The sequence below is a fragment of the Carcharhinus amblyrhynchos genome, chromosome 13, assembly GCF_965287045.1.
Source record: "Carcharhinus amblyrhynchos chromosome 13, sCarAmb.v2.hapA, whole genome shotgun sequence".
Classification (NCBI taxonomy): Eukaryota; Metazoa; Chordata; class Chondrichthyes; order Carcharhiniformes; family Carcharhinidae; genus Carcharhinus; species Carcharhinus amblyrhynchos.
In genome coordinates this window covers 7,635,923-7,696,507 of record NC_137336.1, presented here as the reverse complement: position 1 = coordinate 7,696,507, position 60,585 = coordinate 7,635,923, and the positions used below count along the sequence as shown (strand labels likewise).

The following is a 60,585-nucleotide window of genomic DNA, read 5'->3' as shown; positions in this document are numbered from 1 at the left end:
TAACTTTTTGCCAAGCTAGACTGATGCTTGAAAAGTATAAATACTGCCTGCTCTGGTGAACTGGATTCAATTCACTGAGTTTGCATCGACGGATAAACTCAGGCTTGGTGCGAATGTGGATCTCACACAATGCGATGCTCCCTCAGCCCTGACCCTCCCACAGTGCGGCACTCTCTCTTCCGTTGTCTCGGGTCACAGCCGGCCAGTCAATCTTCGCTGGGGGGTGGGGGGGGGGTCGTCTCCAGATGTTTGTTTTTATTCCCCACTTCTGGAATTTTCTCTGCCTTTCAGCCACAGGGAGGGGGGTCGCAGCAGCCAATGAGGTTAGGCCAAGTCATCTTAGGTGTCCTGAATGCACAAATCCCCTTTCACGAAATGGTTAATATCAGGGAGTCTGTCTGAAACTGGGAAATACACAACCATAATGTCTTCCTAGATAGTTCTGGCTGAGTACGTCTTGATGGGTCATAACAACTCCCCCATTGTTAAGGTCGAGTGCCTCCATCCAATATGCAAGGCAGGTCTGGCCTAGCCCCTTCTGACCTGTGGTAACCTTGTCTGCATTCCATCAGGCCTTGTTTGTAGAAGTTGATTAGCTGTGGATTAATTGAAAGTGTCTGATTTTATTTTGGGCCTGGTAGCTTAGGCCATTGGCCATTTAGCCACAAGATTTGATTTGATTTGATTTATTATTGTCACATGTATTAGTATATAGTGAAAAGTATTGTTTCTTGCGCTATACAAAGCATACCATTCATAAAGAAGGAAATGAGAAAGTGCAGAATGTGGTGTTACAGTCATAGCTAGAGTGTAGAGAAAGATCGACTTAATGTAAGGTAGGTCCACTCAAAGTCTGATGGCAGCAGGGAAGAAGTTGTTCTTGAGTTGATGGGTATGTGATCTCAGACTTCTGCATCTTTTTTCCAACGGAAGATGGTGGAAGAGGGATGGGTTAGGGAGGGGAGTGATGAGAGAGGGAAAGAAAAGGAAGAGAACTTGGGAATTCCTGCAGGTTTAGCTGAGTGGGATAGTGTTGGGTGAGGTGGAGGGGGAACCAGCTTTAGGATACCCTCTGGGCTGATCAGAGGCACCAGGAAGCTCACTCCATCCCCTCAGCCCTTTCCCTTGCCGAGAATGCCAGTCCCTGACTTCCCCAAGTTCCTTGGCCTGGTGGGATTGTCTGTCATCTCGTTAGTGGCCACTGTGTGTAGCCTGACTGACCAGCAGCTCTGACGGGTCAATTCTCCCACTGGAAAAGGGTTAAATTGGTGTGGGGCAGCCACTAGGATTGTGGGCAGGATCCCCTGCCTGGGGCTGGGGAATGAGATACTCCGTAAAATCCAGCCCCATGTTCCGAGAGGGAAGGATTGGACAGGAGGGCGGGGCTTTTTCTCTAGAAAGGCCAAGATTAAGAGATTGATGCGGAATGTTAATATCACCAATCCATCAGGGCAAATGTGGAGAAACATGTGGGAGTCTAAAATCTGGGCATAAATACAAGATTGTAACTCACAGATCAAATAAAGATCTTAGCAGGAATTTCTGAATGCAGAACGAGGAAACATTTGGAACTCACTGCCAGTGAGTCATTGACTCATTCAGGGAGAGGCTTGCTGCATGAGGGAGAGGGGGCATGGGGGTAGGATAGGAAGAGTGTGAAGGAGACTCATGTGGAGTGTCAATACTGTGATAGATAAGTTGGGCTGAATGGCTTGTTTCTGAGCACCAGATTCTATGCCCATGTGATATCAAGAAACAGCTGAAGTCACTACATACTGCAAAGACAATGGGCTCTGACAATATTCTGGCAATAGTACTGGAAGCTTGTGTTCCAGCACGAACCACACCCATAGCCAAGCTGTTCCACTACAGTTACAACACAGGCATCTACCCAACAATGTGGAAAATTGCCCAGAGATATCCTCTCCGGAAAAAGAACAAAGAACAGCACAGGGAACAGGCCCTTCGGCCCCACAAGCCTGTGCCACCCACTTTAACACACTCAGTAAGTGCCTTATTCAAGTCTTTTGTCGCTCGTCGACGTTTTTGTCTACCTCTAGTGGAACTCAACAGTAAAGGGGGTGGAAATTTAGGGAATTATTACGGAAAACGTAGGACAAATCTAACCCAGTCAATTATTGCCCCATACATGTGTGGTATGGTGGCACAGTGGTTAGAACATAGAACATAGAACATAGAACATTACAGAGCAGAACAGGCCCTTCGGCCCACGATGTTGCGCCGACCAATTAAAAAAGCAATGACCCTCTAACCTAAACCAATCCCTTTCCATCCATAAACCTATCCACTGATCTCTTAAACGCCCCCAAACCAGGCGCATCTACAACTGCAGTAGACAGGGCATTCCAATCCCTCACCACCCTCTGGGTAAAGAACCTACCCCTGACATCCGTCCTATAACTACCCCCCCTTAATTTAAAGCTATGCCCCCTCGTGCTAGCTTTCTCCATCCGAGGAAAAAGGCTATCACTGTCCACCCTATCTAAACCTCTAATCATCTTATATGTTTCAATAAGGTCCCCTCTTAGCCGCCTTCTTTCTAACGAAAACAACCCCAAATCCCTCAGTCTCTCCTCATAGGACCTTCCCTCCATACCAGGAAACATCCTGGTAAACCTCCTCTGCACCCTCTCCAATGCCTCCACATCCTTCCTATAATGTGGGGACCAGAACTGCACACAGTACTCCAAGTGCGGACGCACCAGAGTTGTGTACAGTTGCAACATGACGTTGCGGCTCCTAAATTCAATCCCCCTACCAATAAACACCGTATGCCTTCCTAACTACCTTATCTACTTGATTCCCAACTTTCAGGGATCTATGCACATATACACCTAGATCCCTCTGTTCATCAACACTATTCAGAGTTAGCACTGCTGCCTCACAATGCCAGGGTTACAGGTTCAATTCCTGGCTCTTTTGCTGTCTATGAGGAGTCTGTACATTCTCCCTATGTCTGAGAGGGTTTCCTCTGGGTTGCTCCGGTTTCCTCCCACAGTCTGAAAGATGTGCCAGTTGAGGTGCGTTGGCCGTGTTAAATTCTCCCTCAGTGTACCTGAACAGGCACCAGAGTGTGGCGACTAGGCGATTTTCACAGTAACTTCATTACAGGGTTAATGTAAGCCTACTTGCGACACTAAAAAAAGTCTACTCTCCATCATGAGCAAAGTGACGGAAGGGGTCACAAACAGTGCTATCAACTGACACTTAAGGGTGTAACCTACTCACTGACACTCAGTTTGGGTCTGGCAAATTTTCTAAAGTCAGCTGTGAATTTTAAAACTAACAGAACAGTCCTGGAGATTAAGGTTAGGGTTAGGTAAAATTATTATCTCTTCCATAACTCTAGTTCCAGTCTTACTCCACTTCCAATACCTCCGATTTTACCTCCAGCAGCAACTATATAAAGGTTGGATGGTAAACTCTCTTTTACTAATTGACCATCCGTTATGCACCCCACTGATCTCTGTAGAATCTATTCCATGAAGTGTAGTTTGCAGATGATACAAAAATTGGGGGAGTAGCGGATAGTGAGGAGGATTGTCAGAGGATACAGTGGGATATAAATTGGCAGGAGATCTGGGCCAAAAGATGGCAGATAGAGTTTAACCCAGACACACGTGAGGTGATGCGATTTGGAAGATCTACTGCAGAAGAAAAATATACAGTAAATGGTAGCACTCTTAGAAATATTAGCATACTGAGAGATCTAAGCATGCAGATTCACAGTTCCCTCAAGGTGGCAACTCAGGTGGACAAGAAGGCATATGGCATGCAGACCTTTATCGGCTGGGGCATTGAGTATAGGAATTGGAAAATCTTGCTGCAGTTGTATAAGACTTTGGTTATGCTGTTTTTGGAGTATTGTGTACAATTCTCGTCACTATTGGAAAGGGTGCAGTGGATGTTTACCAGAATGTTACCTGGTTTGGAGGATATGGACTATGAAGAAAGGTTGAACAAACTTGGATTGTTTTCATTGGTGTGTTGGAGGATGAGGGGGGACTTGACAGAGGTTTACATTATGACAGGCTTGGGTAGTGTGGATAGTCAGAGAATCTTCCCCAGGGTTGAAAGTGAGAGAGGGAAAGTTTAAAAGAGATGCAAGAGGTAGGTTTTTCACAGAAAGGGTGATGAATGCTTGAAATGCGCTGCCGGAGGAGGTGGTGGAAGCAGATTCCACACCAACCTTCAAAAGGCATCTGAATAGATACATGAATAGGTAGGAAATAGAGGGATGTGAACCATGTAGAGGCAAGAAAATATTAGATTAAAGAAGCACCTGTGTTGGTACAGAGTTGGTGGGCTGAAGGATCTGTTTCTGTGCTTTACTGTGCGTTGTTATTGTCTGACTCGATCGTCAATATGTAAGATCGGTGTTGATTTTAATCCTCACTGCCTCCAATATTGCAGCTACTTTTGACCGGGAGTAACAATGCAAGGTCATTCGGCTCACTGATGGCAACAATCAGCACTGGAAGGAAATCCTTTTGCTCAATGGAAGCTGCGTGATCTGTGATTCAGGGACAGCCAGTGTGGGGACCATGTCAGGTGATTTCTACCTGCACACTTCTGACCAAAATGTACCACTTCACACTTCTCTATGTTAAATTTCATGTGCCACGTTCCATCCCATTCCACCAGCCACCGTTCACCTTCTCTGTGAAAAACCTGCCTCTTGCATCTCTTTTAAATTTTCTCTCTCTCACTTTCAACCCTGGGAAAGATTCTCTGACTATCCACACTATATCCTCCTGAAATCTATCACTGCACTCCTCACAATAATTCCAAGTCTTGCATCATATTCAAGCAAAAGTCATTGATATAAATCAAGAAAAGCAGTGGGCCCTCCACATGACAGTGGTAAGTAAAGTTTTCTATAATTCAGACTTTAAATATTTAAACTGTTCCATAATGAAATTCCAATTATGTCAAAGATCAATGCTTCAAAATACCACATAGTTCAAAATAAGATGCTGATTGGCATGGATACTTTTCTTAGAATTGTGCCTGTTTACTGAAATAGAAACAGAAAATGCTTGATTTAATTTGATTTGATTTGATTTATTATTGGCACATGTACCAGCATACAGTGAAAGGTGTTATTTCTTGCATGCTACACAGACAAAGCATACCATTCACAGAGAAGGAAAGGAGAGAGTGCAGAATATACTGTTGCAGTCATAACTAGGGTGTAGAGAAAGATCAACTTAATGCAAGGTAGGTCCATTCAAAAGTCAGATGGCAGCAGGGAAGAAGCTGTTCTTGAGTTGGTTGGTATGTGACCTGAGACTTTTGTAACTTTTTCCCCAACAGAAGAAGGTAGAAGAGAGAATGTCCGGGTTGCGTGGGGTCTTTAATTATGCTGGCTGCTTTTCCGAGGCAGCAGGAAGTGTAGACAGAGTCAGTGTCGGGGAGGCTGGTTTGCGTGACAGATAGGGCTTCATTCACCACTCTGTGTCATGAAAAACCGGAAATAAATTGCTGGAAGAAGTCAGCAGGTTTGGCAGTATCTGTGGAGAGAGAAACAGTTAAACCTGGAGTCAGTATGGATTCTTCAGAGCATAGCTTTACTGCCACTGGGGGACTCAAATGATCAATAACTGAGAAAACAATGCAGTAGAAAACATTAAACAATGGTGGCACAGTGGTTAGCACTGCTGCCTCATAGCTCCAGGCTCTTGGGTTTGATTCCCGGCTTGGATCACTGTGTGAATTTTGCACTTTCTCCCTGTATCTGCATGGGTTTCCTCCGGATGCTCTGGTTTCCTCCCACAGTCTGAAGATGTGCAGGTTAGGTGGATTGACCATATTAGATTACCCTTTAGTATCCCAAAATGTGTAGGTTAGGGGGATTACGGGGAATGGCCGGAGGTCTGCTAAGATGCTCTTTCAGCGAGTTGGTGCAAACTCTATGGGCTGAATGACCTCCTTCTGCATCGTAGGGATTCTATGTTGGGATCTATGCTGCTTTGTATGTGGCACAATGGTTAGCACTGCTTCTTCACAGCGCCAGGGACCAGGGTTCAATTTCTGGCTTGGGTCACTGTGCGGAGTCTGCACATTCTCCCCGTGTCTGCATGGGTTTCCTCCTACAATCCGAAAGACGTGCTGGTTGGGTGCATTGGCCATGCAAAATTCTCCCCCAGTGTACCTAAACAGGTGCCGGAGTGTGGTGAGTAGGGGATTTTCCACAGTAACTTCACTGCAGTGTTAATGTAAGCCTCCTTGTGACACTAACAAAACATAATAAAAAATAATGGTAGATTTAGAATTGACGCGGCGAACACGTTTTTAGAAGTTTGGCATTATAGCCCTGAGTGGGACTGATGAGATAGCAGACACACACACACATGATGGGCTGAATGACCTCCTTGTGCGCTGTCGGATTCTCTCTCGGGCAAGAAGCCTTTAACTGGTGACTGGCAGAGCAGGCGGAGTCAATGCTGGCTCCAATTTCACTCTCCTCCTCTTCCCAGCCTCCACCACATCAGCAGCCATTGAGCTGGGGCTTTGCGTGGCTGTTTGCGGGGAGTCGGTAGCGAGTCTGTTCCAGCCTCTGGGAATTTGGAAATTAAGAAGTAATTGAGCCAGCGGGACTTCCTGTCGCTCTCCCGACTGCCAATCCGACCAGTCGTTTCCCTTCTTAGGTGATTTTTTTCATTTAATGTCGTTACTTTTCTGCTGCGATTACTGGGTTCGGGTTTTCTTTCTGTGCGGGTGAGGATTCAGGATTTTTTTTCACCTTTCTAGGTTTAATCTGTTTCTGATGTTGAAGAAATAGCGGTGGGGTTTAAGGATTGCAGGATCGGTGAGATGTCTTGGCCCCGGGTTGTCTCTCTGCCTGACTTCACTGCAGTTAGCGGAGCTTCCTCCATTGCTGCCTGCTTCTCTTGGTGGGCAGACTGCTTCTAGTTTAACCCCCTCTGCTCCAGCAGATATCTCTCCCCCAGAGCAGCATTGCCTTAATCTGCCACCACCCCCTCCCCGCCCTGCCCTACCCTACCATCAGCCTGAAGCTATCTGCTGTGAATTGGATAAGGAATGGAATTGGAGCCCAAGTTAGAACTGAACTCTTTCAACTATATCTGCCTTTGGCTAAAACCGAGTGTAAATATGGTTTGCATCTGGTCTTGGTCACACTGTGAGATAAACGCAAGGTACTGCGGACGCTGGGATCTGGCACAGTGGTTAGCACTGCTGTCTCACAGCTCCAGAGACCAGGGTTCAATTCCAGGCTTGGGTCACTGTCTGTGTGGAGTTTGCAAGTTCCACACCCCCCCCCGCCGTGTCTGCGTGGGTTTCATCCGGGTGCTCCGGTTTCCTCCCACAGTCCAAAGATGTGCCGGTTAGGTGGGTTGGCTGTGCTAAATTGCCCCTTAGCGTCATGGGATGCGTAGGTTGGAGGGATTAGTGGGGCTACGGGAATAAAGCCTGGGTGGGTTTATTGTCAGTGTGGGCTGGATGGGCTGAATGGCCTCCTCCTTTATCTACTGATTTCTACGGAAAACTGGAAAGTGCTGGAAAATCTCAGCAGGGGAGAGAATAGAGCCAACATTTTGAGTCTGGATGACCCTTTGTCAGAGCTCCAGGTTAGGTTACACTGAGGCTTCTTCACCTGAAGCAATATTTTAAAAACTATCTGGGCCTTTTGGCTAAGATGAAATTCAGATCAAGCCTGGGAGGGGGTGTAATGCCTCATCCTGTCAGCTTGGATCTTGTTTGATCCAGCCCAAGATGGGAGGAATGGCCTGACTTGTCAGCTTGGATCTGTTTCGAATTGGGTTTTGGTGGGAATAAAGTACCGAAACATACAAAAAAATTTCTGCTGTGAGAAGAACTATCTGGGTATTTTAAGCCACATTTAAACATGAATCATTCTATCACTTTGTCTCTTATTTCAGCTCCACATTTTTGTCTGGGGTTTGAGAGGAGGGAATCAGCACAGACTGAAACACCCTTTTTAAAAAATACATTCCAGAAGTTGGATTCCTTCACCCTCAGGGGCTGAAAGATCCACTAAAAGGACATATTCATTAACCACTTTCGCAACCTGAGCAATGCCACGAAGCCCCTTTAATTCATTAAAGGGAAAGTCACCACAGTCCCAGCTGATCAGAGGCTGCTCTCCCCTTGTGAGGGGGAGAAGTGACTGGTGGTGACTTAACCCGAGGGTCACCACACCTCAGGCGAGGGGCAAGATTGAGAAGGCAGGCCCTTTAATTAAACACTGCCGTGCCCACAGAAACTGGGGCAGCCAATTTCGGTAAAGCAAGATTCCGCAAACAGTTTTGCGATAATACGATGTGGAGATGGACTGGGTTGGGCACAGTACCAAGTGTCACAGCAGCAGGTTAAAGTGTAACAGGTTTATTTGGAATTATGAGCTTTCAGAGTCACCTGAGGAAGGAGCAGCGCTCCAAAAGCTTGTGATTCTAAATAAACCTCTTGGACTTTAACCTGGTGTTGTGAGTTTTCTTACTGTAGTAACATAAGAGCTTGGTTTAGCTGCGTTGGCTGATTGGCTGGGTATTGATGCTGAGCGATGCCAGTGGTGTGGGTTCAATTCCTATACCAGCTGAGATTATACATGAAGGCGTTGCCTTCTCAGTCTTACCCTCCGGTTAAATCACCACTAGTCACAGTCAATGGTCATCTGGGACTATGGCGACTTTGCCTTAATGAGATACTGATCAGTTAATCTAAGTGTTTTAGTGATATTTGGTGAAGGGTAAGTATTTTAACAGGATGTTTTGTGGAGAACCCAGTGCTCTGCTTTGGGTTTTGTGTGATGCCTCTGTTTAATGCCTCATCCATAAGAAGGCACTTTACTTCACGTCTTCCGATCTGTATAACTTTCTATTCCCTTCTTCCTTCCATTTATCCAGATTCTCTTTTATTATATCTATACCATTTTCCTGAGCTACTGTGTCAGCAAATTCCATATTTTTCACACAGTAACTCAGGCAAAGAAGCTTCTGCTGAATTCCCTACTGGATTTTTACTGCCTGTCCTATTTATGGGATCCAGTTTTGATGACCCCCCCCAATTAGAGATAACATTGCTTTGTCCACCTGATAAAAAGCCTTTGTAATTTTAAAGACCTTTACTATCTGTATCATCCCCCTGCCTCTTCTTTCAAAGGTGAAATACCCAACCCGTTAAAATGTTTCCCAGTAGTTAGAACCTTTTTATTTTGGGGGATGTGGGTGCCTCTGGCCAGCATTTATTGATGTGGAGATGCTGGTGTTGGATTGGGGTAAGCACAGTAAGAAGTCTCACAACACCAGGTTAAAGTCCAACAGGTTTATTTGGTAGCACAAGCCACAAGCTTTTGGAGCGCCGCTCCTTCATCGGGTAAGTGGGAATTCTGTTCACGAACATGGCATATAAAAACACAAACTCAATTTACAAAATAATGATTGGAGTCTTTACAAGTAATCAAGTCTTAAAGGTACATACAGTTGTCTAGTGTTGTGAGACTTCTTACTACAGCATTTATTGTCCATTCCTTGAGAAGGTGGAGGTAAGCTGCCTTCTTGACCCACTGCAGCCCCTGTGGTGTAAGGAGGCACATCCATAGTACTATTAGGGAATTCCAGGGTTTTCATCCAGCGATATTGAAAGAACTGTTGTAAAATGAAAAGGTGAATAACCCTCAGGATGTTGCTAGTGGGGGATTCAGAGATGGTAATGCTATTGAATGTCATGGCGAGATGGTTGGATTCCTTCTTGTTACAGATGGCCATTGCCTGGTCCTTGTGTGGCATGAATATTATTGCCTCTTGTCATCCCAAACCTGAATGTTGTCCAACTCAAGAACAGCTTCTTCCCTGCTGCCGTTAGACTTTTAAATAGACTTACCTCACATTAAGTTGATCGTTTTCTACACCCTAGCTACCACTGTAACGTTGCATTCTGCCTTCTCTCCTTTCCTTCTCTACGTACTTTGTCTGTATAGTGCGCAGGAAACAATATTTTTCTCTGTACAGAATCATAGAATATCTACAGTGCAGAAGGAGGCCATTCAGCCCATCGAGTCTGCGCTGACAACAAGCCCACCCAGGCCCTGAAGCCATGACCTCACATATTTACCTTACTAATCCCCCTGATATCCCCCTAACACTAAAGAGCAATTTAGCATGGCCAATCATTTTAACCCACACATTTTTGGACTGTGGGAGGAAACCGGAGCACCCGGAGGAAATCCACGCGGAGAACTTGCGGATTCCACGCAGACAGTCACCCAAACTGGGAATCGAAACTGCGTCCCTGATTCTGCTAACCACTTTGCTGCCCCAATACTGATACATGTGACAATAATAAACCAAATCAATTCAAAGTCTTGTTGCAATTCTGACGTCATCCTTGTGAACCTTATTTGGCATTTTCTCCAGTGCATCTTTATCCTTTTTTTTAAACAGGGTGACCAGAGCTCTTCATGGCACTCTATATATTGCTTGAGATAAATCCTGTGAAATAAAGTGAGGGTGGCGATGGGGAAAGCGGGTTTGCGGGTAGGCCAGTAAAGTCTGAGAATGTGCAGTCATGACGAACGGTTTATACCTACTTTCTGATATTCAGCGCTAATTTCATTTCCTAACGCTTTAAAACCAGGTTGAGATGATGGTCCAAGTCAAGAAGATTTGCTGTATCGGAGCAGGTTATGTGGGAGGTCCGACATGCAGCGTCATTGCTCAGATGTGTAAGGAAATCACTGTGACTGTGGTGGATGTAAATACTGAGCGGATTAAGGCCTGGAATTCCAACCACCTTCCTATCTTTGAGGTGAATCTATTGAGTGTATTTTGTGCAAGGGATTCTTCTGAAGCGGGAGGATAATGCCTTGTCTGATTAGCGGGGGTTGTAGATTGGTTTAGTGAATTGAATCTGTGCCAACAACAAGCCCACCCAGGCCCTATCCCTATTCCCTATGCATTTACCCCAGTTAGTCCCCCTGACACTAAGGGGCAATTTAGCACGGCCAGTCAACCTAACCAGCACGGTTAGGACTGTGGAAGGAAGCCAGGAGGAAACCCACAGGGAGAATGTGCAAACTCCATACAGACGGTGACCCAAGCCAGGAATTGCATCCGGATTCCTGGAGCTGTGAGGCAGCAGTGCTAACCACTGTGCCAGCATGCCACCCACATAGCGTCATATGATCACCCAGTTTTCTGCCTTGTTCTCCTGAACCGTACCTGGCAGCGGTGAAACCGTGACCAAGCAGGAGCAGAGGCTAGCCCATCGCACTGGGGGTGTGCTGATGCCCGTGATGGTGGTTTGCCCAGGCTAGGGTTGAGTAAAGCACCGTGGTAGCCAGTGAGGTTAAACGGAGGCTTTTCCTGATGCAATTTTTCAAAACCATCTCAGCCTTTTGGCTCAGATGAAGCATTAGATCAAGCCCAGGAGCGGGTATGATGCCTCATCCTGTCAGCTTCGATCTTGTTTGTCCCTCATGTGGGGACTATGAATTGGATCGAATAATTTTTTTTTGGCTTAGTCTCAGGTATCATTTCCTGTGTGTGGAATGTCTTTGGGTAACTTGGCTGATCAAAAATTAGATGGTGTGTGTTTTCAGAGAAACCTACAGTTCAGAAGGAGGCCATTTAGCCCATCAAGTCTGCACCAACAACAATCCCACCCAGGCCCTATCCCTAATTACCCATACCTTAGTTAGAATCCCTTGAACCTATCACATCCCAGACACGAAGGGTTAGTTTACCATGTCCAATCTTTGGATGGAAACCGAAGCATCCGGAGGAAACCCACGCAGACACGGGGAGAATGTGCACACTACACACAGACAGTGACCCAAGGCCAGTATCAAACTCAGGTCCCTAGCAGCAATGCTAACCACTCTTCAGGGAGCATGTAATGCACCACTGTGTGGATGGCATGTGTATATTGAGTTTCAAGTTAAGAATCTAATGTTTCTCCTAAACCTGCCCTTTCTGACCCCAGGATAACTGATTCTGTTCAGCAACTTTAAAAATCAGCTGACTGAATGTAGTTTGAGATTGTGCCTCCTGCGCCAAGTGGCTCACTTATAGAGAGGAATTGTGAGATAAGGAGCGACCAAGGTTCATCCAGTTGCCATCCTGGTAATTGAAGAATACGGCGATAGTGGACTTGTTGTAAACTTGGCAGTCAATCTGTTAATGTGTTTCGAAATGACCCAGATACGAGGTGAGAAAACCTCCAGTGATGCTGAACTTTAGAAGGCCAAGGTCCAAAGCTCCAGGTTCGCCCCAGCACGATACACTGGCTGCATGTCTTACCAATGGAGTCATGGATGTACAAATTGAGTTACGGGGAAGGGGGGTTGGGGGGGCAGGGGTGGGGATGGGGACGGGATGGGGGAGTGCTTTGGTTAATAGTGTTGAAAAAAAACCTGATTCTTTTGTTTGCAAATTGTTATGTTAATGTGAGACACAGAACAGGAAAGAGATAGGGAATCTTGTGAACTGGTGTGATGACAATAATCTCTCCCTCAATGTCAACAAAATGAAGGAGATAGTCATCGATTTCAGGAAGTATGTTGTAGGGCATATCCCCAGGGACAAAGTAGAAAGGGTCGAGAGCTTCAAGTTTTTAGGTATCCAGATCACCAACAACCTGTCCTGGTGTCCCCCCATGCCGACACTATAGTTAAGAAAGCCCACCACCGCCTCTACTTTCTCAGAAGACTAAGGAAATTTGGCATGTTAGCTACAACTCTCACCAACTAGAAAGCATTCTTTTCCATTGTATCACAGCTTGGTATGGCTCGTGCCGTACCCAAGACTGCAGGAAAGTACAAAGAAAGAACTAAGCCCAGTCCATCACTCAAATCAACCTCCCATCCATTGACTCTGTCTACACTTCCTACTGCCTTGGCAAAGCAGCCAGCATAACCAAGGACCTCACACACTCAGGGCATATTCCCTTCACTTTCTTCCATCGGGAAAAAGATACAAAAGTCTGAAGTCATATACCAACCAATTCAAAAACAGCTTTGTCCCTGTTACCATCAGACTTTTGAATGGACCGACCTTACATTAAATTGATCTCTTGCTACACCCGAGGCATGACTAACACTACATTCTGCACTCTCGTTTCCTTCTCTATGAATGGTATGCTTTATCTGTTTAGCACGCAAGAAACAATACATTTCACTGTATGTTAATACGTGTGACAATAATAAATCAAATGTTTTCCAATTTTACGCACAGCCAGGTCTTCAGGAAGTGGTGGAATCCTGCCGTGGGCAGAATCTCTTCTTCTCCACTGATATCGATAGTGCGATTAAAGAAGCTGACCTGATCTTTATATCGGTGAGCAGGTTTGATAATTTACTATTTCTGCTTGGGTGTGTTTCCATCTCTTGGCTTCGAGTTTGTGAACTTTCTCCTGCTTCACGCCTTCCTCTCACTTTGCCCTGAGTGAATGGGGAACTGGAGACTCTCACCGATGTACTTGTTCTGGAATCCTGTCCAGGGAAGATTCTGTTACGTCTTCTGGTCTCCATCATTTAGAAATATCACAGGCTTTACACTCGAAAGTTGGAGCTTCACCCAGTGTATTCCGTGTTGCATCTCACGTGTCTGATAGACTGATATTTAGTGTCTGCACAGGACTGCAATGCAGCAGTGAGTGTGCTTTTGCTAAGGCAACAAAATCAACAAATTAAACAAAAATCAATAAATGTGGGGGAGGGGAAGTAGGGGTGGAGGGGTGACAGCTCTTAATATAGAATATAGAAAACTACAACACAAACAGGCCCTTCAGCCCACAAGTTGTGCTGATCATATCCCTCCCTACTAGGCCTATCTATAACCCTCAATCCCATTAAATCCAGAAGTCTCTTAAAAGACTCCAACAAGTTCGCCTCCACCACCACCGACGGCAGCCGATTCCACTCACTCACCACCCTCTGAGTGAAAAACTTACCCCTGACATCCCCTCTGTATCTGCTCTCCCTTAACCCTGTGTCCTCTTGTAGCGACCATTTCAGCCCTGGGGAAATAACCTCTGAGAATCCACCCGATCAATACCTCTCAACATCTTATAAACCTCTATCAGGTCACCTCTCATCCTTCGTCTCTCCAGGGAGAAGAGTCCCAGCTCCCTCAACCTATCCTCATAAGGCATGCCACCCAATCCAGGCAACATCCTTGTAAATCTCCTCTGCACCCTTTCAATAGCTTCTACATTTTTCTTGTAATGAGGGACACTGTAACTGTCTTAAGGGACATTGTAACTAAAACGTCAAAGGACACTTAATTAACCCAAAATATTGTTCCCTCGGGTAATGATGCACTCCATTCCATGTGGCACCCCAGGTCATGAAAGGCTTGGAACATGCCAGTGGACATAGTGCGCTCCCTCTCCAGGACCACCTGGCCAGCAATGTAGCTCCAGTAAAGGGGAAGACAGTCCTGTTGGCATTTGTTATGTATTCATGTAACAAATTCCGAGCTCTTTCCAGATAATTTAACAAAATAACAGTCTACCTTGTTTGCTTCATCTCATCCTGTCAGCATATCCTTCTCTTTCTTTCTTCCTCATGCACTCAACTAGCTTTCCATTCAATGCTTATATGCTAATTTTGGGGCAGCAAGATGGCACAGTGGTTGCCTCATGGCGCCAGGGACCTGGGTTCAGTTCTGGCCTTGGGTCCCTGTCTGTGTGGAGTTTGCACGTTCTCCCCGAGTCTGCATGGGTTTCCTCTGGGTGCTCCAGTTTCCTCCTACAGCCCAAAGATATGCAGGTTAAGTGGATTGACCATGCTAAATTGCCTCTTAGTGTCCCAAGATGTGTAAGTTAGAGGGTTTAACAGGGTAAATATGTCGGGTTATGGGGATAGGGCGTGGATGGGGTTATCATTGGTGCAGACCCGAATGGCCTCCTTCTGCACTGTGGGGCGGCACAGTGGTTAGCACTGCTGCTTCCCTGCGCCATGGAGACGGGTTTGATTTCCGGCTTGGGTCACTGTTTGTGCAGAGTTTGCACATTCTCCCTGTATCTGCGTGGGTTTCCTTCAGTTTCCTCCCACAGTCTGAAAAACACGCTGGTTATGTGCATTTGTCATGCTAAGTTCTCCCTCAATGTTTCCAAACAGGCGCTGGAGTGTGGTGACTAGGGGATTTTCACAGTAACTTCATTGCAGCCTATTTGTGACTAATAAATAAACTTTAACTTCTGTAGGGATTCTATGATGAATCATACCTTGTGATAGTGACTCCACATTCTCACCAATCTGAGTAAAGTAATTCTTTCTGAATTTTGTATGGATTTATTAGCCACTATTTTCTAGTTTTGCTCTTCCCCATGGCAGGAAGGACCCTCTTCCATCTACTCTATTAAACTCCCTCATGATCTTGAAAACCTCTATCAGATCTCCTGTTGGTTCAAATCCAGCTGAGAGATCTCCCCCCAGGAAGAGACAATGACTGCACCAGGTCTCGGTGAGAGGCTGGATGGAGCAGGAAAGCTTTAAGTATTGGAAGGAACATTTCAGATTTTGGGTCAATACCTAAAAGCTTCGCAAAACCATGTATCCTAAACATAGGCTACCGGAGAGGTTTGGACATGAGAAAGGACCAAATCAAATTGCATTGACAAAGTGTCATCTGGACTTGAAACATCAGCTGTTTTCTCTCCTTACAGATGCTGCCAGACCTGCTGAGATTTTCCAGCATTTTCTCTTTTGAAATCAAACTCTAAACTGGGCATGTTGGAAAAATTTATTCTTGCATTTACAAACTGCTTCAGGATTGGACAGCAATTCTGAGGGTGAATAGGTCACTACTTTACTCCATAGGAACAGTAGCAGATATTATTGCAAGATGGGGCATTGAGTTTAAAAATTGGCAAGTCATGTTGCAGCTTTATAGAACCTTAGTTCGGCCACACTTGGAATATAGTGTTCAATCCTGGTCGCCACACTACCAGAAGGACGTGGAGGCTTTGGAGAGGGTACAGAAAAGATTTACCAGGATGTTGTCTGGTATGGAGGGTATTAGCTAAGAGGAAAGGTTGGAGAAACTTGGTTTGTTCTCGCTGGAATGATTGAGGTTGAGGGGTGACCTGATGGAAGTCGACAAGATTATGAGGGGCATGGACAGAGTGGATAGTCAGAAGCTTTTTCCCAGGGTGGAAGAGTCAATTACTAGGGGGGGTAGGTTTAAGGTGTGAGGGGCAAGGTTTAAAGGAGATGTACGAGGCAAGTGTTTTACACAGAGGATGGGGGGGGGTGCCTGGAACTCGTTGCCGGGGAAGGTAGTGGAAGCAGATACGATAGTGACTTTTAAGGGGTGTCTGGACAAATACCTGAATAGGATGGGAATAGTGGGATATGGACCTCGGAAGGGTAGGAAGTTTTAGTTCAGTCGGGCAGCATGGTCGATGCAGGCTTGGAGGGCCGAAGGGCCTGTTCCTGTGCTGTAATTTTCTTTGTTCTTAGTGAAACCTCAGGTAAAGTTGAATAAGTCTTAAAAGTCTTTGATAACTGTTTCGGCCTGAGGAGTATTAAGATTCTGGAAAGGGTCAAGTTCAGCAAAATGGCCCAGAAACCAGGGCTATCAGTAGATGCTTTCATCAATGACCTTTACAGGCTGGTTGAATGATGTGGGCGTGCAGACATAAAACCAGAACTCATACAAGGCGCTAAGTAAGTGCACGTATTACAGGGAGTGTTAGAGACAATAACCATCTGATCATCTTCCTTCCCTGGCAATTCTAAACAGGTAAACACTCCCACAAAGACCTTTGGTATCGGAAAGGGCCGTGCTGCAGACTTGAAGTACATCGAGGCGTGTGCCCGCCGGATAGCAGAGGTGGGCAATGGGGGCAAGATAGTGGTGGAGAAAAGCACAGTGCCGGTGAGGGCAGCAGAGAGCATTCGGAGGATATTCAATGCCAACACCAAACCCAACCTGAACCTCCAGGTAGGTGAATTTGGGTCAGGGCTTGACTCACATCTGACTGCTCCTGAACAGTACTGATCGTAGTTGAGTTTTGACACTTGATTCATGTTTTGATTCACGTTTTCCGGATGCGGGTAATGTGCCGCTAACAACCTCGTGTTCGCCCAAAGCACTTCACAGTTTGTGAGGGAGTGTTGCCTTTTCTAAAAGACAGCACCTCCAGCAATGCAGCATCCCCTCAATCCTGCACTGGAGTGTTAGTCTGGGTTATGTTCTCACAGTCAGGGGTGAGTGTTGTCCTCATGAGACACAGCTGACGCTGTGAGCATGGTCATTTTAGACCGAGATGGTCCAGGATACTAAAATGGGTTTGAAAATCTGGCTCTGCTGAAAAGCCACAGGCCTGAAACATTTCTCTCCACATGTGCTGCCAGACCTGTTAAGGATTTCCAACATTTTCTGTCTCTCTTTCTACCTTGTACAAATCCATGCTTACCCAGCACTGGTGTTAAATTGACCGCTTACGGGGAACATCCTCACACTTTTTCTTCAGTAAGGTAACATTTGTCTCTTTCCAATCTGTGGCAGCAATCTCCCACCCATTCTCACTGTATCGAAGAATGATTAGCATATTTTGGCAATCTCTCTTCTGCTAACTCTGTCCCCAGTGATAGTGAAAAATATGTTATTTACATCTACCTGATGGGATAGAGAGGATCTTGGCTTAATGTCTCATCCTGAAGGCAGCATTGTTGACTCCCTCTGTATGGCACTGGAAGGTCAGCCTGGATTGTGTGGTCAAGTCTCTGGAGTGGGATTTGAACCCACTGACTCAGGTGAGAGTGCTACCCACTTAGCCACAACTTGGACCAGCAGATCATAGCTGATTTGCAACCTAACACCATGTACCTGTCTTTGCCGCATCTCCATTTGATTGGCAAAAATGCACTAATGTCATTATTTAAATTTAACAATTGCTGTAGTATTAATTGCTGTTTGAGGAAGAGAGTTTCAATTTTCTTTGCTATCCTACTATTAGCTGTACTGTGGCACAGTGGTTAGCACTGCGCCCTCACAACTCCAGGGACCCAGTGGAGTTTGTATGTTCTCTCCATATCTGCGTGGGTTTCCTCTGGGTGCTCCGGTTTCCTCCCATAGTCCAAAGATATGCAGGTTAGATTGACCATATTAGATTGCCCTTTTTTGTCCCAAGATGTGTAGGTTGGGGGGATTACGGGGAATGGCCGGAGGAAAGAGGGTCTGTTAAGATGTTCTTTCAGCGAGTTGGTGCAGCCTTGATGGGCTGAATGACCTCCTCCTGCATTGTAGGGATACTATGTTAGGGATCTGTGCTGCTTTGTATGTGGCGCAGTGGTTAACACTGCTCCTTCACAGTGCAGGGACCAGGATTCAATTCCCGGCTTGGGTCACTGTCTGTGCGGAGTCTGTACATTCTCCCCATGTCTGTCTGGGTGTCCCGAGATGGCGAGGTTAGATGGATTAGCCATGGTAAATGTGTGGGGGTACAGGGATAGGGCAAAAGGAGAGGGCTTGGATAAGGTACTGTTTCAGTCGATACAGACTTAATGGGCTGAATGTTCGCTTCTGCACTGTAAGGATTCTATGATTCTTTTGTGTGTAGTGTGTTTTCTAATTTCATTCCCAAAAGATCTAACTCCAACTTTTGGTCTCTGCCCCTGATCCCCGGCCAATGAAAATGCTTTCTCTTTATCTTTTCTCTTTATTCTTTCTTCTTAATTTCTTAAACTTTGAGCAACTCGCCCGTAACCTCCTATATTCCCGGAAACTCTGCTTGTACACTTTCTCCTTGAAAAACAGGTTTACAACTGGGATTGAAGTGTGTTTCTGGAGGTTTCATCACACAACTTGCCTCCACACTCCAGCCACTAGTCAGCACAGACACACTGGGCTGAATGGCCTCTTTCTGTGCTGCAACTTTCCTGTGGTTCTATAGTCAGCCAACACATTCATCCGATGCACGGCCTTGCTACACCAACCAATTGGAAAGCAAAAAGGCTCATCACCCATTACACCCCTCTCCCCTCCCTATTTGACTCATTGAGTTTGCACCAACAACAATCCTACCCAGGCTGTATCTCTGTAACCCCACATATTTACCCCGATAATCCTCCTGACTCTGAGGGACAATTTAGCACAGTGTGGGAGAAAACTGAAGCACCCAGAAGAAACCCACACAGACATGAAGAGAATGTGCAAATTCCAGAAGACATCTAAAGCCGGATTTAAATCTCAGTCCCTGGCTCTGTGCTAACCATTGTGTCACCATGTTGACCCCTCATCATCCAGCTGGGGATTTTTAGTACGACTGAAGCACAACTTCTAACCCCTTGTATTCTAGTAGATGACAAACCAACGCTGGGTTTTCGAGAGAGAAGTTATCTGGTACAGTTGATCTTTGGTAGATGAGCTCGCTTGTAGAATCTTCTCATGGAAGTAACTTGTATTTTCTCAGTATGTTCTCTGTGCCTCCAGGTGCTGTCTAACCCAGAGTTCCTGGCTGAAGGAACAGCGATTGCGGACCTCAAAAATCCAGACAGGGTGTTGATTGGTGGAGATGAGACACCCGAAGGTCAAAAGGCCATCCTCGCCCTCAAAAGCATCTATGAACATTGGGTCCCGGAGAACAAGATCATTACAACCAACACCTGGTCGTCGGAGCTGTCCAAACTGGTACACCGTCTCTTTGGAGGGTTTTAAAGCGGGGGTTCCCACAGGACTAGACTTCTGACAGTCTTTGGTGCAGAGTCTGAAACCCAATCATAGGAAAATACAGATGCTGCGCTACTCTTTAGCATAGCTATCCAGTTCATTCCATAGCCTTGTAAATCTTAACATTTGAAAGAGAATTGGATAAATGATTGAAAGTTAACTATTGACACTGCTTTCAGTATCTTTACAAGAATCCTGGTTACCACAAGCTGTTTGTTGATTGTGTTGGTTTTTTCTGTGTGGTTGGGTGGACACACGCAAGCTTTTTTGCTTCTGATGGGGAATAAAGAACAGCACAGGAAACAGGCCCTTTGGCCCTACAAGCCCGCTCCGCCCATTTTAACACTCAGTGAGCGCCTTATTCAAGTCTTTCGTCAATCGTTGACGTTTTTGTCTACCTCTAGTGGACTCCACAATAAAGGGGTTGCAAACTTAGGGGATTATATATGCGCCAGATTAAGGGAGATCCAATTCGGGGGCAATTTATTGACACCAATCAGCCTAAAAAGTGACCTGTTAAAAGATGCACAGTCTTAGAATTCGAGCCAACCATTCAGGAATGAAATTGGTGAGCTCTTTTTCACACAATATAGTGTAACTCTCACCCCCAAAGGTTGTGTAAGTTGGAGAGATAACTGAAATCTACAAAGACTCGGCTGGACAGGTTTTTGTCAGGAAGGGATTCGCGGTAAAGATGGGTTTGATCCTGTGCAGCAGCTTCTCTCCTATTAAGCCTGATGTGCTGTGTGAAAGATAGTGTTTAATGAAAGATCTGTGTGCTTCCTTCCTCCCCCTCTGCCCCCTGTAGGCTGCCAATGCCTTTCTTGCCCAGCGAATCAGCAGTATTAACTCTATCAGTGCCTTATGCGAGGCAACAGGGGCCGACGTGGAGGAAGTAGCCCATGCCATCGGCACCGACCAGAGAATCGGAAGCAAGTTCCTGAAAGCCAGTGTAGGTAAGAATCGCCTTACGTAGAATGTACAGCACAAACAGACCATTCAGCCGAAGCAGAGTACACTATAGTTTAAGCCTCACATTCCACATCATCAAACCAGCAGATTATTCCTTTCACCCTTATGTCTAACTTCTCCTTAAACACAGCTTTGCTAATTGTCTCAATTAGTTCCTATGGTAGCAAGCTCCATATTCTAACTACTGTTTGGGTAAAGAGGTTTCTCCTGAGTTCTTTTTTGGACTTAGAGTCAAAGAGTCATCGAGGTTTACAGCATGGAAACAGGCCCTTCAGCCCAACTTGTCCGTGCCATCTTTCTTTTCAAACTCCTAAGCTAGTCCCAATTGCCCGCATTTGGCCCATAACCCTCTAAACCCACCTTACCCATGTAACTGTCTAAACGATTTTTAAAAGACAAAATTGCATTCGCCTCTACTATTACCACTGGCAGCTTGTTCCAGACACTCACCATCCTCTGTGTGCAAAAATTGCCCCTCTGGATCCTTTTGTATCTCCTCTCTCTCACCTTAAACCTATGCCCTCTGGTTTTAGATTCCCCTATCTTTGGGAAAAGATATTGACTATGTAGCTGATCTATGCCCCTCCATTATTTTATAGATCTCTATAAGATCACCCCTCAGCCTCCTATGCTCCAGAGAAAAAAAGTCCCAGTCTATCCAGCCTTTCCTTATAACTCAAAGGAATAGGCCTATCTGCATACTGGCACAGTGTGTAGATAGGCCAACAAGAGGCGAGGATTGGTACTGGGATTGAATATTGGCTTTGGTACTGGGTAGTGAACCAGGCCAGGTGTTAGATTTGGAGGTAGATGAACACTTTGGTGATAGTGACCACAGTTTGGTTACGTTTACATTAGCGATGGAAAGGGATAGGTATATACCGCAGGGCAAGAGTTATAGCTGGGGGAAAGGAAATTATGATGCGATCAGGAGAAATTTAGGATGCATAGAATGTGGAAGGAAACTGCAGGGGATGGGCACAATTGAAATGTGGAGCTTGTTCAAGGAACAGCTACTGCATGTCCTTGATAAGTACGTAACTGTCAGGCAGGGAGGAAGTGGTCAAGTAGCTTACTAAAAAAGTTGAGGAGGAGGAAGGAGACTTATGTCAAGATGAGACATGAAGGCTCAGTTAGGGTGCGTGAGAGTTACAAGTTAGCCAGAAAGGACCTAAAGAGAGAGCTAACAAGAGCTAGGAGGGGACATGAGAAGTCTTTGGCAGGTAGGATCAAGGAAAACCCTCAAGCTTTCTATGGATATGTCAGGAATAAAAGAATGACTAGGATAAAAATTAAGGCCAGTCAAGGACAGTAGTGGGAAGTTGTGCGTGGAGTCCAAAGAGATAGAAAAGGCGCTAAATGAATATTTTTCATCAATATTCTCACAGGAAAAAGACAGTGTTGTCGAGGAGAATACTGAGATACGGGCTATTAGACTAGCCGGGATTGAGGTTCATAAGAAGGATGTGTTAGCAATTCTGGAAAGTGTGAAAGTAGATAAGACCCCTGGGCCAGATGGGATTTATCCTAGGATTCTCTGGGAAGCTGGGGAGGAGATTGCAGAGCCTTTGGCTTCGATCTTTAGGTCATCATTGTCTATAGGAATAGTGTCAGAAGGCTGGAGGATAGGAAATGTTATCCCCTTGTTCAAGAAGGGGAGTAGAGACAACCCTGGTAATTATAGACCAATGAGCCTTACTTCTGTTGTGGGCAATGTTTTGGAAAGGATTATAAGAGAGAGGATTTATAATAATTTAGAAAGGAATAATTTGATTAGGGATAGTCAACATGCTTTTGTGAAGGGTAGGTCGTGCCTCACAAATCTTACTGAGTTCTTTGAGAAGGTGACCAAAGAGGTGGATGAGGGTAAAGCAGTTGATGTGGTGTATATGGATTTCAGTAAAGCTATTGCAGAAGATACAGAGACATGGGATTGAGGGTGACTTAGCAGTTTGGATCAGAAATTGGCAAGCTGTATGAAGGCAGAGGGTGGTGATTGATGGAAAATGTTCATCCTGGAGTTCAGTTACTAGTGGTGTACTGCAAGGATCTGTTTTGGGGCCACTGCTGTTTGTCATTTTTATAAATGATCTGGATGAGGGCATAGAAGGATGGGTTGGTAAATTTGCGGATGACACTAATGTCAGTGGAATTGTGGACAGTGCGGAAGGACGTTTCAGGTTACAGAGGGACATAGATAAGCTGCAGAGCTGGGCTGAGAGGTGGCAAATGGAGTTTAATGCAGAAAAGTGTGAAATGATTCACTTTGGAAGGAGTAACAGGAATACAAGGTACTAGGCTAATGGTAAGTTGGTAGTGTGGATGGGCAGAAAGATCTCAGTGTCCATGTGCATAGATCCCTGAAAGTTAGCACCCAGGTTGATAGGGGTGTTAAGAAGGTGTACAGTGTGTTAGCTTTTATTGGTAGAGGGATTGAGTTTTGGAGCCATGAGGTCATGTTGCAGCTGTACAAAACTCTGGTGCGGCTGCACTTGGAGTATTGCGTACAGTTCTGGTTGCTGCATTACAGGAAGGATGTGGAAGCAGTGGAAAGGATGCAGAGGAGATTTACCAGGATGTTGCCTGGTATGGTGGGAAGGTCTTATGTAGAAAGGCTGAGGTACTTGAGGCTGTTTTCGTTAGAGAGAAGAAGGTTAAGAGGTGACTTAATACAGGCATATAAGATGATCAGAGGATTAGATAGGGTGAACAGTGTGAGCCTTTTTGCTTGGATGGTGATGACTGGTAAGAGGGGACAGAGCTTTAAATTGAGAGGTGATAGATATAGGACAGATGTCAGAAGTAGGTTCTTTACTCAGAGAGTAGTAAGAGAGTGGGATGCCCTTCCTGCAACAGTAGTGGACTCGCCAACATTAAGGTCATTTAAATGGTCATTGGATAAACATATGGATGATATTGGAATAGTGTAGGTTAGATGGGCTTTAGATTGGTTTCACAGGTCGGCACAACATTGAGGGCCAAAGGGCCTGTACTGCGCTGTAATGTTCTATGTTCTAAGTTCAAACCATCAAGTCCCGGTAGCATCCTAGTAATTCTCTTCTGCATTCTTTCTAGTTTAATAATATCCTTTCTAGAATAGGGGGAGCAGAACAAGTAGGCTTACATTAACACTGCAGTGAAGTTATTGTGAAAATCCCCTAGTCGCTACACTCCAGTGCCTGTTCGGGTACACTGAGGAGAATTTAGCATGGCCCAGTTATTAGTGACTACCTTTTATATTTGTTGCCTAGTTTTGGACTCCGTACAAGTGGAAATATCTTCCATTATCCCTTTGTTACTATCAAGCCTCAGAACACCAGGTTAAAGTCCAAAAGGTTTATTTGAAGTCACGAGCTTTCAGAGTGCTGCTCCTTCATCAGGCGATGGATTTTAATCTAACGTTGTGAGACTTCTTTCTGCGTCCACCCCAGGCAAATATCAGCATCTCCACATCATGACCCTTCATTACTAGTATTGAACCCCGCAAGTTCCACCTCATTAAATCATTTGTTGTTTTCTTTCCAATAGTGGGATTTAATTCTTTAACTCTTCCTTCAGACTGGTTTATCTCTATTGCAGGCTTTGGAGGCAGCTGCTTTCAGAAGGATGTTCTAAATCTGGTTTATCTTTGTGAGGCCCTCAACCTTCCAGAAGTGGCCAGGTACTGGCAACAGGTAAGAATTTTCTGAAGAATGAATAAAGCCATTGCTCCTACATTTGGAAACTTTCCAAAGAGGACAACATACAAGTGTCCAGCATGGTGGCACAGTAGTTAACACTGCTGCCTCACAGCACCAGGGACCCAGGTTCAATTCTGGCCTCGGCTCACTGACTGTGTGGAGTCTGCATGCTCTCCCCGTGACTGCATGGGTTTCCTCCCACAGACTGAAAGACGTGCATTGGCCGTGCTAAGTTCTCCCTCAGTGTACCTGAACATGCCCCAGAGTGTGGCGAGTAGGCGATTTTCATAGTAACTTCATTGCAGTGTTAATGCAAGCCTACTTGTGACACTAATAAATAAACTTAAAATTTAAATGTGTTCTTGAAGCAGTTGTATCCTAACTTTAGCATTCTGTCACCACCACGAAGAACTTCTCGCCATAATTCAATATATTCCATTGAGAGACAATCACCTCCCAGTTACAGCCATCCTGATTTGGATGTGTAGCCTTCATTGTCACATGATCAATATCCAGGAACTCCTAGGCTAACTTCATTGTAGGAGCATCTCTCTTGCACCGCCATGTTCCCAGGGTGACAGAGTGGGCAGTAAATACCCGCTTTGCCAGTGGTGCCTATTGCCTAATAACAAACCTTAAAAACAGAAACTCTGCTCAGAATTAATTTGGAGTTCAATGGTTGCTGCAGTAAAATACCAGAAAAATCCTAGAAGTTAATGAACACTTAATTGCTTTTTTATTGTGCGTTTGTGATTTTTAGATAAGTGGTGGGGAGCGGGGGAAATGGAATTACAGCTCAAGATTTAAAAATAGTGCCATGGTGAATCCACCCAGTTCACTAATGTCCTTTAGGGAAGGAAATCTGCCGTCCTTACCTGGTCTGGCCTACATGTGACTCCAGAGCCACAGCAATGTGGTTGACTCACAACTGCCCTCTGAAATGGCCAAGCGAGACACTTAGTTCAAGGGCAGCTAGGGATGGGCAATAAATGCTGACCCACCATGTCCCATGAATGAAAAAAGATCTACTGGACTACACTAACAGTCTCAGTTCAACAGATGTATATTTTTGTATGACCTTGTATAAACTGTGATCGACCTGGTTGTGCTCATTTCAAACAAGGTATCTGGAAAAATGTCATTTTATAATAACCATTTTCCCAAGTTTCTATCTGTTAAATATTAAAGCTATGTAATCTCAAGGGCAATTAGGAATGGGCAATAAATGCTGGCCAAGCCAGTAATGCCCACATCCCATGAAAGAATTTGTAAAAGTCAGAACATTTACCTATGTCATTCAATGGCATTTACTATCACTGAATCCCCCACTATTTACTATCACCGAATTCTCCACTATTTACTATTTACTATTACTGAATCCCCCACTATTTACTATCACTGAATCCCCCACTATTTACTATCACTGAATCCCCCACTATTTACTAACACTGAATCCCCCACTATTTACTATTTACTATTACTGAATCCCCCACTATTTACTATCACTGAATCCCCCACTATTTACTATCACCGAATTCTCCACTATTTACTATCACTGAATCCCCCACTATTTACTATCACTGAATCCTCCACTATTTACTATCACTGAATCCCCCACTATTTACTACCACTGAATCCTCCACTATTTACTGTCATTGAATCCCCCACTATTTACTACCACTGAATCCTCCACTATTTACTGTCATTGAATCCCCCACTATTTACTATCACTGAATTCTCCACTATTTACTATCACTGAATTCTCCACTATTTACTATCACTGAATTCTCCACTATTTACTATCACTGAATTCTCCACTATTTACTATCACTGAATCCTCCACTATTTACTATCACTGAATCCTCCACTATTTACTATCACTGAATCCTCCACTATTTACTATCACTGAGTCCTCCACTATTTACTATCACTGAATCCTCCAACATTATTGGGGCTACCATTGACCAGAAACTGAACTGGACTAGCCACATAAATACCATGGCTACCAGAGCAGGTCAAAGACTAGGAACCCTGCAGCGAGTAACTCACCTTCTGACCACCGTCTCTGATGAAAGCAGTTCCAACACTCAACACCATCCGGGACAAAGTAACCCCCTTGACCGGCACTCCATTTTTAAAACGTATTCTTTCCTGGTACGTGGATGTTGCTGGTATTTATTTCCCATCCCTAATTGCCCTGAAAGGGTGTAGCAGGCAGAGGCCCTCATAGCGTTTGAGTAATCATTTAGATGTACATTTGCAATGCCAAGGCCTACACGGCTATGGGCCAAGTGCTGGAAAATAAGATTAGAATAGATTGGTGCGTCTTTGACCAGCACAGACTCAATGGGCCGAAGGGCCTTTTTCTGTGCTGTAGACTCTGTGATTCTATGAGCAACCTCCTTGTGGATGTAGAACATGGATCTCATTACCACAGAGAGTGAAATGAAATGAATGACATGGATGTATTTCAGGTGAAGCTAAGATAGTACAGGAGGGAGGATATTTTGATGGGGTGAGGTCTCATGGCGTGATGGCGTGACGAGTCTCATCTACAGAATAATAAACTCTGTTTTCTGTAAATTCAATGTAATGTTTTCTGATTTTGCTGCCAGGTGATTGAGATTAACGATTACCAGCGGAGAAGGTTTGCGGCGCGAGTAATCGGCTGCCTTTTCAACACCGTCACCGATAAAAAGATCGGATTGTTGGGATTTGCCTTCAAGAAGGACACTGGGGACACGAGGTAGGGTTTGGTGAATCACTGTCCCATTTTCACTGCTCAGATATTGAATGAAAGGCTTCAGCCTGGCATGGATGAAACCTATATTAATATTTTATTTTAATTCTGCAGCAAGGTTCCTGGAAACTTGGGCAGTTCCCAGCAAATGTAACTCACTGGTAACTGAGGCATTCTGTGCCAGTGAAATCTGTTTATTTATTTCAGCGCTGCCTGGTATCCCAGAGAGAGTTTTTGCAAATGTCTGCGGCTGCTGTGAAGTGCTGCCTTTTTTGACTTTGACATATTTACACTGTTCCAAAGGTAATCAATATGTTAGCACAGAGGAAGAAGCAGGAGGAGGCCACTCAGCCCCTTCTGGCCTGCTATCCCTTCAATGCAGATCATGGTTGATTCATACCACTTCATTTTTTACCTACAATAAACCAACAGCCCCAATAAAAGCCTCATCAATCTCAGCCTAGTGAAACCTTTGACTGATTCCCCGCACCAACAGCCTTTCGGAGAAGAGTTCCAGATTTCCACTACATTGCGGGAAAGAAAGTGTTTCTTTACGAAATGATATTGGTCCAATGTTAAGATTGTGCCCCTTATTCTGGATTTTCCCACCAGTGACGATACAGTGATACGGGACAAACTTATCCTTTTGAGTATCTCGATCTGGTTCATCTACTACACTCAAGGGAATGGAAGATCTGCAACCTGTCCTTGTAATGTAACCATTTTAGTCCCAACGTCATTGCGGTGTATCTGTGCCACACATAAGGGCAATGAATCCTTTGGCTAGCCAGCAAAGCCCACGTCCCTTGAATTAATGAATAAAATTGCAGTGTCCAGAACTGAATGCAGAGGAAGACTGACCCAGTGCAAGCATACAACTGAAGGGTCACTTCCTTCTTTTTCCAGCCTTTTAAGATTGAGGCCATCGTTCCATTAGCCATTTTGTACCCGAGTCCTAACTTCTTGTGGCTTGTGCCACAAGGGGACCTGGCAAAGTGGTTCTGGAGAGTCAGGGATTTGATGGAAATTGAGGGGGTATGTGTTGTAATGAGGTTTGGCACGGAGTGACCGTAGCAGAACCCAAACTCAATGTCTGAACAGGTTATTGCTGAGCAAGTGCTGCTTGATAGCACTGTTGATGACCCCTTCCATCACTTTGCTAATGATCGAGAGTAAACTGATGGAACAATAATTGATCAGGGTGGATTTGTCCTGCTTTTTGTGTACAGGCTGCACCTTGGCAATTTTCCACATTATTGTGTAGATGTCAGTGTTGTGACTGTATTGGAAGAGCTAGAGGCACAGCAAGTTCTGATGCACTAATCTTCAGTACTATTACTGGAATAATATCAGGGCTCATAGTCCTTGCAAAATCCAGTGACTTTGACTGTTTATCGATATCACGTGAACTGAATCTAATTGTCTAGTGATTGACATCTGTGATGCTGGAGACCTCCAGGGGAGGCCGAGATGGATCATCCACCCGGCACTCCTGGCTGAAGATTGCTGCGAATGTTTCAGCCTTATCTTTTACACTGATGTGCTGGGCTCTTCCATCATTGAGGATTGGGGGCATTTGCGGAGCCTCCTCCTCCAGTGAGTTTAATTGTCCACCACCATTCACGACTGGATATGGCAGGACTGCAGAGCTTAGATTGGATGCATTGGTTGTAGTTCTGCCTATCACATGCTGCTGACACAGGTTGACACATCATTTTTAGGCGTGCCCTCCCGCACTCTTCATCAAAGCAGTGTTGATCCCCTGTCTTGGTGGTAATGATAGACTGGGGGATACGCTGGGCCATGGGGTTATGATTGTGGTTGAGTACAATTCCGCTGCTGATGGCCCACAGCGCCTCATAGATGCTCACTGTTGAGTTGCGAGATTTATTCAAAATCTATCCCGTTTAGCGCGGTGATAGTGCCACGCAACATGGCGGAGGGTATCCCCAATGTGAAGATGGGAGTTTGATGGGGTGGTTACTCCTACTGATATTGTGACAGACAACAGGAACTTGGATAAATACTTAGAAGGAAAAATGTTGCAAGACACTGGAGGAAAAGCAGGTGAGTGGGACCAGTGGGATTGATCTGTCATAGAGCTAGCACGGACGTGATGGTCAAGTGGCCTCCTTTTGTGTGTGTGTGTGTCAATGAAGTGCAGTAGCCCACACTGCTGATGGGTTTCTTGAACCATCTGGCTTCCTGTTTCAGTTTGCTTTCTGTTACAGGGAGTCATCCAGTATTTACATTTCCAAATATCTTCTGGATGAGGGAGCCAGGCTGCACATATTTGATCCAAAAGTGAAGAAGGAGCAAATTATTCAGGACCTGTCTCACACCAGTGTTTGCGACGATGATCCCGACAGGGGTATGTATACAAAGCAACAGGGAACTGGAGAATGTTTTGAATAGATCACCTTCGAATGAGGAAGATTCCTCTTGGCGAATCCACACAGTAGTCCCCATATTGGACTTTTCATGAAATTATTCTCAAGTTTTTGTCTGTCTACCAAGTTCATACCAAATGTTTCTCACTGGAGATAATTAGATAGATTTTTGAAAAGAGAAAGCTACTGAGGCCTATAAGGTAGGAGCCCTGTTCTGAATATAGCAATGCATCATAGAATCCCTACAGTGAGAAGGAGATCATTCGGCCCATCGAGTCTGCACTGACCACAATTCCACCCAGGCCCTACCCCCATAACCCCTCATAATTACCTTGCTAGGTTTAGCATGGACAATCAACCTCACCTGCACATCTTTGGAGCGTGGGAGGAAACTGAAGCACTCGGAGGAAACCCACACAGACACAGGGAGAATGTGCAGGCTCCACACAGACAGTCAACCGAGGCCAGAATTGAACCTGCCATTGTGAGGCAGCAGTGCGAACCACTGTGACACCGTGTCGCCCCAACATCACTGAAACAAGCTAACCGGTCATTATCGCATTCCTGTTTGCAGGTACTTACTGGTTACAAATTCACCAATGTTACCCTAGTAACTACACCTCAGAAATAAAATTGTTTGGGATGTTCTGAGGTTATGAATGATTCTGTGAGACTTGATTTGCGCTTCCATCTTGTGAATGGTGACTAAGTTTGGGATGGAACGCCTATTAAACAAGTTTGGAAATGTTATTCCTGTGTACCTAGACCATCTTTGCAAGGATGGCCCTTGTTCATTTACTGAGCCAAAAAACGACAGTTGCTTATTTGATTAAGCTAACTAGTTGTACTTCATTGGTTGCATGACATTGGTGATGTTCCGAGTTTGTAAAAAGCAATATATAAATGGTTTAGTGGGGAGTGTTTTCGCTTCTGGCATGTGACTTGAACCCACAATCTTCTGACTCAAGACTTGAGCAAGTATCTAGCTGAACTCCAGCGCAGTACATAGGAACTTAAGAAATAGGAGCAGGAGTAGGCCATCTAGCCCTTCGAGCCTGCCCCGCCATTCAATAAGATCATGGCTGATCTGAAGTGGATCAGTTCCACTTTCCTGCCTGCTCCCCATATGGAAGTGCTCCACTGCAGGAGAAGTGCTGAAGAACCCCATTGGCTGCTAGTGGTGTCTTCTTGTCCCATCGTTGTCAACAGAGTTTCCCATTGAATGAAACCCCCCCCCTTGTGGCTGGACTGTGCCATTGCTGGAACCAGAAGATCCCTCCGGCGTGGATAGCTGGAAAATTCCAGCTGTGGTGTTACCCAAGGATGTAAAACTGTCTATGACCTGTATTTTAAATGGGGTGGTACAGTGGCACAGCAGTTAGCACTGCTGCCTTACAACGCCAGGGACCTGGGTTCGATTCCTGGCTTGGGTCACTGTCTGTGTGGAGTTTGCACATTCTCCCCATGTCTGCATGAGTTTCCCCCAGGTGCTCCAGTTTCCCCCCCAGACTCCAAAGATGTGTTGGTTAGGTGCATTGGCCATGCTAAATTCTCCCCCAGTGTACCTGAACAGGCGCAGGAGTGTGGCCACTAGGGGATTTTCGTAGTAACTTCATTGCAGTGTGAATGTAAGCCTACTTGTGTCTAATAAATAACTATATATAAATGAGTTTATGCAAATGTCCTGGCCAATATTTATCCCTCAACTAACATCACTGAAATAAGCTAACTGGTCATTGTCACTCTCCCTTTTGTTGATGAGGCACAAATTGACCACTGTTTGACCCAGTATTACTACAGTAACTACACCTCAAAAATGAATTCATTGGCTATAAAATGGTTTGGGACGTTCTGAGGTTATGAAGATGCTATAAAATACATGAATCAGCAAGAGTAGGCCATTCAGCCCCTCGAGCCTGCACCACCATTCAGTAAAATCATGGCTGATCTGTTTGTGGCCTCAACTCCACATTGCACCTTTCCCCGATAATATTTGACTCCCTTATTGGTCAAGAATCTATCTGCTGCTTTTAAAAATATTGATTGACCCGGACTCCACCTGTCTCTGGTTCTTCATATCTTAACGCAAGATCTTTTCTTTTCTATAGTGTCGCGTTTGGTCACCGTATCCTTGGATCCTTACGAGGCTTGTAAGAATGCCCATGCTATAGTAATCTGCACAGAGTGGGATATGTTCAAGGTATTGAAAATAACTGCTATTGTGGCTAGTTTTCCTCTTATTTCACCTCCTTTTCGATGAGCTTAGTTTCTTGTGATCCAAATGGTGTCTATTGCCACGCAAATCGATTTAATTGACTGTAAAGCTGTTGCAATCAAGTCCGTCCTGCCCTGATGAAGATACTAACTAATAAGAGATGCTGCACAAGGTTTTTCTGAAGTCCAGAAAAGGCAGCACGGTAGCACAGTGGTTAGCACTGCTGCTTCACAGCTCCAGGGTCCTGGGTTCAATTCCTGGCTCGGGTCACTGTCTATGTGGAGTTTGCACGTTCTCCTCGTATCTGCGTGGGTTTCCTCTGGATACTCTGGTTTCCTCCCACAGTCCAAAGATGTGCGGGTTAGGTTGATTGGCCAGGCTAAGAAATTGCCCCTTAGTGTCCAGGGATGCCTAGGTTAGAGGGATTAGTGGGTATAATATGTAGGGATATCAGGGTAGGGCCTGGGTGGGATTGTGTTTGGTGCAGACTCGATGGGCTGAAGGGCCTCTTTCTGCACTGTAGGATTCCATGATTCAGAGTTCATTTTGATATACTGTCAAACATTTAAAGTGCTCAAAGATTTGTTGGGGTAAGCCAAGGTAACAGCCACAGTCCACAAAGGGTCTTAAACATTTCTCTCTCTCTCTCTGTCTCCATTAGGGAGAGACAATTGGTTTATGTATAGCTTGGGGGACACTGTTTCACAAGCGAGGGGCAAGATGGAGAGACTGCCTCCACCTGCTCCCACAGCGGGCATGGAGATTGAACCTATTTGTTGGTGTCATTGTGAACCGAACTCTAACCATTCAGTCCAAGATGTGTGGGTTAGGTTGATTGGCAATGCTAAATTGACCGTAATGTCGGGGGAATTAGTAAGGTAAATATGTGGAGTTATGGGAGTAGGGATTGGGTGGGATTGTTGTTGGTGCAGATGTGATAGGCTGAATGGCCCCCTTCTGCACTGTAGGGATTCTATGATTCTAGTCAACTGAACTAACCAATTCTGAGAAAACATGTAGATATAATTACATAGAATTCACATCAGAGGTGGATATTGGTGTTTACATCCACCACGAATGTCCTCATTGTCTCGCCCTAACAGTATATCTCTTATTCCTTTCTCTCTTGTTTGGCTTTCCCTGATATGGGAAGTCTTTTGAAATTTGAGCGTAGATCAACTTTAATGAATTAATGAGTGAGTTCAGGAATAAACTTTTCAGCCAAATAAACCTTTCCACTTTATTTTAGATCAGTCACAGAATGATATTGTCCTTGTAGCCATTCTGAAGGTAGATAAAGCCTTGACCCTAGGCCAAGATTTTTTCAAATATATTTTCATGGGATGTGGATGTCACTGGCTAAGCCAGCATTTATTACCCATCCCTAATTGCCCTTGAGGAGGTGGTGGTGAGCCCGCTTTTTGAACTGCTGCAGTTCATGAGGTGTAGGTACACTTCAGTGCTATTAGGGAGGGAGTTCCAGGATTTTGACCCAGCGACAGTGATACAGTTCCCAGTTGGACTATTGTATGGCTTGGAGGGGAACTTGTACATGGTGGTGATCCCATATATCTGTTGCCCTTATCCTTTTTGGTGGCAGGGGTTTTGTGTTGAGAAGGTGCCGTCTAAGGAGCCTTGGTGAGTTGCTACAGTGCATCTTGTAGATGGTACGTACGGCTGCTACGGTATGTCAATGTTGGAGGGAATGAATACTTGTGGGTGGGGTGTTAATTAGGCAGGCTGCTTTGTCCTGGATGGTGTCGAGTTTCTCGAGTGTTGTTGGAGCTGCATCCATCCAGGCAAGTGGTGAATATCCCATCACACTCCTGATCTGCGCCTTGTAGATGGCGGACAGGCTTTGGGGAGTCAGAAGGTGAGTTACTGGGAATCTCCAGCCTCTGACCTGGGATTTCTGCTCCGTGACTTGGTGTGATTAATTTGGAGCAGGGACGAGCTTCGGTGAACAGGAACAGTGCCCCATGTTATGTGATTAAGGTGGAAATTGTTAATGTTGAAAAGTCTCAGGTCAGACCAACACCTTTCTAAACGTGGAAATATTGTTTGAGTGATTGTACAAGGAATGAAAGGGAATTACCTTGGCATTACTCAGGGTTACTTGCGATTTACTCCTGTTTTTTTTATTCAATTTGTGGGACATGGGTGTTGCTGACTGGCTGGCATTTATTGCCCATCCCAATTGCCCTTGAGAAGGTGGTGATGAGCTGCCTTCTTGAATCGCTGCAGTCCACGTGCTGTGGGTTGATCCACAATGCCGTTCAGGAGGGAATTCCAGGATTTTGACCCAGCGACTGTGAAAGAATGTCGATATATTTCCAAGTCAGGACGGTGAGTGGTTCAGAGGGAGACTTGCAGGCAGTGGTGTTCCCATGTATCTGCTGCCCTTGTCCTTCCAGGTGGAAGTGATTGTGGATTTTGAAGTTTGGTTGCTTGTCTAGAACAGAATTCACACAAATATCTGACCTGAAGTTCAATACAAAGCAGTTCTATTTCAAGTGCTGCCGCTTTTGATAAAATCCTCATTATCAAACTAATTACAGCTTCAATCCGGGGACCGTGTCGCGTTGTGAGAATGGCATTGCCTGACCTACTTTGTATATTCACGTTTCAGTGAATCACAGAATACTGCGGCATCAAAGGAGACCATTCAGCCCATCAAGTCTGCACTGCACTGGCTCCTCATAAGAACAATGAATTAGTCCCTCTCCCCAATACTGTGCTTTTTTCCTCCTTATTTATTCACTTTCTTTTGAAGGTTCCTGTTGAATCTGAATCTTACAGACAGTGCATTCCAGATCCTAACCATGTTGACAAAACAAAACAGTCTTCCTCACATTACTCCTGCTTTTTTGACCAATCACCTTGAATTTGTGCCCTTTGGTTGCTGACCCTCAGTGATCGGAAACTTTCTTTTTTATTTTTTGATATAAACCCTCATTGGTTTTAAACATCTTTTATCAATTCATCATTTTAAACCTTCTCTGCTCTAAATAGGGCAACTTCCGTTCGTCTGGTCTATTCGCTTAACTGTAATCCCTCATTCCTTCGAGCCATTCTAATAAATCTTCCCTGTACTCTCTCCAATGTCTTAGCTGAAGGTGTTTTGCCCGGAATTGGACACACAGTACTGCATCAATATTTAATGCTTTATAAAGATTTTATATAAGCTCCCGGCTTTTGTACACTCTGCCTCGATAAAGCCTCGGATCTGATGTGTGTGTCAGCCGCGTGTCAGTTGGTAATGAATTTACCTCTGAGTCAGCTGGTTATGGGTTCGAGTCCCACTACAGGGCATGAAGTCAAAAATCAAGGCTAGCATTCCAGTAACATATTGAGGGGGTGCAGTAATGTCAGAGGTGCCGTCTTTCAGATGAGATCCTAGGCCTGATTGCCCTTTCTAGTGGATATTAAAGATCTCATAGAGACTTCTGAAATTCTAACAGGACTAGACAGAATAGATGCAGGGAGGATATTCCCAATGGTGGGGGAACTCCAGAACCAGGGGTCACAATCTGAGGATGCAGGGTGGAAAGTAAAGTTTATTTATTACTCACAAGTAAGGCTTACATTAACACTGCAATTAAGTTACTGTGAAATTTCCCTAGTTGCCACAGTCCGGTGCCTGTTTAGGTCAATCTGCCTAACCAGCATGTCTTTCACACTGTGGAAGGAAATCGGATCACTCGGAGGAAACCCACACAGACATGGGGAGAATGTGCAGTTAGTGACCCAAACCGGGAGTCGAACCCGGGTTCCTGGCCCTGTGAGGCAGCACTGCTAACCACTCTGCCACCGCGCTGCCCACCATTTAGGACGGAGATGAGGAGACATTTCTTCACCCAAAGAGTGGTGAGCCTGTGGAATTCAATACCACAGGAAGTAGTTGATGCCAAACATTAAATATATTTACAAGGTGGCTGGATACAGCACTTGGGACGAATGGGATCAAAGATTAAGGGGAGAAAACAGGATTAGGCTATTGAGTTGGACGATCAGCCATGATCGTAATGAATAGCGGCAAAGAGAGAGATCAAACACAGCCAAATGGCCTCCTCCTGCTCCTATCTTCTAAGTTTCTATCCCGCAGCCACAATTTTGAATAAGATTTAGCCCTGGTGCTTTGACCAACATCATTAAAGGACATTTTGCTGGTCGTTATCACGTTGCTGTTCAGGGGGGTGTGCTCTGTACAAACTATCTGCTGCATTTCCTACATCACAATAGTAACTAAACTTCACATAGCACAGTGGTTAGCACTGCTGCTTCACAGCCTCAGGGTCCTGGGTTCGATTCCTGGCTCGGGTCTCTGTCTGCATGGAGTTTGCACATTCTCCTCGTGTCTGCGTGGGTTTCCTCCGGTTTCCTCCCGCAGTCCAAAGATGTGCGGGTTAGGTTGATTGGCCATGCTAAGAAATTGCCCCTTAGTGTCCAGGGATGCGGAGGTTAAAGGGATTAGTGGGTATAATATGTGGGGGTAGGGCCTGGGTAGGATTGTGTTTGGTGCAGACTCGATGGGCCGAAGGGCCTATTTCTGCACTGTAGGGTTCAATGATTCATGATTCAAAAATGTGTCATCAGTATGCCCCACTTTGAGACATCCTGAGGTTAAATAAGGCACTTTATTAATGCAAGACTTTTATATTGAGTGCTGCATTTAGTGGACACCACTATTCCCCGGGTGAATGGAGATGTTTGAGTTGGGGAGGGTCTGTGACCAGCACGGTGAAGTCCTGGCTGTGACAGTGGGGAAAATCTGCACGTTCCATTTGTTTCAGATTCCAGTCTGTCCTGCAGTCTGGTCGAGTTTTGAACCATTGCAGCTAGATCATGTTGTGAATATAAAGAGAATATCAATGTAGATCTCGTCTGTACCTCAGTTTAAATTCATCACCTTTCAGGAGCTGGACTATGAGAGGATCTACAAGGCAATGCTGAAACCAGCGTTTATCTTTGATGGCAGGCGCATTTTGGACAGTCTTCATGAAAAGCTCCAGCACCTCGGCTTCCAGGTAAGGGGAGGGGGTGGGGAGGTGGGACTGAAAAACACACCAGTCACCATTGGGATTGATGCCTTTGGTCAACTCCATGTTTGGATGAGGTGGGGAGGGGAGATGGTGGATGCTGAGTGGGTGAGATGGACAAACCCAGGCAGGCGATGGGTGCTAGAGTTCAGATGATATTTTGTGCGCTTGAAAGCCTTAACTCTACCTAATGTCTTCCAAAAACAGGACAAGAATTTAAATAGCTGCATTGAGATGACTTTTTGTCAAGCAGCGAAGGCAAGTCTGAATAATCAAGAATTATATGCTCATTTAATTTAGTGCATGAGTTAATTTACATAATAGCTCACAGCTGACGTATATGGAGCCCTGAACTTTGTGCGTCCCTTAAATGATAGGATGACCGAAGAGGGTGTCTCAATAGTTTCTACCTGACCAGCTGAGTGTTTTCCAGTTTTTATTTGAGATTTCCAACATTCTTTTTTAATATTTTGTTTTGTTTGCCTTTGTCCAGGCCAGAACGTCTGGTGTTCCCTCTCTTAACCACCTCACCTCTCTAACTTTCTCTTTAAGACACTCCTTAAAAGCAAACTCTTTAGCTGTGCTTTTGATAATGTCTCATTATGCGTCTTAGTGTCAGATGCTGCTACATAGTGTGTGCCACAAACAGGACGTGGGGTAGTAACAGTTTCTTGAGTTCCTCTATCACACAGGTCGCACCATTAAAGTAAATCTCCAACTCGTTCACCAGAATGGCCATCTGTTCACCTCACCATCACTACACCCGGAGTAAAAGAGACTTTAACACGGAGTCTTTCTGCTGCCTCACAGTGCCAAGGACCCGGGTTCGATTCCCAGCTTGGGTTACAGTCTGACCCCTCTGTGTTCTCCCCGTGTCTGTGTGGGTTTCCTCCAGGTCCTCCAATTTCCTCCCACAGTCCAAAGACCTGAGGGTTAGATGGATTGGCCATTATACATTCTCCATCAGTGTACCCAAACAGGCTCCTGAGTGTGGCGACTAGGGGATTTTCACAGTAACTTAATTGCAGTGTTAATGTAAGCCTACTTGTGACACTAATAAATAAACTTTTTAAACTTTTTTCAACAAACTCAAAATGATTGATCTATTCTGAAATGCAATGATTTTTTAAAACAATTTGCGAGAACTGGTTAACACACAATTTATAACTGGGGAGTGTAATTATTTATCCCTTTTTAAAATTTTCTAGTGCGTACAAATACAGATAAACAAATAAGGTCTCTGCAGAGACTGGCGGTTAAAGAAAAACCTCATGAAAACGACGAAATTTTTAAGGTTTTGGTGGTCTGGAGTTCCCGCGGGTAAAGACTGATCGCTATTCCCAATAGGTGTCTGGAAGTTCTCACCAGTGGAGCTTTGATGTGGAGGTAGATAGAATCGGATTAATCCTTGGGACCTCCCTTTCATCTCAGCCTCTGAATACAGACAAGTTCCGATGGGATGAGAATTCCTCGATGCTAATAAGCACACTATTTCAGGCAAGGGCAGCAGGAGTTCTTCCTGCCTTGATTTATTCCCAACTGAGTTCAAAGACACAAGTTCAAAACACAAAATTTATCTTTGGGTGATTTCCAGTAAAAATAAAATCCAGGCATGTTCAGAAGTGTCCAAATTATGCAACATCATTGCAAATGTTACATAGCACGTAGAACATTACAGCGCAGTACAGGCCCTTCGGCCCTCGATGTTGCACCGACCAGTGGAACCAATCTAATGGCCCTCTAACCTAAACTGTTCCAGTATTCTCCATATGTCTATCCAATGACCATTTGAATGCCCTTAAAGTTGGTGCAGGCAGGGCAATCCACGCCCTTACTACCCTCTGAGTAAAGAACCTACCTCTGACATCTGTCCTATGTTTATCACCCCTCAATTTAAAGCTATACAAGAAGGTATAGTTCTTGGAGATATGGGCCGGTATAGTGGCACAGAGGTTAGCATTGCTGCCTCACGGCACCAGTGATCCGGGTTCAATTCCTGGCGTGGGCCACTTTCTGTGTGGAGTCTGCACATTCTCCCCGTTTCTGCATGGGTTTTGTCCGGCTGCTCTGGTTTTCTCCCAGTCCACAGAGGTGCAGGTTAGGTGGATTGGCCATGCTAAATTGCCCCTTAGTGTCAGGGGGACTAACTAGGGTAAATGTATGGGGTTTTGCGGATTGGGCCTGGGTGGGATTGTGTTCGGTGCAGACTTGATGGGCCAAATGTCTTCCTTCTGCGCTGTAGGATTCTGTGATTCTACGTGGTTTGCTGACAGATTCTGCACTATGTCAAATGCAACTTGTCGTTTCGCTGAACTTGTCTGTGGGAAATCTCTGCAGTGCAGAAAGAGGATGGGCCCATCGAGTTTGCCTCAACTCTCTAAAAGAGCATTCCACTCAGACCCTCCCCCATAACCCCATGCATTTACAATGGCCAGTGCACCTAAGCAGCACATCTTTAGACTGTGGGAGGAAACTGGAGCACCCGGAGGAAACCCACGCAGACATGGGGAGGACATACAGACTCCACACACACAGTCATCCAAGGCTGGAATCGAACCTGGATCCCTGGCACTATGAGGCAGCAGTGTTAACCACTGTGCCACCAGGAGACTGTGGCAGGTCTCCCTTAACCACTTGGAAGGGATCTTCTAGACTGAGCTGCAGTGCGTTGGAAACACTAATGCAAATTTTCATTTGTTAACTTTCACCGACAGGTTGAAACTATTGGAAAGAAGGTTACTGAGCGGATACCATTCACTGCAAACAAAGATATCTCAAGGATTGACTTGCAAGCCCCTCCTGCCAAGAAGCTAAAGATATAATGGCCAACTCCTCCCAGTGATTTTCTGTCACACATTTTCTACACGCAGTATTAGTTTTTATATCAATGAAAATTTTCAATATGCTTACTGACACTATGTGACAATTTTTAGGTCATTTTTATAAAAATGCTACAGGTGCCTCCTCAATTGTTTTTTTTTAACATTTAGTGTTTGAATGGGACCCTGTACTCAAAGCCCCATCGAACGGGAGGAGTTTGCGCTGGTTAAACTGAGGCCCAACTTCTGAACTCCAAGACCATTACCAAGCAAGTTAGTCTGAATCTTTAATCACAATCTTGTGTAGGTTTGCAGGGAGGGAAGGAAGAGTAAAATTTAAGCTTTTTTGACTTGTCTTCCTCGTTGCTGCCTGATGGACCAAATTTAGTTGCCAATTCTTGATTCGACGTGCAAAATAGAGGCAAAATACTGCGAATGCTGGAATCTGAAACAAAAACAGAAAATGCTGGAAAATCTCAGCAGATCTGACAGCATCTGTGGAGAGAGATTAGAGCTAATGTTTCATCCAGACTCAAAACATTGGCTCTATTCTCTCTCCACAGATGCTGTCAGACCTGCTGAGATTTTCCAGCATTTTCCTTTCCTGATTCAATATATTCCAGGAGGTGCCAAAAAAATAACCTCCCACCTCCATCTGCACTCCTGGCATTGATTGCTTGATGTCCACATACTCAGTGGCCAGTTGGAAAGCAAATAGACTCTTCCATTAATTAGATGATTGACGACCATTGGTCAGATGACCTTTCTCCCCCCAGTTTTGTTTAATGACCCAGAGATTTTTCTCCTGGGTTCCCCCCCACCCCCATGTCTCAGACATTAGGCTATATTCATGGAGACTTCAGGACGATCCTGGAGGGCTGGCAACCCTGGGGAACAAGTGGGTAGAACTTTTTTGAATTAATTATTTTCCTGCTTCCTCCATTTCCAAGGGAAGGCAGTGAATTTCTAGTCTTTAAGCAAAAAAACTGACTCCCTCTGTTTAAATATATATGGATGAGTGCTCTGTTGGTGCCCCCTGCTGCTTGTAATCATTGACATTGCCACCATATCACCAGCCTGAAGACAGATAGGGTTAGAGGAAAATGCTAGGCTTTTCCTTTGACTTTACTTTTGCTTGAAGTTTCACTTTTTTTGAAAGTCAAATCTCCTATAATTTAAGGGAAAGTGGGGGTGGGGGTGTTCTACATAAAATGTAAGAAATTTAGAAAATTCTAAATTGTAAGCCTAAATATACTGCTGAAAAGAGAGACATGTTGCGAAAGCTTTTTTGTATTTATGATAGTTGTGATCCATTCATATTGTGACCCATTTATGCTTGTTGGGGGTGACATACATTCATAGGCAAGGACCATTTTCTAAACAAAAGGAGTATGTTCAAGTCCTGCCACATTTTTTCAGTTCCTGGCAGCTTGGTAACCAGGTAACTAAAGTCCTCTGTTGCTTTCTTGATGGCAACACCTCAGCCAAAGTCAGCCTGACAACCTTTTTTCTTTCTCCTATAATGTAATTTATTGTGGTCCTTTGAAATTTGGCATTCTTGTGTTTGTCCTGATAAATGCAAGCTAAAAAAAAAACTTCGGCAACATGTCACTCTCTCCGTCAATATTCAAGTTCTCTCCTACCAAACAACAAACTGAATGTAATGCCAGCTCTAAGTCCATGGACCATAGCACATTCCTGCTTTTAGGGGTACATTTTAAGGGTACACTTTGCTCCTTTCACTGTTAATTGCAGCTGGGATTCCCAAGTTGCACTCCTACCAATAGCCATGTGAGGGAATTCTTCAACAGTCTCCAAACCACGTTTTAATCCAACTCGCTGGGTACGAGTCCCACAGGCTAGAGAGGAGTGCCGCTTCTACATCCTTCCCGATGACTCCAGTGGAAATTAAAATCGGGACCGGTGTAAACGCAACATCATATCTACTCTCAATGTGGTGGGATCAGGCTACAATTGCCCCTCCAATCCCCACTAATGTAAAGAGAGCTGAACTTTTAATTTAATACATGGGTCGGTGGGGGGAGGGGCTCTGGGGTGGGTTAGGGGGCTTGGGAGGGTTGGGGAGGGAGGGGGTTTGGGGGGGGAGTGTGGGGGTGGATCAACATCATTTGAGAGATGTGGCAATGCAGATTGTGATTAAAGTCAGACTCATTGTTTCCCCTCTGACCCCCAACCCTGAAATTGTCTATTTTATATTGGATCAGTTTTTTTTAATACCCAGGTACAAAAATGGAAGGGACCAGTTAGTTTACTTGGCTACTTGGCTCAGGTTTGGGTCAGAATAACAACAACAGCTTGAGTTCAATTCCTGCTCTCCAGCTGAGGTGGACTTGGGACCTGCCTCCCTGCCTGTCCTGTGCTTAATGTGGACCGGTGCCTCTCCAGCTCAGTATCCAATTGTCCTCTCTCTAATAGAGAGAGATGCCCGTGATCCCTCGATGACTACAGTTAATTCCCTATCTACCAAGGGAAATTGTTCAAAATGAGCAATGGATATTGACTGGCACACGTAATCCATAAGATAAATTACTTAAAATGCATAAGCGGATTTAAAAGCCTGAGAGAAATCGCCAGTGAGAATTAGCAGTCTGAATTTTAATGCAGAATTTTAGTCCAGTGAATTATTGTTTGCAAACCTTGAATCTGGACTTGATCAAAATACTAATTAATACAAGGGACTGGACTATGTGACCTAGTTCATTGTGAAAATTGGAAGCTCGTTCCCCATTTTAGTAAAGGTGGTTATCACAACTGCTGGATCGAGTGTAATTGGCCATAACTAGTTTCGGATTCCCCACAAAGATTGGATTTTATTGACTTCAATCGCAATTTGATAAACTAATGAATTAAATCTTCACTACGGGACTGGCATGCGTGTTGATTATGATGTGGAACTCAAACAAATCATGAGATGCAAATCCCAAGTCAATAAGTTTGATTATTAATGTTGGACATCGATTTGATACTGTGAAAAACGTACATTGTACGTACTCCTGAATCGATTCTACCTGATACACACTAATGATTTGCAAGAAACACTTTCTGTATAAACGTTTGTTTTGTGTTCATGTCGGAGAATGAAATATTTGATATGCCTCTTTCATAATAAAATCAACATTTGGAAACTTGAATTTGGTTTGGGACTTTGTGTTCACATCCACCACAGAATACGAGGATCCCAGGCGTCATTACTTTCACATCGAAAAGTGAAATATTGCGGATGCTGGAAATATAAAAGCAAAATATTGTGGATGCTGGAATCTGAAACCAAAGCAGAAAGTGCTGGAAAATCTCAGCAGGTCTGACAGCCCCTGTGGGGAGAGACATTTCAGTTTAGATGACCCTTCTTCAGACCTCTGACGAAGGGTCATAACGTTGGTTCTGTTCACCTGACGAAGGGACTAACCCCGAAAGCTTGTGAGTATATTATCAAATAAATAGGTTGGACTAAAACCTGGTGTTGTCAGACTTTTTATTCTGTTCTCTCCCCACAGATGCTGTCGGATCTGCTGAGATTTTCCAGCTTTTTCTAACTGCTAAATCTAGGTTTCAGTTGGACTTGTATTTGATAAATTTCTGCAGCAATGGAGATTTGGCTCTTGTCAACCGGAGGGCCCAGAATTTAAATAATTGGCAAAACAATCAAGAGGGAAGATGGAGAGTTTTTAAATGTGTTGAGTAATGATCAGAAGTACACTGGCTCCAATGGTGGTGGCAACACTTTTTGATAAAGATTTATTTTACCATTTCCTGCACGTTAAGGATTGCATCTACTGTATACTACCCCAACCCTCACCACCCACCCCCCACCCCCACCCCCACCCCTACCCCTCCCCTCCCCAACCGCAATAACAGATGCTTTTGTGGACTTCGGAGATGCTCCTGCCACCCCACAGTGTGGGCTGAATGTGCAACCATTCCTAACATCTGGATGGAGGCAGGAGATAGTATGGATGAAAAGTTGTTGAAAGGAAAGAATTTGGGAAAAGAACCATAAGAATGAGACTAATCGAATGGGGGAGGGGAGGGGAGTGGAGGCGTTAGGCACCAGAGACCCCGGACAAGGTCCAGGGATTTGGGTTCAAATTCTACCACAGCAAATGATGAAATTTGAGTTCAATAAAAATCTTGAATTAAAAGTGTAATACAGGATTACAGCATGGAAACAGGCCCTTCGGCCCAATTTGTCCATGTCACCCAATTTTTACTACTAAGCTAGTCCTAATTGCCCGCATTTGGCCCATATCCCTCCATACCCATTTTATCTGTGTAACTGCCTAAATGCCTTTTAAAAGACAAAATTTTACCCCCCACACTACTGCCTCTGGCAGCTTGTTCCAGACTCACCACCCTTGAGTGAAAAAATTGCCCCTCTGGACCCTTTTGTATCTCTTCTCTCTCACTTTAAACTTATGCCCTCTAGTTTAAGACTCTTCAACCTTTGGGAAAAGATGTTGACTATCTGCCTTCTCTCTGTCCCTCATCTGTTGATGACCATAAAACCATTGTCGAACATTGTAAAAGCCTATCTGGTTCACTAATGTCTTTTAGGGAAGGAAATCTACTATCCTTACCTGATCTGGCCTACATGAGACTCCAGATCCACAGCAATGTTGTTGATTCTCAAATGTCCTCTGGAATAGATGGCATTTAGGGATGGGCAATAAATGCTGGCCCAGCCAACAATGTCCAGATCCCATAAAAATGAATGATAAACTATCATTGATTGTCATTAAAAACCCATCTGGTTTACTAATGTTAAAGGACATCTGTCATCCTTACCTGGTCTGGCCTACATGTAACACCAGACCCCAGCAATGGCCCAGTGAGCCATTCAGATCAATGGCAATTAGGGATGAGCAACAATTGCTGGTTCAGCCAGTGATGCCCACATCCCATGAAAGGATGAATTTTAAAAATGAAGATTTTGCTGCAACACTAGGGGGAGCACTTCCTGCACATGCACATAATGTGCGTAAGCACAGCATAGAGCTAGCATAGGCTTGGTGGGCTGAATGGTCATGGGATTCTCTGTTAATATGGTTTGCTCACAGAGAATCATTGATTCGGTGGGGACTCTTTGTTACTAGTGCAAAACTAAAATAAACTAAAAGGCAACAAAACTCAAACTTTATTTTTAAAATGTACAGTAATCTTAAAATTTTATTTTGTCAGTCCAGTTGCAAATCTCCATCATCACTATTTTGAGCATTGCAATCTTATGCACAATAGTATCTTTTGCCTTTACATGGTCACAGAAATAGATTCCTGGGTAAAACCTCCAGTCGAATATACTCTGCTAGCTGTTCCGGTTTACTGATGAAGATTACTTTCTTGGCAGTATTTTCATCCAACCTGAAAAAAGTTCAGAAATGGTCATGTTCCAATTTGGCTTACTACTAATCTTTAGATGTGGCTTAGTGTGTAGTTCTCCCATCTCTGAGATTATCTGGGCGGACACTGCAGCGCAGAACCGAGGGAGTGCTGGACTGTTGGATATGCTAAGATTCATACGAGGTTTTTTTCTATTCATTCGTGGGAAATGGGCGTCACTGGCTGGCCAGCATTTATTGATGTGGAGGTGCCGGCGTTGGACTGGGGGGGTAAACACAGTAAGAAGTCTGGTGTTGTAAGGCTTCTCACAGCATTTATTGCCCATCCCTAGTTGCCCTTGACAAGGCGGTGGTGGGTTGCCTTCTTGAATCGCTGTAGTCCACGTGCTGTGGGTTAATCCATAATGCCGTTAGGAAGGGAATTCCAGGATTGTGACCCAGTGATTGCGAAGGAACGGTGATGTATTTCCAAGTCAGGATGGTGGGTGCCTTGGAGGGGAACTTGGTGGTGTTCTGATGTTTCTGCTGCCCTTGTCCTGATAGATGGAAGTGGTTGTGGGTTTGGTAGACGCTGCCTAAGGATCATTGGCGAATTTCTGCAGGGCATCTTATAGATAGTACGCACTGCAGGTACTGAGCGACAGTGGTGGAGGGAACGGATGTTTGTAGATGTTGTGCCTCAAGCGGCTGCTTTGTCCTGGATGGTGTTAAACTGAGACTCCTTCTGTTATTTCAGGAGATCTCAAGGCACCATTTTGAAGAACAGAAGGGAATTCTCTCCAGGGTCCTGTCCGATATTTGTACACCAGCCAACACCATGAAGAATATATTATCTGGTTAATATTTCATTGCTGTTTGTGGCATCTTACTGTGTGCAAATCTGGCAAATTGTGTAACTTGGGCTTTAGACTAAATTGTGGGTGGGGTGGAGGCAGGGGGGGTCAGATCATTTCACAGGAAATGTGGTAAACAAAAGAGTAACGGAGTAGGAAAGCAAATTGGGTAATGATAACCAGAGTGTGGAGGAATGGATATAAAGAGCACCAACAGATAAGGCCAGAGATTATAAAAAAGACCAAGTTAAAGGTTCAGTATCTGAACACGTGCAGCATTCATAACAAAATGGATGAATTGTTGGCACAGATGGAAATAAGTATCATCTGATGGCCATTTCAGAGATATGGGCCTCGATTTTTCAGCTGCACCGCATTCAGCACAGAACACATTACAGCAGAGCGGGACCGGAGAATCGCAGTGAGTAGTTTAGTGCATTCCACGCCCGTGCAAAACCTTGTCAGGCTGTTGGGTTATTGAATTTATTCAGGACTGAGTTAGATTATTTCAGACAAGGGACTTAAGGGTGGAGTGTGGTGCGGGGGTGGCGATGGAGTTAGGGTTCCATTCAGATTAGCCACCTTTTTATTGAATGGCGCAGCAGGTCCCAGGGGCTGAATGGCCTGCTCCTGCTCCAATTTCTTAGGAAGACTGTAATTCTTCCCTCTCCTGTTGGTCATCTAGATTAGATTCCACATCAAGTCCAATGATGTGTGGGTTAGGTGGATTGGTCACACTAAATTGCCTCTTAGTGTCAGGAGGACGAGCTAGGTTAAATGCATGTGGTTATGGGGATAGGGCTTGTGGTCGGTGCAGACTCTGAGCCAAATGGCCTCCTTCTGCACTGTAGAATTCTATGATTAATTGTAGCACGAGTGAGATCGGCCCCTGCACTCTTCCCCACCCCACCGATCCCTCCCAGTTGCAGAATATCAACCCAAAGTTGGTTTTATTTAGAAAAACAGGACTTACCAACTGCGTATAATTACCCAGCAGCCACTGAAAAGCACTGGAGGGTTAACGATCAGCCAAATGCCTAGGCGCTCTGGGTAATAATTGGACAGCAACCAGATTAAGTTCTTAATAAATTGGTAATCCATGCTATTCATCGAAAAGTCTTTCATGTCAAATATAATGCAGAAGTTGTCACATATATCATCGTCACACTGACTGCCTGCTGTTTCCTGCAGAACAGATCAAAAGACATGACGATTTAAAGGCTGGAACAATTGGTGCAATTTGTTAGACTCCAGATTCAATCACCATTTGAGTGAAATCTCTGCAACTTGCCCCTCATTCCAAGCTCATCCCCTCCTTTCTTGAAGGCACAAGCTCTAATTCATATTTTGCAATTAATTCATGGGCTGTGGGCATCACTGGCTTGGCCAGCATTCAATGTATCTCTAATTGCCCTTGAGTAAGTGATGGGAAGCTGACTTCTTGAACTGCTGCAGTCCAAGGTGTAGGTACACCCGCCATGCTATTAGGGAGGGAGTTCCAGGATTTTCACCCAGTGACAGTGAAGGAATGGTGATATATTTCCAACTCAGGATGGTGAGTGACCTATTGAGGAGCCACCAGGTGGCGGTGTTCCCAATTACCTGTTGCCTTTGGGGTGGTGAATCTCTGGAATTCTCTGCCCGTTGAAGTGGTGGAGGCTGCCTCGCTAAATATTTTTAAGAAGCGGGTTGATGGGTTCTTGATAAGAGAGGGGATTAAGGGTTATGGGGAGAGGGCGGGAAAGTGGAACTGAGCCACAACAGATCAGCCATGATCTTATTGAATGGCGGGGCAGGCTCGAAGGGCTAGATGGCCTACTCCTGCTCCTATTTCTTATGTTCTTATTATGTTCTTATGTTCTTCTAGATGGCAGTGGGGCTTGTGTTTGGAAGATGCTGCCTAAGGAGCCTTGGTGAGTCCTGCAGAGCATCTTGTAAATGGTACTGAATGTTGGTGGTGGAGGAAGTGGATGTTTGTGTATGAGGCGCCAATCAAGCGGGTTGCTTTGTCCTCAATGGTGTCGACCTTCTTGAGTGGTGTTGGAACTGTACCCACTCAGGCAAGAGGGGAGTATTCCATCACACTCCTGACTTGTGCCTTGTAGATGATGGGGAGGCTTTGGGGAGTCAGGAGGTGAGTTACTCACCGCAGAATTCCTAATCTTTGACACTGATTACACTTGCCACCCTCCAGTGTGTGTCTGAGTCACACAGACTGTGGGTTCAAATCCCACACCAGGCATTTGAACACATTTCTCCAGTAACAGGAACTGAGGGAACAGACATTAAACCAAGTCCTCTCAAGTTGATGTAAAAGATCCCACGGCCAGAATTTGAATGGCGCCAGGTATTTTGACCAGTGAACGCTCAGACAACTAAAAATTATTATCTAAAAGCTTTGATTTTAAATCTGCCCAACCTTCCCCAATAAACCCCCCATTATTTTTCTGATGATAGACTATTCATCTGAAATGTTAATCTTGTTTCTCTCCCCACAGATGCCGCCAGATGTGTGGTGTGTTTCCAGCAGTTTCTGTTCTTATTTCATTGGTTGCTCCTGAGGTCATGAAAGGTGCTATGGAAAGGCAATTTTGTTTTTCTATTTTTGGTGGAAGTAAATTTGATCCTGAGTCTTATTCAGTGGTTCTCCCACGAGGTGAAGCTTTTCGCTACTGAGGGCTTTCCTCACTTTCACATCTAGGCCTGTTATCAACACATTGATAGGGATCAATTGCTATGACTGGTCAACTTCATCATCATTGTGATAGAGATGAACCTTGGACTTTTCATCATCTACAGATTCCTGTCACTCCCCCTGTGCCATACCAGCCGAGATGAGCTTAGATTGTGGACTAAAAAAAAGTCACCATAGTCCCAGATGACCATAAACTCTGACTGGTGGTGATTTAATGTGGTGATCACTACATCTTGGTTGGGGGGTTTGGGGGGTTGGGGGGGTTGGGGGGGCAAGATTGAGAAGTTTGGGCCTTCATGAATAACCTTAGCCAACTATGGCAATTGAATCCATGCTGTTGGCATTGCTCTGCGTTGTGAACCAGCCACCCAGCCAACTGAGCTAAATCGACATGTGGATTGTGGACTAATGTTACATAGAAAAGACTGGGACTTTTTTCTCTGGAACATAAGAGGCTTAGGGGTGATCTTATAAAGGTCTATAAAATAATGAGAGGCACAGATCAGCTAGATAGTCAATATCTTTTCCGAAGGTAGGGTGTCAAAACTCAGAGGCGTAGGTTTAAGGTGACAGGAGAGAGATACAAAAGGGTCCAGAGGGGTAATTTTTTCACACAGAGGGTGGCGAGAGTCTGGAACAAGCTGCTAGAGGTAGTAATAGAGGCAGGTACAATTTTGTCTTTTAAAAAGTGTTTAGATTGTTACATGGGTATGATGGGTAATGAGGGATATGGCTAAACAATTGGGACTAGCTTAGGGGTTAAAAAATGGGTGGCATGGACAAGTTGGACCGAAGGACCTGTTTCCATGCTATAAACTTCTATGACACTAAACTGTGGGATTAAAAAAACCAACTCTTACAAAGATCTAGCATAGACATGACAAGTTAAATGATCATCTTCTGTGCTGTGTGATTCAGCGATTCAGGAATTGCAGAGGAGGTGGGTCATAAAAGCAATCTTTGTTTTGCATATCTTCACACTTGCTTTTTCCTTTGAGGAATAGTGTAAGCATTCCCAGCCTGTTCAACCATGTTATAAATGCTCCTTCTGTGGCCAACTAGTCCTGGCGTTGGACTTGGGAGTGGAGATGCCGGCGTTGGACTGGGGTAAACACAGTAAGAAGTCTCAAACACCAGGTTAAAGTCCAACAGGTTAGTGGCGTTTGCTACCAAATAAACCTGCTGGACTTTAACCTGGTGTTGAGAGACTTCTTACTGTGTTGGACTTGAACCCAGAGCTACCCACTGCAAGACCTTCAAAGATAGGGAACTCAATCATTAGAGAGACAGACAGATGTTTCTGTGGCCACCGATGTGAATCTGGAATGGTGTGTTGCTTTCCTAGTGCCACATCAAGGATGTCACTGAGCTGGTGCAGCTCATCCCTAGGGGATCATTGCCCATATCAACAGCAAGAATAACAGAAACATAGGAACACCACCAGCTGGAAATTCCCCTCCAAGTCACTCACCATCCTGATTTGGAAAGATTTCATCGTTCCTTCACTGATCCTGAGCCAACTGGAACTGGAATTCTCTCCGTAACATCATTGTGGGTAAACCTACATCTCAGGGACGGCAGTGCTTCAAGAAGGCAGCTCACCACCTCCTTCTGAAGGGCAACTAGGGATGGGTAATAAATGCTGGCCAGCCAGCGACGCCCATGTCCCTTGAATGAATGAGAGAAAAAAAATGACCTGATTCAAAAGAGGGATGAGATCCTTCAGGCAGGCTTCAGGGGACAAAGAACAGAATGAAAAATTAGAATCATAGAATCCCTACAGTGCAGGAGGAGGCAACTCAGCCCATCAAGCCTGCAACAACAATAATCCCACCCAGGCTCTATCCCCATGACCCCACATATTTATCCTGCCAATCCTCCTGACATTAAGAGGCAAATTAGCACGGTCAATCCACCTAACCTGCACATCTTTGGACTGCAGGAGGAAACTGGAGCACCCAGAGGAAACCCACGCAGACATGGGGAGAACGTGCAAACTCCACAGTCACCCAGAGCTGCAATTCAACCTGGGTCCCTGGCACTAACCACAGCAGTGCTAACCACTGTGCCACAGAACCTCAGAGTTTACTCTGAGTGCCAGGCGCTCAAGCCGAGAACGGGGAGGAAAGTGTAGCTGCGTGAAGAAATGGTGGCAAAGGAAGGGCATTAGAATCCTGGGTTTTAAGGCTAGCTTTGGGGTAGAATCGCTCTGCAAATGTTGGATGGGTGAAATCTCAACATGCCTGGGAGGTTTGCACTTGCTGTTGGTGAGGGGTCAGTCCAGGATAGCAACTTGAAGTGTCATAACTGATAAGGCTACAGACCAAATGCTGGAAGGCAGGAATAGTCTCAAGAACTCCTTTTCATCTAGCACAGACACAATGGGCTAAATGGCCTCCTTTCTCACTATATATCATTCTATGTTTCTACGAGTCAATGGGGTGGCCTGAGGAGATTAGGAATTTTAATTTAATGACATTTAAAATGCTACTTAGATTCTAAATGTTCAGGTGGCACAATGGTTAGCACTGCTGCCTCACAGCAACAGGGACGAGGGTTCGATTCCCGGCTTGGGTCACTGTCTGTGTGAAGTTTGCATGTTCTCTCCGTGTCAGTGAGTGTTTCCTCCTGGTGCTCCGGTTTCCTCCCACAGTCTAAAGATGCACAGGTTAGGTGGATTGGCCATGCTAAATTGCCCCTTAGTGTCAGGGTGACTAGCTAGGGTAAATGCATGGGATTATAGGGGTAGGGCCGGGTGGGATTGTGGTCAGTGTAGGCTCAATGGTCCAAATGGCCTCCTTTTGTAAGATTCTATGATTCTATTCAAAATTCAAAGAAAATATTTGAACAAGCATTTACTATAAGACATAAATGATGAATTCTTATTAAGCTGGAAAATTTAAAGTGTGTTCCTAAGATTTGCTGACAAGAAGGTTAATCTCACCAGAAGATATACGATGAACTTCATTAGAGTTTGCATGTTCCGATCCTTTGAATGATGGAGTTTGGCTGTTACCAATAAGATGGGCCTGAGGGAATAACATCAGAACTTTACTTCTCTTGAATTAATGCACACTAATCGGGGTAGATGGTCACATAGTGGTGATCTTACTGCACTTATAACCCTGAGGTAACACTGGGGGCTGTTGGTTCAAATCCCACCACCACAGCTAATGGAATTTAAATTCAATCAATAAAAGCTGGAATTGAAAGTGACTGGGATACTCTCAACAATTCTCATCAAAAACCCTGCTTTGCTAATGTCCCCTTTAGGGAAGAAAATCTGCAGTCCTAACTTGACCTGGCCTATATGTGACTCCATACCCACAGCAATGTGGTTGACTCTCAACTGCCCTCTGAAACAGCACAAGCGAGACATTCAGTTCAGGGGCAATTAGGGAGGGGCAATAAATGCTGTCCTTGCCAGCAACCCCCACATCCCATGAAATAATTAAAAAAATGGATGTTCATTACATTCAGTTGGTCAACATGAACATCTGTTCTTATAGATAGGAGCAGACTGAAACTGTGTTGCGTATTGCTGTAAATAAAAGTTTGTAAAGATTAGGCTCCAGTTTAATCTTTCAATGCAAAGAACAGTGGATCTGCAGTTATAGGGCCATGATGTAGTTAAGGATAAGGAAAGCCAACTGAGTCACTATGAGTGTCAGTCTTGGATCAATAGGGAACATTCTCAACTCTGGGTCAGAAAGCAGTGAGCTCATAGCCCCACTCCCAAGGTTTGAGCTCGTAATCTAGGCTGACACTTCCAGAGCAGGGAGCGTTGCAATCTACTGGATGAGACCCCCACTACATTTTGTGTAAAAGATCCCACAGTCACTATTGAAAGAGGAGCAGGGATGTATGTTCTCCAACATGTCTTGGGCCAATATTTATCACACAAGCAACATATCATTTATTATTTATTAGTCACAAGTAAGGCTTACTTTAGCACTGTAATGAAGTTACGGTGAAATTCCCTGAGTTGCCACAGTCCGATGCCTGTTTGGGTCAATGCACCTAACCAGCATGTCTTTCAGAATGTGGGAGGAAACCCACGCAGATATGGGGAGAATGTGCAAATTCCACACAGACAGTGACCCAAGCCTGGGTCCCTGACGCTGTGAAGCCACGGTGCTAATCACTGTGCTACCGTGCCACCCCTAGTTATTTATTTCACTGTTTTCATTGGCTATACAGACCCATGGGACCTCCAGCGGTCTCACTCTGCAAATGGTGCCTTTTTCTTTAACTTTGTTTTGGACCAATTTGAATTATGTAATATATAATGCAATCCAACAGCAGAGGAGCCAATAACAATTCTTCATCTTAATTAATCTGATGATGGCCCTTTGTTTGGATTGATTTGCTGTTTTCTGATGGAAGAATTCATTTAATAAAGTGTGAGGGTACCTGCCTGCCACTGTTGTCTTTCTCATCCAGCAATACCGCTTTACCACTCCTCAGCTCGTTCTTGATATCCGAGTCCTCGACTGTAATTGAGTCAACGCCAAACTCCTTCCTCCATTTCAAGTAACGGAGGATCGCGTTAAACGCCTGATCCACGGACCGGAAAGCTCGCAGGAACCTCGCAAAGGCCTTGTCATTCAGAACCTGCAAAACATCAGTCACCGATCAGCCACTCGTTCTTTGACACAGTCCATTCTCCAACTTCCACCAACCACCCCCAACTCTCTGTTTAAGTGATTATCCCAAAGGGCATTGGCAACTCTCCAAGCGGTCTTCCCCACAGCTGGAGCTATCAGTATGAACACCAGTGGGGTTTTAAACCTGAGGGAGGATCACAGACCAGCCTGATCTCCGCCACACGCCTTTGTTTTAAACATTGGTTTAAATGAATGTGCATCTCTCAGCCTTGACACAGCGAACAGGATTCTAGCCTCTCAATCAGAAGCTGCAGATTTCTGATTTGATTTATTATTGACACATGTATTAGCACACAGTGAAAAGTATTATTTCTTGCACACTATACAGACAATGCATACCACTCATAGAGAAGGGATGGAGCGGGGGCAGAATGTAGTATTACAGTTATAGCTAGGGTGTAGAGAAAGATCAACTTAATGCAAGGGTAGGTCCATTCAAAAGTCTGACAGTAGCAGGGAAGAAGCTGTTCTTGAGTCGGTCGGTACATGACCTCAGACTTTTGTATCTTTTTCCTGATGGAAGAAGGTGGAAGAGAGAATGTCTGGGGTGCGTAGGGTCCTTAATTATGCTGGTTGCTTTGTCCAGGCAGCGGGAAGTGTAGACAGAGTCAATGGATGGGAGGCTGGTTTGTGTGATGGATTGGGCTACATTCACGACCTTTTGTAATTTCTTGCGGTCTTGGGCAGGGCAGGAGCCCATACCAAGCTGTGATACAACCAGAAAGAATGCTTTCTAAGGTGCATCTGTAAAGGCTGGTGAGAGTCATAGCTGACATGCCAAATTTTCTTAGTCTTCTGAGAAAGTAGAGGTGTTGGTGGGCTTTCTTAACTATAGTGTCGGCATGGGGGGGCAGAGCTGGTTGATGGTGATCTGGACACTTAAAAACTTGAAGCTCTCGATCCTTTCTACTTTGTCCCCATTGATGTAGACAGGGCCATGCTCTCCACAAAGCTTCCTGAAGTCGATGACTATCTCCTTCATTTTGCTGACATAGGTTCCAGTCCCATTCCGCATTATCTTTAGGCTAGCACTCTACTACACTACTGGGGTTATGCTGCACTGTTCAAGGTACCCTCTTCTGGGTGTGACATTAAATTGAGGTATTCTCTTAGGTGGATATAAAAATTCCTACAGCACTATTTCAAAGAAGAGTGGGGCTGTTCTCCCTGGTGCCTTATCTGATACTTCCTGCTCATCCAATATGAAAACAAACATTTACTACATTCCTTTTATGGGAGCTTGCTGTGCGTAAAACTGGTTGTCACATTTGCAGTGGTGATTACACTTCAATATTACTCTATTGATTGTAAAGCACAGTGGGACATCCCAAGATCATAAAAGAGTATGTATAAATTATAGGATCCTCCTTTCAATTTATTGGACTGCATGGGTGAAATTTTCCTGTCCTGCTCCCACACGGGAATCGTAGAGGGCCAGAGGGTGGGACGGGGGTGGGGTGCGGACCATGCAAAGGTCCAGTGACCTCCAGCAGGGATTTTCTTGAGGCGTGGCTGGAAAATCCCACCCTCCGGGTAACACACCTCCCAGTGCACAATCTACCTCCAACCACAACACAATATTTAGTCTGGAAGCTAAACTTTCCATTCAATTATTGTAATTTACGAACCTAGTCCTACCTTTGGAAATGCTTTGCATATACCCTGGAAAAGAGAATAAACAGAATATTAAAATTGAGATTGCTTTTGTTAATTAATACTGTTCTGCAGAGAGACATAAAACCATCGTACCTTTGCCTTTTGTTCTAGCAGGATTTTATTTTCCTCTGAGTCTGATACAGTTGGACAAGCTCCCTCTTGAGATGTGAGGCTTTCAGTTTCCCTAGTTGTAAGACATTTAAAAACATATGTTGGGATATATATGCAGTGGATATGTAGTATGGAACAAAGAGGTACAAATTTTCTTCTGCAACTCTTGCATTTATTCCATCCACAACTCAGTCCCTCTGGGCAGTATCTTCCAGGTTCCATTGGAGTACAAGCACTCTTTGCATTAAATAATCTGTTCATGTACAATTGTCACATATCACTTCTCTAATTCTAACCTGCTCTGACATTCCTTGAATGCTGGATGATGGGACCTGATTGGTGTTTGCATTTATATAGAACCTATAAACATGGCAAATAAGAACATAAGAAATAGGAGCAGGAGTAGGCCATCTAGCCCTTCGAGCCTGCCCCGCCATTCAATAAGATCATGGCTGATCTGTCGCTGCTCAGTTCCACTTTCCCGCTTTCTCCCCATAACCCTTAATCCCCTCTCTTATCAAAAACCCATCAACCCGCGTCTTAAAAATATTTAGCGAGGCAGCCTCCACCACTTCAACGGGCAGAGAATTCCAGAGATTCACCACCCTTTGAGTGAAGAAGTTCCTCCTCAACTCCGTTCTAAACCGCCCCCCTTTTATCTTGAGGCTGTGCCCCCTAGTCCTACTGTCTTTTTTGAGCGGGAAGAGTCTCTCCACCTCTATCCTATCCATCCCATTCATCATCTTATACGTCTCAATGAGATCTCCCCTCATTCTTCTAAACTCTAACGAGTACAAGCCCAGTTTATTCAACCTCTCCTCATAGCTCAACCCCCTCAACTCCGGTATCAGCTTAGTAAACCTCCTCTGCACTCCCTCCAAGGCCAAAATATCTGCGCAGGTGCGGCGCCCAAAACTGCACACAGTACTCCAGCTGCGGCCTCACCAATGCCCTATACAGCTGCAGCAAGACATCCCTACTTTTATATTCAATCCCCCTCGCTATGAAGGCCAGCATCCCATTCGCCTTCCTGACCACCTGCTGCACCTGTAGGCTGGGTTTTTGCGACTCATGCACAAGGACCCCGAGGTCCCTCTGCACCGTCGCCTGCTGCAGTTTTTCGCCCCGTAAGTAATAGTCCTTCCTACCATTCTTCCTACCAAAGTGGACCACCTCACACTTGCCAACATTAAATTCCATTTGCCATTTCCTGGCCCATTCGCCCAGCCTATCTAGATCCTTCTGCAGACTCTGCACACCCTCCGCACAATTTGCCGTTCCCCCAATCTTGGTGTCATCAGCAAATTTCGACACCCTACACTCGGTTCCCTCCTCCAGATCATCTATATAAATGGTAAAAAGCTGAGGCCCCAGCACCGACCCCTGGGGCACTCCACTAGTCACCATCCGCCAATCCGAATAGCACCCGTTGACCCCCACTCTCTGCCTCCTATTTGACAACCAATCCTCTATCCACGCTAACACCCTACCCCCAACTCCATGTCCCTCGACCTTCTGCAATAACCTCTTGTGAGGTACTTTGTCAAACGCCTTCTGAAAATCTAGAAAGACCACATCCACCGGCTCTCCTCTATCCACCGCCCTAGACACATCCTCATAGAACTCCAGTAAATTTGTCAGACACGACTTCCCTTTAATGAAATTGTCCCTAGATGACTCACAGGAGCCTAATTAGACAAAGTTTTACACTGAGGCACAGAGGAAGACATTAGGATAAAAGCTTGGTCAATGAGGTAGGTTTTAAGCAACATCTTAAAGAAGGAGAGTGAGGTGGGGAGGCAGAAATATTTAGAGAACGAACTCCAAAGCTTAGGGTCTAGACAGCTGTAGGCACAGCTGCCAATCATAGAATCATACAGTGCAAAAGAAATCCTCCGGCCCATCAAGTCTGCACCAACATGCAAGACCAATGGTACAGCAAAGCAAATGGGGAATGAGACAAGAGACCAGAATTGGAAGGACGCAGTGTTCACAACAGGCTGGTGAAGGTTTATGGAAGGTCCAATACTATGGAGCAGTGATGGGCAACCTAGCCTAGTGAGTGGGCTGCAAGATTGAAATTGGGCTTGTTCTTTAACCACGACCCCATGACTAAGATTAAAGACATTTAATACACACTGAATATTTCATAATAAGTTATAGAAAATGCTTAATCATTTATAAATTAATAGAAACATCATCAACTTCAAATAGTAAAAACAGAAGAAATATTTACATTTTGGACTCAGAGGGAGCGCATGGCCCCGACAGTCAATGTTGTGAGCAATCAGCACGCACCTCATTACACTCGCCCTTGCTTTATGTGCAAATCGTTTCAGTTGTACTGTTATAAAGCGGAAGTTGATTCTCCCTCTGAGAACTAACACTAAAACACCCAAAGAGGAGAATCTCGCCTTATAATCTGTGAAAAGAGTGTGTGAGGTGGTGTGACCTGCTTTTTAGTAACTTCCAGTGATTAAATACAAATAAATCCCTGACACTTTCTCCAATATCAACACGTAACAACTTATTTATCTAACTAACAGAGAAAATTAACTAAACTATTAACAAGCCAAATTAACTATTCCTGAATAAAAACAATATTCTAACTGTATGCTGCTCCAATAATTACAATTTCTACTCATTAACAAAAATAGAATTTAGTCACTCTCTAAATTACAACCAGGTTTTGTGTCTTTCAGAATATTCTGGGCCTTCTCCATTGATTCTTCTGCCTGGAACTTCTTTCTTCTTTGGTACCTTTGCGATCTAGATGGTGCTTTCCTTAAGATACAGATGAAGCTATGAGAGTCAATGATTCTCTCTCTCTCTCACACACTCAGAGAGTTGTCAGCTGTTATCTCTGGCAGGTGACAGTTGCTCTCTCTTTTTGTCACATCACCTCCCCCCCTCCTTGTTTTATACCTGTGATGACATATCAATAATTCCAACTATAGGATTGGTCCTAGGTCGTTAGAACGATCAGATTTAAATTTAATAGGTTTTTGATATCTAACTGCCTGATTCAAACTAAATGGCTAAATTCCAGAAGTCTATTGTCTTAGTAAAAACTGCTGCTTAGACTTTCGATACAAAATGTTTCCCAGACTACCTGGATCCACTACAGCTCGCCTACCACTGTAACAGGTCCACAGAAAACACCATCTCCCTGGTTCTGTATTCAACCCTGGAACACGTAGATAACAAAGACACCTTTGTCAGACTCATATTTATTGACTACAGCTCAGCCTTCAACACCATTATTTCCATGAAACTCATCTCCAAACTCCATGCCCTGGGCCTCAGCACCTCCCTCTGTGACTGGATCCTGAACTTCCTAACTCACAGACCATAATCAGTAAGGTTGGCGACAACACCTCCTCCAGGATCATCCCCAACACTGGTGCCCCACAGGCTGTGTCCTCACCCTGACTATACTCCTGAAACACCTATGACTGAGTGGCCAAATTCCCCTCCAATTCAATTTTCAAGTTTGCTGATGACACCATTGTAACGGGTTGGATCTCGAACAATGATGAGTTAAAGTACAAGAATGAGATAGAGAATCTGGTGAACTGGTGTGACGACAATAATCTCTCCCTCAATATCAACAAAACAAAGGAGATTGTCATCGACCTCAGGAAGCATAAAAGAGAACATGCCCCTATCTACATCAACGGAGACAAAACAGGAAGGATCGAGAGCTTCAAGTTTTAGATGTCCACATCACCAACAGCCTGTCCTGGTCCCCCCCATACCGACACTATAGTTAAGAAAGCCTACCAACGTCTCTACTTTCTCAGAACACTAAGGAAATTTGGCATGAGAGCTACAACTCTCACCAACTTTTACAGATGCACCATAGAAAGCATTCTTTCTTGTTCTATCACAGCTTGGTACAGCTCTTGCTCTGCCCAAGACTGCAAGAAACTGCAAAGAATTGTGAACCAGCCTCCCATCCCACTGACTCTGTCTACAATTCCTGCTGCCTTGGCAAAGCAGCCAGCATAATTAAGGACCCCACGCACCCTGGACATTCTCTTTTTCACCTTATGTTAGGAAAAAGATAAAAAAGTCTGCAGTCTTGTACCAACCGACTCAAGAACAGCTTCTTTCCTGCTGCCATCAGACTTTTGAATGGACTTACCTTGCATTAAGTTGATCTTTCTCTACAAGCTAGCTATGACTGCAACACTATATTCTGCACTCTCTCATTTCTTTCTCTATGAACTATATGTTTTGTCTGTATAGCATGCGGCCAAATGGGGCATCTAAAATGGCAATGTGTAAAGCACTCTGGGACAATTGGGCAAGAACTAAAATGACAGTTTAAAAGACAGAGATAAACAGGCTGCAACCCAGATGAGTGAATACACAGGATATGGGTCATCTCCAGGGCAAAAGAGACTTTCTGGTCGAACTGGGTTGTTCACCAGACATAAGGGTGCCATAACCCCTTATTTGGGAGGGAGGTGCAAACTCTATCTGCCCCCAGCACCTGCAGACATGACCGTTGGGGACACACACACCCAGAGGATGATGTGGCAGCACCCAATTGAACTTTATTGGTCAGGGTGATCATGTCTTGATCGATTGATTGGCAATAGCCAAAAGGAGTGCGAAACTCAATGGAGTATGAAGGTTGCTGCACAACCAAGAGCCTCTCTCTCTCTGACCCCAAGAACGAGTTATAACAACTGTGACCGTCGCCAGCGAAGATGAGCATAAGGAGGGCACCACTTCCAAGAAGGAAGGAAGACCAGAGCCAGAGTGTCAGACCAAAGGGCCAGACTACACAGAGGACAACTGAGACCAACGCACAGATGAAGGCCAATATCTGCTTGCGTACTTGCCAGTCACGCAAAGTTAAGTCAAGGCCTTGCATTGGAGTTGAACTCTAGTATTTTCTGTAAAGATAACTTATTGTTGGTTGGGTGGGTGATTAAATAAATATTGGTTGTACTAACAAGACGTCTACCCAGTTATTCATCCACTGTATAAGGGTTAAAACAGACTGTGCGGCAGGCACAACAAGCGCACAAGAAACAATACTTTTCACTGTATGCTAATATATATATGATAATAATAAATCAGATCAAATCAAACTTAATTTAGTCCTTTGATAATGACAATTATGAGGAAAGACTGCAAAATAAAAATAACCAGGAAGATAAAACTTATATATGTCTGCAGCATCTTTCCCAACCTTAGGATGGCCCAGGATTCTTTCCAGCAAATGATGTACTTTTGAAATGTTGTAATGGAGGAAATGCAGCAGCCAATTTGAGCACAGTAAGATCTCACAAACAGCAACATGATAATGATCAGATCATCTGTTTTAATGATGTGAGTTGAGGGAAAATCTTGGCTGGGACAATGAGTGAAGACATTACTGAATTATATTTTACAATCCAATAAGCATGGGGAATGGAATATATCTTTCTGTGTTACTGCAGTTGTAGGTTAATGTTTATATTTCAGTTAATTTGAGAAAACTGTAATCATCCACAAATAACTTCAGAACTTGAGACGGCAAAGCGGAATTAAGCAACTTTGAATGAAGAGACTATAGATGTAGCAGTATTTTTATAATTGTTACAGTAAGCTATGACATACTGGGATTTCTGTGATTAGAGCGGGGAGTTTTCCAATTCTAATTTAGCTGGATTATGCTGCCACTGTGTACAATACCCTTCTGTCTACCTTGCCGAAGATGCCATTCCATTCTGACC

The 60,585-nt window shown here is 44.6% G+C and overlaps 1 protein-coding gene across 1 annotated transcript; it reads left to right on the top strand.

Annotated features, from left to right (window-relative positions):
• Positions 1–6,473: 6,473 nt before the first annotated feature.
• On the top strand, positions 6,474–40,044 carry LOC145351676 (UDP-glucose 6-dehydrogenase-like). The gene is made up of 12 exons (XM_080201245.1): positions 6,474–6,671; positions 10,639–10,809; positions 13,236–13,337; positions 16,752–16,952; positions 19,446–19,643; positions 20,491–20,638; positions 24,234–24,328; positions 26,950–27,080; positions 29,306–29,445; positions 31,573–31,664; positions 36,596–36,706; positions 39,433–40,044. Exons 2-12 carry the CDS (start codon positions 10,645–10,647, stop codon positions 39,538–39,540), a joined length of 1,491 nt encoding a protein of 496 aa, XP_080057371.1. The 5' UTR covers positions 6,474–6,671; positions 10,639–10,644; the 3' UTR covers positions 39,541–40,044.
• The last annotated feature ends 20,541 nt before the right edge of the window (positions 40,045–60,585 follow it).

Excerpts from the sequence above, each read along its gene's own strand:
- LOC145351676 (XM_080201245.1), top strand. The coding sequence starts at position 10,645 with ATGATGGTCCAAGTCAAGAAGATTTGCTGTATCGGAGCAGGTTATGTG. Across the intron at positions 24,329-26,949 it reads TGGCCAGGTACTGGCAACAG|GTGATTGAGATTAACGATTA; the intron begins GTAAGAATTTTC and ends TTTTGCTGCCAG. Across the intron at positions 29,446-31,572 it reads CGACGATGATCCCGACAGGG|TGTCGCGTTTGGTCACCGTA; the intron begins GTATGTATACAA and ends TCTTTTCTATAG.